Genomic DNA, 72,089 nt, shown 5'->3' with positions numbered 1-72,089 from the left:
CGCAGGTGAAATGGTTTTTGAGATTGGGGTGCCTTGTCAGGTAATGGTGGAGAAAAGGGCGGTACCACAGACTATATTAATTGTGAGAAAAATATTGCCATATTGGAAGGAGGATTTGGAGAAAGTGTTGAACCACTTGTGGACCAGCAATACCCATGATGTGGGGCTATGGAAAAGTGTTGGGGCAGTGCATACACAATTAAAACAAGGAGCAATTTTACCAATGGTTGGGCAATAAACCCATCTCTAAGGAGGCAGATGAAGAGATTTGTGAGACCATTATGGCATTGTTGAAGCAAGCCATTATACAGCCTTCTGTGTCCCCATGTAACACGGCCATTTACCCCGTGAAGAAGGCAAAGGGGTCTAGTTGGAGGATGGTTCAGGATTTGCAGCCTCTGAACAACATTGTTGGAGCAGAATTTCCGGTGGAACCAAATCCTGCTACCATTCTCTGTAACATTGGGTCGACCCACTTCATAGTTATTTTATGCCTTTTTCTCGGTTCCTTTGCTCTCCGATTTCTAGTACCTCAAAGCATTTATGTATCATTGAAAGAGATTTGAACACACAAGTTTACCCCAGGGGTACTGTGAATTGCCAAGTGTTATTTTGATGGATTTGGGGAACTTACAAATGTCCAGTACTGTAATTCAGGACATGGACAATTTGCTTGTTGTGTTTCAGAAGAACAGTGTAGAGGAGGCTCAGTCTGACTCCTCACCCTGCTTGCAGAGAAGGGGTATAAAGTGGACAAAGAAAAACTGCAATATTGTCAAGCAGAAGTAGTGTATTTGGGACAGTTACTATCAACTGCAGGGAGAAGGGTAATGCCTGAGAGAGCCACCACAGTTCAGAACACGCTTCAACCAACTACAGTAAATCAGATGCAACAGTTTTTGGGGCTCTGTAACTATTGTAGGTCTTGGATTTTTTGACTACTCCAGTTACACAAGGCCCTGCTGCAAGCTCTTTATTGGCTGACCCAGTGCAGCCTGGTGATGATGTTCATGATTGTGTGACCTATGAGGGAGATGAGGGAAAAAGTACAAGTGTTAATGGAGATGCTTTGGAGACAGAAGGAACACTTTTTGTTGATGGATCATCAATGATTGTTCAGGGCACTGGTGAGAGACATAAAGGAGCAGCAGTTGTTAATATTGTGGGTGGTGATTTCTGAGTGGAGGTGGAAAAGTGATTGCTGTCACATTACTCTGTGCAAGCAGCCAAGAGGTGGTGCTTATTGAGGTGCTGGACATGAGTAAGGGGAAGGCAGTCACTATTAACTCCGATTCTGTGCATGTTATCACAACAATACATTCTGGGTTATCTAGATGGTAGAGAAGAGGGTTTAGAAGATCTGATGGGACCGCTGACCAGCATGCTGTGCTGCTTTCCTGATTAATTGATGTGCTAACATTGCCTGTAGCGGTAGGGGTTGTTAAATCTGCTGTGCATACTAGTAAAACTGATTTTGTATCACTTGGTAATGATCAGCAAATGCTGCAGCTTATTTGCCCTTCCCACATATCCCAAAAATGTAAATTATGTCCCAACAGGCACAATTGCTGGTCTTGTATACTGCAGTCCCCTTGTTACAAATTGTTGAACTGCAGGGATAAGCACCACAGGAGGAAAATTAGATATGGTCAAAGAGGGGGTTTATGCTTTTGCCCACAGATTTGTTGTGGAGGCAGGCCCTCACGGGGAAGGTAGTGGTGCCCGTAGAGTTGCTATTTGTGGATTTGGAGCAACTACATATTCCGGCACATACTCCTCGGTGACAAATTACAGCAGAACTTCAGGAGGATTGGTTTGTGCCCAACCTCTCTGAGCAGGTGAGAAGTTTATTGGTAATTGCCCACTCTGTAAAGAATTCAATCTAGGAAATACTATGAGGGTGCTAAGAGAGGTTATACTCCGACCCTCAGGTCCTTTTAAGGAATTCCATGTTGATGTCGTTGATATGGTACAAAGGTGCGGTACCTATAGTTATTTAATTGTGGTTGTGTGTCCATTTTCCCAAAGACTTGAGGCTGGACCCTGCATGCACACTGATGCCAAATCAGCAGCCAGATTCTTTGTAATGGAGTATTTCTACAGTGGGGAATTTGAAAAGTGTTAAGGTCCAATAAAGGGACTCACTTTTTTAATGCTTTGTTTGCTGAATTTCCTTCACTTTTGAGTATATGGCACAGGTTGTGCTCAGTGTACCACCGTCAGGCCTATGGAATTGTAGAGCATCTCAATGGTTTGTTGAAAACTCAATTGTCAAAAATGTTGTCTGATTTGCATAAGACATGGCTGTACCGCCTTCCATTAGCACTATTTTGTTTGTGGTAGAAGGCTTGAAAAGATCACCACCTTGAGGTAGTGACAGGTCGAAGAATGTTTACACCGCTCTCATCCACACAAATAGGTACTGATGCACATAAGTCAGCAGACATTTTGGAAACTGAATTTGGGGACTATCTTAAGGCTTTAACCAAGAGTGTCAGAATTGTGTCCTCACAAGTTACACTATCTCATCAGCAAAACAAGGTGTGATGGGGCCAAACAAGCATCAGCATTCGTTGTTACTCCCCGGGGAGAGGGTCTTTGTTCACTCTTTTGTCCTTCGCTGGAACGATCGTCGATTCCACTGACCCATAAGGTCATCTTCTCCACTCCTACGGCTGTTAGAGTAGAAGGCATTAAATATTGGGTGAATCTCCACGATGTTTGGAGGGTCATCTGTAAGCCACCACGGACGGCTCAGGAACAGGAGTCAACTAATAATTAAGCTAAGTAGAATCTAAGGAATCATGTTTAATTCCAGCTGACAGGAGGGAGGAGAGCATACGAAACATAAGAATTATTTTGATAAATTGTCTTTTTTATTTTCTTAGACTTGTTTTGGTAGGAATTGGTTGTAGTAGGACAATGTGTTCTGCTATTTATAGAATTATTTTCTTTTTTCTTTTTGGGTCATATGTGTTGGATAAAAAATGTGTATAAGGAGGAAACATTGGAACATTTGGGTACAATGGACGCATTATCGGAAACACAACACATTTTCAAAATTAATTTTGTATCTTATGATTCTGATGGGACTTTAGAAATTGTAAATGACGCACAACATTTAGCAGCTAATAATATATGGCACCAGCACATGAAGAGAGTTGGAAGGGAGAGAGTAACTGAGTCATGTTACATTATCTCCCTCATTCCCCATTACTCTGGTGTTCCTAGATTATTTATTCCTGATGAGTAGAAGTGGCAGGTGCGTGTTGTCTAGTGCACCTAGCCCTATGAAGGGTTCGAGGGAATTTTCAGGGGCAATCTGTAGCAGCTGCTGTCCTTACGGTCGATGAAGAATGTTGAAATTCAACTGGGAAAGATCGTAAAGATGTTCATTGTACGCAAATAGTGCAGCTTAAACTTGAGAGTCTGATACTCGCTAACAACAAATGGGAACAAGGGGTAATGAGTTGCAAGGCTGGAGGGATGGTCGGACTCTGATGAAGGGGTGGCTGAAATTAATTTGGCATGTGGAAATGTTTGGAGAAAATGTGTGCATTTCTTTTTTTTTAATAACACATTTTATTGGTTTTATAACATACAACCACTGGGCCTTCTGGGGCCAGCATTTAAACAGCAATAATAGTAATAATAGAAATAAAAATAACGTTGGATGGGAAAAGCACTCATATGGAACACATACTATATGCTTTTATGTAACATTCAATACATAGCGTAATAGTGTTTGGTACAATAGTAGGTATTCCGCAGCATTGTTCACAACCCTTAGTCTATGATGTTATGATATTAGAAGTTCAGTAGTTCACATCGCATCTTCCCAGCGCTGCCATACCCTATCTGCTTTTTCAGGGCAACCTCTGGCTCTGTAAACCCTCCTTTCTATTGCGATGCAGAATTCTACATCCGTAATCCACTGATTCACCAGCGGCGGTTCCGCTGCTCCCCATAGGCGTGCTATGTTTCTTTTGATTATCGCTGTTGTGGTCATGAGGCAGAGCTTTTTGTATTTTGACAGATCTATCTCACTGTCCACTCCCAGTAACAACAGTTTGGGATGTCTGGGGATCGTCTTGTTCAGGACTCTTGATAACACATCGGAGCATTGCTGCCAGTAGTGACTGATTACAGGGCATTCCCACAGTATATGAAAGAAGGTTCCTTCCTCCTCCCGGCTGTGCAGACAGTTGGGTTCAGCTATTTTGCCCCATTGGTACAGGGCTACCCTTGGGTAATAGATCCTGTGCAATATCTTCAGTTGTACTAGGCGTAGTCTGGCTGATATGGTGACTTCACGGGGGTACATCAGGATTTGGACCCAGTCTTCCGACATAATTTCTCCCACTTCAGCTTCCCATTTCGATTTCAATCGTTCCAGTTCCGGTGTGGCGAAGGAGGTGATAACACTGTACATGACAGTGGTGACTTTAGCTGGAACCTGGTCTACCACTATGTTCCGTTCCAGTGGAGTAGAGTCTGTCATGTCAGAGAGAGCAGGGAGGTGTTGTTGCAGGGCATGTCGGAGCTGTGTATATTGATATCTTTCTGCCTCCGGGAGGTCAAAGGTGGAAATTAGTTCATCAAAAGGTCTAATGGATCCATCTGTTATAATGTCCTTCACTTTTTTTATACCGTGTCTCATCCACACCAGCCATTTTGGCAGTTTGATCACCTCGGGGAGGTTCCTGTTGTTCCACAGCGGTTGTAGTGGAGTGATTTTGTCTTCCCAGCCTATACAGGTGTGTGACTCTGCCCAGATACGTGGCGTGTGCAAGGTCATGTCACGAGGAGATGCTCTAGGTGTCGCAGCATATAATTCCATGGGGGGTGACGCTCTCACATGTGGTAGTGCTGAATCGGCGTGTAGAGTGTCGTTTATCACCACCATCTGACTGGCCCAGTAGTATGTCTGTAGCCTCAGTAGACTGATACCTCCTTCCCATATTGACCTTTGTAGAGTTCGAAGCGCTATTCTCGGGTGTCCGCCACCCCACAGGAGTTGCCTAAGTACACGATCTATCTCCTGGAACGTCTTGGTTGGTATGTGCAGTGGAGCATTCTGTAGCACGTACAAGTAGCGGGGAAGTGTTAACATTTTGAACAGTGCAGCTCGCCCCAAGAGTGTCAGGGGTAGAGACTTCCAATGTTGCACATCTCTTGTAAATCTTTCCGTAATAGGTTGCAGGTTATCGAATGTATAGTCGTTGAGATTACTTGTAATCTGGACGCCCAGATATCGAAACTGTTAATGCGCGACTTTATATGAGCAAGACTCAGGGGTCTCGTTTCCCAGTTGGTTCAGTGCAAATAGTGTGGTTTTGGACCGGTTCACTTTCAGACCACTAAAGGTACCATATTCTTGCAGTAGCTGTGTTACCACTGGACATGTTGTTGTAGGTTCTTGAAGGTATATCAGTAGGTCATCCGCGTATAGTGAGACTCTGTCTTCCCACTCTGGTCCTCCGGGGATGCCTTTCCATGTGCGCGTATCTCTCAGCCATTGGGCCAGTGGTTCCATGGCCAGCGCGAAAATGAGGGCTGATAGTGGACAGCCTTGTTGTGTCCCCTTTCCCAGGGCAAAGGATCGTGACGTCCAGCCGTTCACCCTCACTTCGGCCGTCGGCGCCTCGTACAGCAGTTGGATCAAGGTTAGGAATCGCTCGCCGATCCCCATTTTATGCATAATCGCCCAGAGTGCCTCCCAGTGGACCGAGTCGAAGGCCTTCTCAAAGTCCACTGCGAGTACTGCCATGGGGGTGTCCAGGGTCTGGGCGCGCTCAATGGCCAGGTGTAGTCTACGTATGTTCATTCTCGTAGATCTACCAGGCATAAAACCACATTGATCTGGGTGTATTAGGGATTTTATGACCTGTTGTAGGTGCGTCACCAACAATTTTGCCAGTATCTTCGTCTTGCTGTTAATTAGAGATATTGGTCGATAAGAGCCACATTCGTCCGGGAGTTTGTCTGCTTTGGGTATCACAACTATTGTCGCCTTCCTTAAATCCGCTGGTAGACTGCCCTTGTCTCGGCCCTGCTGATACAATTTGAGTAAGTGTGGGGCCAGTTCAGTTCCGTCTATCTTCTTCCAGGTTTCAATGGGGAACCCATTCGGACCAGGTGTCTTTCCAGACTGGAGTTGCATCATAGCTGCCACTATCTCGTCTTCTGTGATTTCCGTTTCTAGCCCAGCCACTTGTTCAGCGTTAAGAGAGGGAAGGGTGATCTTTTCTAACACAGAGGTTTCAGGGGGAGTTTCAGGTGCTCTGTATAGTTTTTCATAATATTTTGCAAATTCCTCTGCAATGTCTGCATCTGTTGATCTCGTTTCGGCGTTTTGTGTTGTGATCGCTCTTACTTGGTTGTGTCCCTCATCTCTCTGCTCAAGCCATGCTAGCATCTTTCCAGCTTTGTCGCCTGTTTCATAGACTCTGGCTCTCATCGCCCCATGTGCCTGTTTGGCATTGTCTAACTCAATGGGCCTCATTACACGGAAGGCGGTGAACCATGGCGCTATTAGCGCCATGGTTCATGCCGGTAAAATACCGGCACTGCCTTTGTGGAAAGGGGAATTATCGCCCCATTCCAAGGTTGGCGGGGCGGTAATTCCCCCTTCCACCATTGCCCTTCCCCATTCCCATTTTTGCCCCATAGGGCTCTATGGGAATGGGGAAGGCGCTAATTACGGTACCGCAAATTGCGGCACCATAATTAGCTCCACTGGTCCGTTTGCGGGTTGGTTTTTAATGCCTGCAAAAAGCAGGCGTTAAATTCCCCAACCCGCAAAGGGACCTCATAGTAAGGCGGTAAGGATTTACCGGTACCGGTAAAATACCGGTACTGGTAAACCCTTACCGCCTACCGTGTAATGAGGCCCAAAATTTTGTAACTTTTTTTGTGCTCTGTTCGTGTCAGGAGTGTCCTGGATTTGGTGTGTTTCCTCCGCTAGTTTGACATTTGCCTCTGCTTCTCTTATTGATTCCAGGTGTGCTTTCCTTTGTGCCGCGGTCCAGAAGATGATCTCTCCACGTATCACAGGTGTGTAGGCTTCCCACAAAGTAATAGGGGAGTCTAGGGTTCCTTTATTTAACTCAAAGTATGTTGTGCTAGCGTTTTGTAAACGTTCTAACAATTCCAGGGACCCCAGATGGTTATTGTTCAGCCTCCATACCGGTGGCGGGATTGGTTTATACGTCGTAATTGACATTAGTAGGGGGGAGTGATCCGAGATGCCTCTTGGGAGGTACTCTGCCTGTGTCGCCGTGTGTATTATTGATGCTTGTATAAAGAAATAGACTAGGCGTGACAATGATGCGTGTACCCCAGAGTGATAGGAGTATTCTTTGCCTTCCGTGTGAAGGTCCCGCCACACATCTCTAATTCCAAAAGCTTCGTCAAAGGTGGCTAGATTAGTTTGGCGATTGGGGTCTCTACTGCGCAGGTGTGTGCGGTCTCGGGTATTGTCCATTACATCGTTGAAATCTCCCCCCAGGATTAGGATGTTTGAGGTGTCCATAGTGATCAGTGGCGTGATGTCTTCTATCAACATGGCTTGCAGTGTGGGTGGGGCATAGATCGCCAGTAGGGAGATCGTTTTGTTCCAGAGCGTGTCTGTTACATGCGTGTACCTGCCTCCAGTGTCCTGTGTTGTGTCCGTAAGGGTAAAAGGAAGACTTTTATGTATCAGTATTATTACTCCTCTGGCTCCCATCGTGAATCCTGCTTGTATTGCTGTGCGGTAGTTGGACCGCTTAAACAGTGCATTGGTTGTTCCCGCTAGGTTGGTTTCGGTTAGGAAAGCAATATCTGGGCTATGTCTATTCAGGAATTGCCGCACTAATCGTCTCTTCAGACTGCTTCCTAGACCATTTACGTTCCAGGTAAGGAGCTTTAAGGTTCGGGTCTTAGTGTCTTGCGGGGTCATTTAGGCGATCGCGGGTGTAAATGACAGTAACGTTCTTTGGGGTCTGGCCATTGTGTTCATGCGTACCATGGCAGGGAACAACGGTCTAGTTCGCACCAAAACCTGTGTCTCGAGAACTTCAATGTTCCATTGAGTTTGTCAATCCTTTAAACATAAAAACATATACCCAACTCCCCCCTCCCTATACTTCAACCCCCAACTGAAGCATCTGTCGCCCCATTGCAACTCAAATACAAATTAAACAAAAACTGTAGACTCGCAACTCATTGCTCGTAAGTTCTCACCGTGCTCCAACGCAGAGAAGCAGGGGGGGGAACTTTCCAGGGGGAAGGGGGGGCTTCCACCTGTTCTGGCCGCTTTTCTATGAGTCTCTTCATGGCTGTTGTAATCGTGTAAGCAGAATGTCAACAATGCACAGTACCTTACACCTTGCGCATTGGGGCCTTCAGAGTTCCTGATCATTCATGCCTCGGGTGTCAGTCTTCCCTTTCTTGCGGTTGCGGAATGTTGCCTGGCGGTTGTCGGTCCAGTGGTTCATGTCTTGGTCGGGCTCGGGGGGCTCTGTTTCCGTTGCCTCTTGCCTTGGACCAATCACCTTCAATGTGTTGCTCTGCCATTTCCATGCATCTTTGGTGTCAGTGAAGTGGACCGTCGTGCCTTTATAGTATATTTTAAGTTGGGCGGGAAATAGGAGGGCGTATTTCACATTCAAGGTTTGCAATTGTTTTTTGAGTTGGTCAAATGATTGACTGGCTTTTTGCACGTCTCTGGTGTAATCTGGGAAAAACGCTATCTTCGATCCATTGTATGTAAGGGTGCCTTTTGCCCGTGCCGTCTGGAGAAATGCGTCATGGTCTCCATAGTTCAATAGCTTTGCTATCACTGTGCGTGGGGGGCACCTGGTAATGGGCGGCCCATCGGCACACGGTGGGCCCGTTCAATTGAAAAGAAGTTGGAAAATGTATCTGTTTCGAACATGTCTGTGAGTATCTGCTTCAGAAATAATTGCATGTGCGGGCCTTCAGCTTTCTCCGGCAATCCCAGGATTCATTATTACGTCTGGATCTTCCCTCGCTCTCATCGACCCTCTCCTCCATGGTTTTTAGGTGGGTCGTAACTCTAACCAGCTGTTGTTCTACTTGCCGTAGGCCGTCCTCCGTCCCAGATATGCGTTGATCTGCTTCTCCGGTAGGGGACGTCAGCTTCTGGAGGTCATGCCGGAGGAGGGAGACGTCCATGCTGATGCCGTCTATTTTTTGCTCCATTAAGGCCCGTGAGTCTGCTATGGCAGCCATGATGTCTTTTAACGATATTGTGCCTTCTGCTTGTGGTATAGTGTCTGGTGGGTCTTGTTCCGACTGGGTGGTTGCTGTCGGCATCGTGAATTGATCTATCCTGCTCTGGGAGATTAGTTTTCTGGGTCTATCCTTGCCCATGTCGTACGCCGATGGTGAGGTGCCTGCGGCTGAACAGGCGCACAGTTTTGGGGTTCAGGCCGGCTTGCGTAATATTCCTTCTGCGCCCTCCTTGGCCGGGGGTGACTGCTAGTCCGTGGAGGTGCGGGTGCCTGTTGGTTAGGCCTGTGGGCAGTCGCTCCTAGGCATGGGTCGCTGGTCGCAGGTCTATCACTGTATGGTACTCCTTCACCCTGCTACGTACTGACGGGTGCGGCCATTTTGTCCGACTTTCCGGCTGCCATGTAGTTTCACTGATTGCACCATGGGCCCACGTAGGCACGGGTCTTCGCTACGCGCACCCGCAGGTCGGAGTCTCTGGGGGCTCTATGGCGTCTCCGGAAATGGGTTATGAAGCCAGCGGGTCACGGGCCGTGCACCTACCGGGCCGCTTGGTTCTACACACCGTCTGGGCTCCTTCTCTTGCAGGCTCTGTACGAGCGCGAGGGTCAGGGTAGGGCGAACGTTTGGATGTCACCCTAGGTTGTCGTCTCCCTCTCGGGTCACTCTGGCAGCCCGCCGGTATACTGGGGGTTATTTATTCCTGCGTGCCTTCGTCCCCAGCCACAGGTCACTGATCGCAGATCTGTGTCAGAGTGACGATCCTTCATTCGGCTACTATCCGACGGGCGCGGCCATTTTGTCTGCATTTTCCTGCTGCCGCGCGGCTTGTTTTCCTCGGCTCTGTACTCACCCAGGAGTATGCGGTTTTGGCTGGGATTTCGTCTGGTTGTGCCCGGTGTGTTTGTCTTCTGGAAAATGTATAGTTTCTATTGGAAAGCCATTCGTAGCAGGCTGTTTCTACAGGATATCTGCCATGGCCGCAGGAGCTACAGGGGCTCACGTCCTCATAGCTCTGCTGCTGGCCACGCCCATGTGTGCATTTCTTGACATGATTCAAGGATCCTGAGAAACCTGTTAAGATCTAGGGACTTACACATTTTTTTCTGTGTTTTAAGGGTGATGGCACAGTACCTGTGGGCACAAATCAAAACTCTGGCACCACTCTGCATATTCCTGATTGGGCTGGATGTACGCCAGCAATTCTTCATTTATTCTGGTCTTGAGGGCCCTTTTCGTACAAACAATTACCTCCAGCCTGGATAGGTATATGCAGCAGCACCACTTTGCACATGCCCATCCTCGTTGCTCCACACAGCCACCTGACACTGCCTGAATCCCCATTTGTGCCCCCTTTGTCCCATGTGCCCCCTGCAACCCTTTTCTCATGGGACATGGACAATCTACAACATTTGCAGGTCTCTTTAGAAAAAGAATTGTTGAGATCGAAAATTGAACTTTGTGTCAGCATCATCTTCTGAGGCTCTAAGGATCATTCCTGAATGTTTTCAATTGTTTAGAAGTACTGACAATTTTTCTCCTCTCTATTGGCCCTAGGCATACAATCCTCTGTCAATGCAAAATGGCTTCAGATACCCCATTACGAGTTGCTATTATTTGTCAATTCCTCTGTGTTAGTGTTCAGTGCCATCAAAGAATAACTTAGGGCTTTGCGTCTTGTAGCCCTGCAGAATCATTATATCGTAGACTTCCTAACAGCTATGGAGGGTGGGGTGTGCCATTAATTGGGCAAGACTTGCTGCACATATGAGCCTCCTAATGAAGGGGGACATGGAGAGGCTGGCGAGAATTACTGATAATACCTTTTTAGACTCTTTTTCTCTTTGATGCCATTGTGGATGAAAATAATCTTAAAAGTACTTTCAACTGTTTTGATTTTTTCTCTAGCACTTTTTTTGTTCTTGTCAGTTATGTCTTCGGTGCTGCTCGACTCAGATACCTAGGAGTACTGCCATGTTTCTTGTAACTGAGCTATCCTCTCGGAAGGATAGCTCAGGGGAAACGTGCTCACCTTGGAAGCAAGACGACACGAAGCACCATAGGTTTGATCCCCGGGTCCATGCTTAGAAATCTCTGGGTATTAAGTGCATTATAAATAACCTATCATATCATATCAAAACCCCATATAAGGCTAGGTATAGGACAAATTCTCTTCACATGGGCAATCAAACTGATTTAGGAATGCTTGAAGGTGGGTTTACGTCCTTTCCCAGGTTGAATGAATGTGTAGAACAATGGGTAGATTGCAGAACTAATGATGAGTCAAATTGGTGTTGTCTAGTGGAGGATTATGGTAAAAACAGTTGTGAAGAGGTGTTCCATTATTATAGTGTGATTTATGATTTGGACATTGGTTTATTACTTAATGGATTAACTAAAGGGGGGATGTTGGGAAACTGGCAAAGTTTGAACTTTGCATACGATACCACTGATGTGGGGGTGGACACGACATCATCGTAATTTCTGTCTCTTTCGCAAATTGCTACAAATATTACAATAGTTATGGTAAATGGGATAAGTGTTACATTTAGGTTACTTTGTGTTCGTTTGTGTAGAGGGAATACATTTGTGGATTTGCATACTCTCAGACACATAACAATAAAATATTGTCAAACTGAGTGCCCCTCCACACTTAGGTAAAGCAGGCGATCAATATGTGTACATGGAGTTTAGCTGTATGAATGGTGCTCATGATAGGAGATCATTATAGGTATACAATGCACACATAATGGTATACATGTATGGGAAGTGTTTTTCAAAATTTAGAAGAAGATATGAAATGAATGAGGTGGGATTGCTCTGTGTATCATGGGTCTCGCAATTGTGGATTAATCAGAAGGGTGTTTTCACCATCATGGCAAAGGTTTTTAAAGGCTTTGTTAGCAATTGGGGAACAGGATTTTCAAGTTGATCAATGGGGTAGCTGTGGTCAGTTTGCAGATGGCTCAAGTGCTGGAGGGCAAGGGAAGATATGATCTCTGGTGAAATGGAGAGTTCATTGTTGTAAGAGATAGGCAGCTTGTGAATTCATGGGGTTGTTTGAAGCAGGTGGCTTATCCTGGGACACTTGCGGAGACCAGGAGTAATACATTTCTGGAGAACGATTATGTTATCAGAGAGTGGGGTGAACTCATGTGAATAGAAAAAGGTCAGCCCCATGTAGAAGTAATAAACATCAGACACCGGACAGGTCTGGGCAATGCGATTAGCAAATGTGAATACGTCAAAGGGGAATCTACTTGTCTTTCTTTCATTTTCATGTGCTTAGTTATATTTGGGGTAGGTCTGTGTGTGTCATTGATAGGAATTCTGTTGTTGTGTAACTAAGAGGCAAGGCCACCACCAAATATGGAGAGGTCTTTGGGAAGATGGTGTTGAAAAAGTAAACCTTGTAATTATACGTTTTTAGGGGATTGTGTTCTAAGGACTATTTCCAATGAACTGTGTGGATTTTAGATTTCTCTGTACATGACAACCAATCATGTTTGGGGGGATGATTTTGTAACGCTATCTGGGGGATTATTTTAACTGTTGCAAATTGTATATAATGTGTTCTTTGTGTGGTTCAAAGACACCATGGTTAGTTTGACTCTTAAATGTCATCCAACCCACCTTCCGGCCATTGTAAAATAAACTTGCTTTATCGACAAAAGGCACACTTACTCATTTTAGAGGTGGGCCTAATTTGGTTAAAGGGGCAGAGCTAAAGGTCCACACATAAACAAACCTGCCTGCCGCTTGCTCCAAAGGCATTACAGACTCTATCCGTGCCAAAAAAACGGGCCCACATTCAGGCACGATTATATGGCGCATCCACAACACGGCTGAACTCTTCAAAATCTGTAGGGAACTTGCCAACCGCCCACAGTATCCTCTGCCCCTATTCCTTCCAAGGATCTTTGCAATGCACTCGCCACTCACTTCACCACCAAAACCCAGGACATACCGAACAGCCTTGTCACTCACTCTTCCAACCTATCCCTCCCCTAACCTCTCACCCTCCTCCTTCCTCCATTTCCTCTTTCACCTCTGTCTCAATGGGAGAAGTCACCGGAAATGTCAACTCCATGAAGGTCTCTTCCATACAGGTTGCCCCTTACTCATTCAGAACCATCAAGGACAACATTTCATCTCTCAACCCTGCCCTCGCTAATCTTTGTAACCACTCCTTTGCTACTGGTTCTTTTCCATCCTCCCTCATGCACTCCCTTGTGTGCTATCCTTAAAAATCATCAGCAGACCCTTCCTGTCCAGCCAACTTTCGGCCCCATCTCCATCACCCCTTTCCTCGGGAAACTGCTTGAGAGGCTGGCTTTGCCCCAACCTAACTCCCACACTGAACTTGTTGGCGGTCTTCACCAACATCAATCCAGATTCCGAGCATCCAAAGGGATGGAAATTACTCTTCTGAACAACCGTGAAGAACTGCTCGCATCCTTTGATTTCAACTCCCCTGCTGTCCTCATCCTCCTTGATCTCTCTTCTGCATTTGACACAGTGAACCGCCCCAACCTCATAAAAAGGCTCAATGACACCATTGATATCTCAGAGCGGGAACTGGATTGGATTACCTCCTTCCTAACTGAACGCTTTTCCAAAGTCATACCATGCACCTTCACTTCCCCTAAGTCCTTTTCGGCCTGTGGCGTCCCCAGGGCTCCATTCTTTCACCTCCGCTCTTTAACATCTACCTTACTCTGCTGGCAAGCCTCATTTTATCCTTCTCTCCCAACTTCCAGTGCTATGCTGATGACACACAACTCTTCTTCAAACTTCCTACAGACGGCCTTGTACCCTCCATCGTCCTCGATTGCCTCTCAGCCATCCAGGCCTCATGTACTTCTAATGATCTGTGCCTCAATACCAGTAAAACACAGATATCCTTCCTGTTGGGTCCCCGGCACCCGCATTCTTCTTTTCACTCTGGCCTTATTCCATGGCCTTTCCCTGTGCTCCCTCCTCAGAAGCCAGAAACCTTGGAGTCATCTTTGACTCCTCTCGCTCCTTCCTCCTGCATTCTCAGGACATTGCCAAGAAGTCCCACTTTCAACTCTTCCTTCTTAAACGAATTCTACTTTCCTCACCTTCCCCCAGAGACTAAATGTTACCCAGGCTCTAGTTCTCTCTAGGCTTGACTATTGCAGCTAATCCAGAATAGAGCAGCAATTCTTATACTTGGCTTCAAGCTCAGGGTCTGCATCTCTGCTGCCCTACAAAGTCTTCACTGGCTCACGATCACTGCACAGATTAAGTTGTAATCCCTCTGCATCATCCACAAGGCTGCCTGGGGATGGGGACCACCTTATCTGCAACTCTCTCTGACTAAATACCCCCCTCTAGACACCTATGTTCCTCTGGAACCAGCTCCTTACGTGTAAAGTAGTTTGCTAAAAAGAGAGCAGGTGGTTGATCGCCTTCCTCAGCGGCCTCCCTTCTTTGGAACAGCCTCCCTCTCCCTCTTCATCTTGAGCAGGACCTCCCTAAATTCCAGAAAACCCACAAGACCTTCCTCGTTACCTCTTCCTTCCCCCCCTCTATCCCCTGCTAATCACACACTAGCTTGATTGGTGTTCAGGGCCCTGACCTCCCACATCGTATCATCCCTGCTGCTGTCTATCATCGCCACTTGCCTCGGCTCACCCTCCACCACTGGAGGTTGCACTTACCTTCTTTATAGTGCTTCACCTGCTTCTGTCCATGAGCACCACATCACCTATCCAATCTGCACTTGCACGTTCTGAACACATCAAGGAATCATAGGTGTATCTTCCCCTCCTCAGTGTCTCTTCTTATATTGTTGTATTTAATGATTTAACATTTCTATCATTTCATTTTCTATCATCCTCTGTCCCCTTCCTGTTTCTCCTTGGGCACTGTTAAGTACCGGTGCTCCGGAGGACCGCGCACGTGGGGCTGGCACCGGTCCAGGAGGCCGCGCGGCCTGGGGCGCGGCATCGGCAGGAGCGCAGACAAAAAAGACACCCACACGCTGTGCTGGGTTTGCCCGGAACTGCCTCCGACTGCCGGGGGCGGGGCTTTTATTAAACGGCCCTACGTCACCGCGCTGCTGGACGTAGGGCGGATATAACATTCCTCCTTTATTTCAAATAAACTTAACATCAACACAATCAACATACTCAACTTCAAACTCCTGACACAGTTCTCTTTTCACACTGTACCAGCTCCCCCTTGTGTGGGATGCCTGGCGACGGTGTCCGCTCAGCATACATAGTCATTCAGCCTCGCGGGCGGCCTCGTGTTGGTTCTCAGACTATACCGCTTCACCTGGGGGCTGTCCCCGCTCGGCTCGTGAATCTGCTCACCTTCACTGCAGGCGTCCCCACTGCCGGCCAGGCTCTCTGGTTGCCAGCTGCGGTCCCATGCGGCTTCTTCCTCTGGGTCTTGCGCCAGCTCTTCGCTGTCTTGTTGTAAGTTGTCGTCGTCTTGAGGGCCCTCGCAATCCGTCCAGAGAGTGCAGGGCACGGGCTTGAACCAGGAGGTATTCCTTGTCACTTTCCGACGCCCCCCGGTCACCGTTATCATGGTCCCGCGCCGGTTGCTGACAGTCCATGGCAGTTCCTCGTACCTGGTGTCTAGCTTGGACTTCGTGGGGTTTCGTAACATGATGACTTGGTCACCCACCCGATGGTCGGACGGCCTTGCTCTTCTTTTGGCACTCATGTGAGCATTGTTCTCCTCATCTCCATGCGGGCATTATCGACGTCATCGGGGGTCCTGCTTGGGTGATGGGGAATCGACGATTTGATGATGGTTCCAAACATGAGGTCAGCAGGTGGTATGCCCGTGGTGCTGTGTGGGGTGACCCGATAGTTCAGCAGGAAGCGGTATAGGTCGATCTTCCATGGGCTGGCGTTTGCCCTTGATACTCGGAGCACCTTATTGATGGTCCTCATAAACCGCTCGACGTCCCCATTGGCTTGTGGCCACCTCGGCATGATGTGGTGGTATTTGATGCCCAGTTCCTCTAGATATTGCTTGAACTCTTCCCCTGTGAACGGGGGTCCATTGTCACTCTTGATGGTTGTGGGCAGACCATGAGTGGCAAACATCTTTTCTATCACCGGGATGACCACTTCCGCGACGGTGGACTCCAGTATCTCAACCTCTGGATAGCGTGAGTGATCGTCGATTGCCACCAGTAGATGTAGACCCTCTCTGATTTTGCAAAAATCAATACTGATCGCTTCCCATCGTGCCCGGCCGCGCTCGGCCGACAGAATCGGTTCTGGATCTCGGGGCCCACCCATTATTTGGCAGGGCAAACATGTGTTCACTAAGCCCTCGACACGATCGTCGATGTGAGGGAACCACACTCTGTGTCTGACCCGGGCCTTTGTTCTTGCGAGACCTTGGTGTCCTTCATGCGCTAGGGCTAAATCCTGTCTTGCAAATTTGGGGGTATGATGATGTGATCTCCCCTTAGCAGGAGCCCTCCTTCGGTGATTGAGAGGTCTTGTCGAACCGTGAACATGCCGGACAGGAACTCCCTAGCCCCCTCGGTTCTGTTGCAGGTGTGCGTCATGAATTCCTTCCAGTTACCTGACATGATGGCATCTTTTACCAGGTCGCAACAGGGGTCATTCTGGGTTTCTGTTGCAATGTCCTCAATGTTTACCGCTTTGGGCCTCATGGTGCGAACCACTTGACAAATGTGTTCCTCCGTTTCTTCGGCGATCAGAACTTCCTGCTGAGTGGCTGGTCGTGGGTGTCTCGAAAGGAAGTCCGCCGGGTTGCCACTGCCCGGCTGATAGACGAGTTTGAAATCATATTGCTGGAGGTGTAGCAGCCACTTGGTGATTCTGGCTGGTGGGTGCGCCGATGACCCGATGAAGATTGGTAGTAGGGGCTTGTGGTCAGTGATTGCCGTGAACATGCGCCCATACAGGTACATGTGGAAGTGTCGACACCCCCATAGTACGGCAATGGCCTCCTTCTCTATGTGGGAGTACCTTTGTTCCGTAGCTGTGAGTGCCCTGGATGCATATGCAATCGGTCTTTTTTCGCCCTCTTTCGTGACCTGCATCAGGATTGCTCCAAGTCCTACTGGGCTGGCATCCACAAATAGTTCTGTCGGGAGGTCCGTGTCGTAGTAGGCCATCTTGGTATTAGTCGACAGGGAGTCTTTAAAGCTCTCAAAAGCTTCCTGGCATTCCTGCCCCCAGACCCACTTGGTGCTGACCTTTGTTAGTTCCCGTAGCGGTTCAGATAGGGTTGCTAGGTTTCGAATGAATCTGCCACAGTAGGTGGCCATTCCCAGAAAACTGCGTACTTCGGTGGGGGTCGCTGGGGGACTAGCAGCTTGGATGTCCGCCACTTTTTGGGGATCAGGTGAGATGCCGGTGCGGTCAAACTTGTACCTGAAGAAGGTTATTTCCGATTTTAGGAACTCGCACTTCTCTCGATGGATTGTGAGTCCGGCTTCTTCCAACCTGCCCAGGAGTGTCTTGAGTCTCGTGATATGTTCCTTGGTGTCAGGTGCATGAATTAGGATATCATCGCTCACGTTCAATACCCCTGGTATGCCTCTGATGACCTCCTGGATGGTCTGTTGAAAGACTTCCGCGGCCGATGAGATGCCGAAGCTCAGGCGCTTGTACCTCCTCAGACCTAGGTGGGTTGAGAAAGTGGTAATGTAGCGCGACTCTCTGTGGAGCTTAAGTTGGTGGTACCCTGCTTTTAGGTCTACCTTCGAGAACACACATGACCCAGTGAGGTCGGTGATGATTTCATCGATTGTTGGTGTTATGTGTCGTTCCCTTTTTATGGCCGCATTGGGCAGGCGCATGTCAATACAGATCCAGACTTTTCCGGGCTGTTTGCGCTTCCTGGTGACCACCATCGGGGAGACCCACGGCGTTGGTCCCGTGACTTCTTCAATGATGCCGGCAGCTTCCAGTGACCTTAACTCTTTCTCTACCTGTTCCCTCATGTGGAACGGTGTCCTCCGGTGTCTCACCGCATGTGGTTGCACTGATTGATCAATGTGTAGTTTGATAGTCTTTCCCTTGAGACAGCCTATCCCCTTCTGTAGCTTGGGGTGTTTCCTGAGAAAGTTCTCGACTTCGGCTGCGTAGTCAATGTGGCAGATGAATTTGACCACGCCCAAGTCTTCAGCCGCATCTCCGCTCAGTAGGCTTTCGATTCCCGCCTTCACAACATATATCTTTGACCACACCTTCTGTTCGCCATGTTCAAGAGTGGTGCGGAACCTCCCGATGACTGGCAGGGGTCTCCGGCTTCCGTAAGCAAATAGTCGAGTGTCTGTAGATTTGAGCTCAGGTGGTGGTGTAAGAGTTTGGAAGACACTGGTTGGCATGACGTTTACCGAGGCTCCCGTATCAATGGTCATCTGTACGTACTGGCCTTGGATGGAGACCGTGCATTTTCATTGCCTGGCATTTCTTTTCGGCGGTACTGGCCCCTGGTTCAGTGCAGATACCAGGTATACCTTTCAGCCCTTTCCTTTGCTCTCCGTGCCTGCCGTTTGCCGTAGGGCTGAGAGATCATCCCCTTCCTCTTCCATCGAGGAGTTGACTACTGCAACCCTCCTTGCACTGGCTTGCTTCTTTTTTTTCGGTGACCCCTTTTCCTGAGCGCCTTGTGGGGGCTGCAGTGGCGTGTTCGCTGATCTGCACACTTTCGCGTAGTGATCCTTCCTGCCGCACGCTCCGCACGTGGTGCCTTGCGCCGGGCAGTTTTGCCTTCCGTGTCTTTGACCACCACACCTCCCACATTCCGTGGGTCCTGGTACTCGAGGTTGCCACCTGTTCTGGGTGTGGCTGCCGCCACTTTCACCTCTCGTAAATGGTCTGTCGGAGATCTGGGCGACCATCGCTGTGGAGAGGGACGGCTTCAGTTTCTGTAGTGTTGCTTCCATGTTGGCGGCCCTGGAGTGGGCAAGCTCCCTCTGTCGACCCAGTTCCAGGATGCGTTGTAGAGGGATGCCTTTCTCACTGAGTACGAGACGCCTCAGCTTCTCCGAATGTATGCCATTTATGATTTGTCGTCTGATCTCCCTCTCAGTGTTCGTCAACTCACACGACATGGCCAGTTTCCTCAGCCTCGTGTGGTAGGCGTCTAGAGTCTCATCAGTGGCCTGGATGGTCGCGCAAAAAATGAAAGTCTCATAGTCTGGATTTAGTTGCGGGAGGAAATGTGCCATTAAGGCGTCCTTTGCACTCAGGTATGCGTCTTGGCCATCATCAACATTCAGGGAGTTGAAGATGCGTAGCACCTCGTCGCCCACACTGAGGAGTAGATGAGCTTTCATCTTTCTGGATGACGTGATGTCCTTGCATTCCATGGCCATCTCGAACTTTTGTAGCCATAACTGCCATCTGGGTCCACTGGATGATGGGTCGGTGAATGGGTCGAAAGGTTGAACCAACGTCGATGAACTGCCCAGCGTGCGGGGTGGTGGCGACGCCATCGACAGGTTTGCCGCAATCCTGGACGGCGTGGAGGGTCCAGGAGTTGATGACCCAGCCGCCATGGTGTCACGTACCCTCGGTCTGTTGTTTATGCTGTCGTGCTGGCCTGATGTTGTCCTGCCTCATGGGTTCGTCCGCACATTGCATTGAGGAGTGTTCTTTGGCGGTGAATGTGCCCACTGGCACTTGTGCGCCGACCGATGGGCGCCTTGTAGCATGTGCGCCATGCAGGAGAAATGGCACAAGAAGAGAAAAAATAATTCTCGACCCCTTCAGGATAGGGTATGAGAGAGAAATTTATTTTTTTTGGGGTGGGGTCACATGGTCTCGGTGGCCCCCACCGGGTGTCCAAAAATTTGGACGGGACGTCCGTGGGGCGTCCGCGTGTGAGTTGATGTAGAGCGCGTGGTTGCTCGCTCACTTCCTCGTCGCCATTGTTAAGTACCGGTGCTCAAGAGGACCCCGCACGTGGGGCTGGCACTGGTCCAGGAGGCCGCGCGGCCTGGGGCGTGGCATCGGAAGGAGCACGGACAAAAAAGACACCCACACGCTGTGCTGGGTTTGCCCGGAACTGCCTCTGACTGCCGGGGGCGGGGCTTTTATTAAACGGCCCTACGTCACCGCGCTGCGGGACGTAGGGCAGATATAACAGGCACTTTAAAACAGTATTTACTTCCTGTATAAGCGCCTCAGAAATGAACAATAAATAAACACATTTCCCATGCCCCCCACCCCTTTTGCGTTGTGGCGCCTGGAAACACGTTTTGCTCTATTGCGTGCCTTATAAATATTCAATAAAATAAAATACAATACACCAGGGTGCCTCACAAACAGGGACACCTCCAGGGACTCTCCCTGAGTTTATTCAGTGTGGTTTGAACACATGCTGAGCATATCATTGAGGTGGCCCCCAACTCTGGGAGAGCTTATGTTCTGTATACAGTGTATCATGCTGGTATTTACTTTCCCTCTCTCCTTTCCTTAACATGTGTATGCATTTTTATAGATCAGCTACTTTAACAAGATGACGAGAAGAAAGCTAGCAGCTGAAAGAAATCTTAGTATGGGAGCATGGCATGAAGCTAACCACAGCATTAATCGTCTTCACTTCTAGTTCATTGGGGTCGAAATAGAATACGGCAAGGTGAGACCTCCTGAAAATGTAGGGTACAATATACATGTATGGGCCATCTCTCGTTCATGGCAAAGAGAGAGAGAATATGCTGGAATGTATAGTCAATGCCAAATGCTGTATGTGCATGCAAAGTGTGTTGGTGTTTTGTGCTGTGAATACAATGCATGTGAAAATCTGTATGTTTGCACAGCATGTTGTGTGCTCTTAATGCAGTGCATGCTCAGAAGGTATGGAGTGAAAAGATAGTTTTTGCTTTCCCGATTGTAAAAAAGATCACTATATAAAGACTGTCCTGAGAGCACTCAGAGTGGTCTTTCTAAAGCAAACTCTCACGCCCCTACCGCGTGGGATGCAAGGCTGATGCAAAGGGGTATTTGGTGGGTGAAACCCCCCTACTTCCAGGATATCCCGACTTGCGCGGCAGAGGGTGGGGGGTGCAGGTGAGCACAGGAACAGATTGACTGGAAGGTTGGGCTGGTGGAATGTGATATTTCTGCTTTTTGAGGGTAACCCAAAATCAGTCAAAATAATTCGGTCTTCTGGTATGTGACATTCAAAAATCAGGAATATCACATAGAACCACTCAGACATGTTGTCTCTGTCAGATATGTGCCCACAGTTAACTTTATGCTCTTAGAACACTGATTTTTTCTGACTAGTAGTCACTGCAAGATACGTGCCCACAAATAATTTTGTGCATTTGTCATTTTGTATATTTGTGCAGACAGTTGTGTACAGTTAAAATAGTGCATCATCATACCTCTTCCAGCTATGCAGCCACAGTTAGTTTTGTGCTATTAACACAATGCATCCTGAGAATTATTGTCACTGCCAGATATGCACCTGCAGTAATTTGTGCGTTCTTAATGCATTGCAAGTTCAGAGTTTTAGTTCATGCCACATATGCACCCGCAGTAAGTTTTCTGCTTCTAATATAATGCATGCGTGGACAAGTAGTAGATGTGATATATGTGCCCGCAGGAAATTATGTGTGCTTAACACAGTGCAAGCTGGGATAAGGTAGTCTCAGCCAAATGTGCACCCAGTGTGTTTTGTGCTCATATTTCGAAGCATGATTAGACCTATAGGGCCTCATTCCGAGTGGGGCGTTAAGGGATACTGGGCACCGGTAAGGAGACCGGTGCCGGTAATCCCTTACCGCCCTACTACGAGTTCCCTTAGCGGGTCCCTCCTTTAACGCCTGGTTTTACCAGGCGTTATGGACGGGACCCGTTAAGGGAATTCAGAGCCAATAACGGTACCGCAAATTGCGGTACCGTTATTAGTGCCTTCCCATTGAGCGCTATGGGGGCTCAAATGGGGAATGGTTTTTACAATGGGGACTTACTGGTCCCGCAAAGGTCGGACTACACTGGTAAGTCCCCATTGAACGAGACCGGTGCCGGTACCGTTATTGGAGGCAGTCATGGCGCAAATAGCGCCATGACTACCTCCAATCTCGGAATGAGGCCCATAGTCTCTGCCAGATGTGTAACTAGAGTTAGTTTTGTGCTCTTGATGCAGTGCATGGTGGGACATCTAATCATTGCCAGACATTCACAAACAGTCAGACCTCTGTTTGTTGAAGGGTACAATATGCGTGGCAGTACCATCTCTGCATCATGGCACAGAGAGATAATATGCTTGAATGTGTAGTAACCGTCAAATGCTGTTGATGCATACACAGAGTCTTGCGCTCTTAATACAGTGAGGTATACATTTGTATATTTGTACAGCAAGTTTCATGCTCTTAAGGCAGTACATGTTTGAATGTATAGGGCCTCATTACACGGTGGGTGGTAGGGGATTACCGGCACCGGTAAGGGCACCGGTGGTGGTAATCCCCTACCGGCCTACTACAAGGTCCCTCAGCAGGTCCCGTCCTTAACATGTGGTCTGCCCAGGTGTTATGGACGGTTCCTGCTGAGGGACCTCAGAGCTAATAACGGTACCGCAAATTGCGGTACCGTTATTAGCTCCTTCCCCATTCCCATTGAGCCCCATGGGGGCTCAAATGGGAATGGGGAATGGTTCCCGGAATGGGGACTTACCAGTCCCGCAAAGGTCGGAATAGACTGGTAAGTCCCTATTCCGGGAACCCGGACTCCGACGGCGGTAGGGGGTAGCCATGGCGCTAATAGCGCCATGGCTACCGCCTACCGTGTAATGAGGCCCATAAACTCTACGAGATATATGCATGCAGCTATTTATGTGTTTTAATGCACTGCCTTCCTAGATGTGTAGTGACTGCCACATGTGTGCCCCCAGGGCGATTTAAGGTATTACCACAGTTCATGTGTGATTTTGTATATTTGTAAAGCGAGCTCTGTGTTCTTAACGTAGTGCATGCTCAGACATATAGGGGATCATTACGAGTTTGGAGGCAGCCATGGTGCTATTAGCAGCATGGCTGCCTCCAAACCAGTGTTGGGGTCCGGGTAGTGGGAATGGGGACTTACCGGGTCATTCCAACCTTGGAGGACCCTGTAAGTCTCCATTCTGAAAACCATTCTCCATTCCCATTCGAGCCCCCATAGGGCTCAATGGGAATGGGGAAGGAGCTAATAACGGCCCCACTATTTATTATTAGTTATTATAATTAGTTATTAGTTATTAATTATTAGCTCCCTGGTCCCTTAGCGGGTCCCACTAAGGGCGGCTGGTAAAACCAGCCGGCCCTAGTGGAACCCCCTAAGGGACCTCGGAATGCGGCGGTAGGGTGTTAATGGCAAGGGCATCCTTACCGGTGCCGTTAACCCCCTACCGTCGTACTCGTAATGAGGCCCATAGTCTTGTCAGATCCGTTAGTTTTCTCCTCAACGTTAGTCTTGTGCTCTTAATGCAGTGCATGTTGGGACAAATAGGGGATCATTTCAAGTTTGAAGGTAGCCTCCAAAATCGGTCCGGGTTCCTTGAATGGGGACTTACCAGGTCATTCCAACCTAGGAGGACCCGGAAAGTCCCCATTCAAAAAAACAATCCCCATTCCCATTTGAGCCCCCATAGGGCTCAATGGGAATGAGGAGGGAGCAAATAACGGGCCCGCTAATTGTGGGCCCGTTATTTGCTCCCTGGTCCCCTAGCGGCTCCCGCAAAGGGACCTTGTAAAAGGGCGGTAGGGGGTTAACCACACCGGCATCCTTACCGGTGCCGTAACCCCCTACCGACAGGGTCAGAATGACCCCCATAGTCGCTGGGCCTCATTACAAGTATCGAGGTGGCCATGGTGCTATTATAGGGCTCAATGGGAATGGGGAAGGTGATAATTAGCTCCCGTGACCCTTTAGCGGCTCCCGCTAAGGGTGGCTGGTAAAACCAGCCGGCCTTAGTGGGACCCACTAAGGGACCTCGGAATGCGGCAGGTAAGGCGTTAACGGCACCGGCATCCTTACCGGTGCCATTAACCCCTTACCGCCGCACTCGTAATGAGACCCACTGTCATATATGCACCCACAGTGGGTTGTGTGCTATGACTGAAGTGCACATGTAATTGTGCATATTTGTACAGCTAGTTGTGTGCTCTTAATGTAGTGAATGTTCGGATGTGCTTCTTTTGCCAGCTATGTCACCACCGTGAGTTTTGTGCTTTTAACATGCTCAAAGCCTTATGCTATGCCAGATATGCATTCATAGTGAAGTGTGTGCTCTTAATGCAATGCATACTGAGAAGTTTATCTGCCAGGTAGATGTTCACAATGGGTTTTGTGCTCTTATAGCAATGCATATGTATTGTTGCATATTTGAACAGCTTGTTTTGTGCTCTTAACACAGAGCATGCACAATCTGTTATATTTGCACATACTTCTTATTCATTTTAAAGTCCATTCCCCCCTAGGTAATGTTACCTTTGAAAGTTATCTGTTTCTTTTATATTTATATTTTGTTTGGTTTGGTCCTTGGTCTATTACAGCTCCAATTCGGTTCATATTGTTCTATTCATTAAAACCTGACATGACTTGATCTTCGTTTACATGGTTTTCCAAGGATCCATGTAATCAACAAACAAAACCGGCTTGCCCATTTTAATACCTTGATGGAGAACAGGGTATGTGGTTTATACAGATGAGACAAGTGTTTCCCAAGAAAGATTTAGCCAAATGACATTCTGAAGTGTTGTATGCTGAACTTATCTCATTGTGGTTGTACATAGTTGGACTTTATTTCCTTAGGTTAGTGCATAGGTAAACTGTAAGCTATAAAGCTTGCTTGGAGTGTGTATATAGTTAAAGCGTTCCTTTGATTCTATTATGGAATTTATGTCTATAGTGTTGTCTATCTGTTATGATCGGGAAAGTAGCAGATGATGGTTGGAGAGCATTGAGAGAGGTTGTTCCAAGCGAGGGCATCATATCATCGCCTCTGCTAAGCACTCCAAATGATCCTTTATCTGAATTTCCCTTGACAATGCTGATCACTCTGATCTCCTTAATATTCACTCCTTGGGATTTACAACCAAGTCCTTGCCTGGATTGAATCCTACTTGGCACATTGCCAATTCTCTGTCTCAACAACACCTTTCAACTCACTACTCTAACTCGTGGTGTTCTACAAGGCTTTGCCTTGAGTCCCCTTATCTTTACACTCTACGCCTCTGCTCTTGGGGCACTAATCTCCTCCTTTGAGTTCTCTCATCACCTCTTCCTAGATGACACCAACATCTTCTTATGTTTTCCTGAACTCCCCTCTGATCTCTCTATCAAAATATCCAACTATCTCTCTGTCATTAAATATTGTTTGGATTTTCACTCTCTGAAGTTAAACTCTACCAAAACAAATGTGCTCTTGTTCCCTGACAAATATTCACTCTCCCATCTCTTCCTTTGTCTGTCCCGTTTCCATCTGACACTCTCCCCTACTTTTCTTCACCTAGGAACCTCAGTATCATCTAGGACCCTTTGCACACCTTATCTACATTCATCTCCAAAACTGCAATGGCACACCTTTCCTTTAATACTGCCAATCATCTCTTAACCACTCTTGTCTTCTATATACTGGACTACTATGCAGGCATGCTCTTTGGTCTCACCAACTATGCTTCCTGTCCTTTTGACAAGATCATTAACTTTGCTACCAGAACTCTCTTTGAACTTCCTCACTTCACACCTTCTTCCTCATACTGTCACTAGGATGGGTGACATAGGATGCAAAACAAGGCCAGATTTTAATTTCTTCTCCTGGTTCACAAATCTATCCACGGTAAGGCATAACTGTATCTATCCTCCTCTATCTAACTGTACAAGCCTTCTCATCATCTCTGCTCTGCCTCCAAAACTACCCTTGTGGCTCCCCCTGTACTTCCTCTCACTTCTGCTTTCTGTCTTCTTACTCCACTTACATGGAATTATCTTCCCCCAGACATCTAAGAAACAGTCCACACTGATTTGTTCAAGATCAAATTAAAAGCTTACCTCCTCACATCTAAGTTACCCTCTTAGCCTACCTATCATCTGCTTTTTAGCTATGTTTCCCTTGTCTCTAACCTACATTTGTCCCTCATTTTCTCTGCCTCCACTCTAGCACTTCATCCATCATGGTCAAATCCCTAACATAGGTGGCAGTAGTGCGTACCTGCACTTAAAAAGGTGTAATGTTGATTGTTCTTAATCTTGTAAATCCACTCATGTGTTATCACCAGTGACTGTTCCATTTACCTTTCTATAGAACATGGTCAGAATGTATTTTATGAAATATTTATTGTGGATTTGTAAGGCACTTATACATCAAGTAAATTGTGTTTCAAAGCACCCACTAAAACTCACCCGATTGTAACAAGCCTGCAGCTTCCTGTCAAACCTGAGTTATTATCAATTGTACTTTTTGTGATCAAAAGAGCATTGTTCCGTTCTCTAAATCAAATAAATACAATAATCATTGATACAGTGTAATTTCACTTTTATTTACTATGTTGAAGTACAAAGCTTTGAGTCCACTGAGAAAGTGATTACATATATACCAGTACAGTGCAGCACTTTTTTCACAATGGTGAAGTACAAATCTATTAATACTCTGAGACATTGATTGATTGAATTGACATTCTTTAGAATGCACAAAATGTGGTGGTCACCAGAATATGAGATTTACCCAAGTGTTGCTTATTAACGCTAACAATATACACAAGCAATTATTGGCAATGCTAATAGATTTTGGGGTTTGTAGTTGTTTTTGCATGGTTTATTGCATTTAGCATGGAGGGATGGAATGAGGAATGACAGCACAGGGAAGAGGAAATGAGCAGGGGAGGGAATGAAGGGCAGAGCCAGAGGGTGAGGGAAGCACTGTTGGGGGAGGAATATGAAATAAATTGCAACACGAGTGAGAATAAAGAAATCCAATCGATGAAAGCTAGGCCAGCCACAGTACATAGGAGCTTTGTACAACAGTTGAAGGAAGGAGTGGCAGTGTAAATGGCGGGAGGAGCAACCGAACAAGGGGGAAGGAGCGACAGGACAATAGGGAATGAGTGACAGCACAGCGGGTGAAGGAACAACATCACAAGGGGGAAAGAACAAAAGCACAATGAGGTAGGAGTGACAGCACAAGGGGGAAATAGCAACAGCACAGGGGGAGGAGTGACAGCACAAGAGGGAAGGAGGGATAGAGGAAGGGCAGAAGGAGCAACAGAGCAAGGGAGGAAATGGGCAACAGAACAAGAGGGAATAAGTGACAGAAAAAGGGGGAAGGAGCGGCAGAGCAAGAGGGGAAGGATCAGCACCACAAGGGAGCAAGGAGCAACAGCACAAAGGGAAGGAGTGACAGTGCAAAGGGGATGGAGCATCACCACAAGGGGTGAGGAGGACAGTGTAAGTGAGGGAGGAGACACAGGGCCTCATTACGACCCAGGCGGTAAGTTACCGCCTGGGTCGTACCTTTACCACCATGGCGTAAACTATGTTTACGCCATGGTGGTTGGCGGACTTACCGCCCCATTCCGAGGTGAGTGGGGCGGTAAGTCCCCATTAACCCATTTACCCTTCCCCATTCCCATTTTTGCCCCATAGGGCATAATGGGAGTGGGGAAGGCGTTAATTACGCCACTGTAAATTACGGTGGCGTAATTAACTCCATGGTCCCTTAGCGCCATGGATTTTAACAATTGCTAAAAGCAGGTGTTAAGTCCGCCATGGCGCTAAGGGACCTCGTACTCAGGCGGTAAGGGTCGGCGCTGTTTACGCCGCCGTAAAACCCTTACCGCCTGAGTCGTAATGAGGCCCATTGTCATTGGTACTGCACCTCTACAAAAAAAATTATGTTTGTATCATAACAGTTCCCCGAAAGCTAAACCTACCTGCAGCCCAACAAGCCAGGAACGTACCCAAAATATAGCCTGACTCCTTCCGACTCTAAAAAGAAAGATCACTGCATGGCACCAGCTTTGAAATTGACACACACACGTGGCATGTTACAGTACTCCTAATTAGGAGAACATAAGTTAAACAAGCTCTTTTTGGATTTCACTGGGGTAAGGAAACAATAAATAACATTTAGTGCATTGGCTGATTATTGCACAGCATATTCAGCTGTCATGCCAACCACAAAGTTGGTTTTCTGGCCCCTTTTTCTCTGTAGCAATGGTGTTGGCGATATTTTGGTGGCTGCACCACCAACATGCGCCAAAACAGAAAAAGGATACAAGTAAGATCGGTAGATCAGGACTTTGTTATCGCCATGTTCTATAAAGATTTGCTGAGAAAGCAAACCCTGTGATTACAAGACGTGTTTACAGGACATGTGTTTCTCTAATGGCACTAACTCACCACAACACATGCTTGAGACTTTACCAGCATTAAGTTTAGGTCTGTTTTTATTGCGAAAAGGTTTTATGAAGAAGCAGAACACAACCAATGCTTGAAAATGGACAAATCAAAACACACAGCAGTGATAGCTGTCTTGAGAAGGCAGGCTGGTTTGCAATGCTGGACGGATGGATGGATGGATGGACGAACGAACGAACGAGTGGGTGGATGGTTGGGCGAGTGAGCGTGTGGGTGCATGGATGAACCGTTTAGTTTGGAGGATTAGATGGAAAGTCGAGTTTGTGCATTGATTTGATAATTCATCATATCAGGCAGGATCACAAATAACCACTATCATTTAACCCCCACGACAATACACATGCCTGTTAGATCCGAGCTCCGCATCCCTGCACGTGGGGAGACCGGATCAATGTGGAAGCTAGGCCGCGCGGCCTGGTGGCGCAGCTCCAGCGAGAGCGCAATGAAACACACAGCACACCGCATTCGGGTTGGCCCGGAACTGCCTCCCACACTCGGGGGCAGGGCTTTCATTAGCGCGCCCTGCGTCACCGTGTAGCGGGACGCAGGGCGCATGTAAAATTCCTCCTTTATTTCAAATAAGATTAACGTTGAACACAACATGCTACAAACTTTAACTATCACGCAGCTAGGGGCCCTCCTTGCTCATAGTCCACAGGGGGCCAAACTAACATACATAGTCTTTGAACCTGGCGGGCGGTCTCGTGGCCATTCTCAAGCTGTATCGCCCGCCTCAGGGCCTGATACTCACTGTCCACTGGGTGCCTCACATTCTTTGTCCGACTCACCCATGTCCGGCTCGCTCCACTGCTCCCAAGTCCTGTCCCCGACTGCTGCCTCGTCCTGGAGGTGCGCGGGCTCTTCTTCATTTGACTGAGATGCTTCCTCTTCCTGGTGGCCTTCACCATCAGTCCACAGGCAGCGGGGCACCGCTTTGAACCACGACGCATTTCGTGTCACCTGGTGGCGTCCTCTCGTTACCGTCACCATGGTCCCTTGCCTCCCACTGACGGTCCACGGGGGTTCTTCATATCTAGTGTCCAATTTCGACTTTGTCGGATTTCGCAGCATGACCACCTGGTCGCCCACCTGGTGGTCGGACGGTTTCGCCCTCCTCTTGGCACTCATGTGTGCATTGGCATTAATTCTCCTTCTCTCCGTGCGCTCCTTGTTGACTTTGTCCGGGGTCCTGCTGGGGTGATGTGGAATCGAGGATTTTATTACGGTGCCATACATGAGATTGGCTGGTGGGACGCCCGTCGTGCTGTGAGGGGTGACCCGGGAGTTCTGCAAGAAACGGTACAGGTCAACTTTCCACGGGTTGGCATTCGCCTTTGACAGCCTCAGTACTTTGTTCAGGGTCCTCATGAAATGTTCTACATCACCGATTCGCCTGGGGCCATCTCGGCATGATATGATGGTACTTGATGTTTAGTTCGAGCAGGTACTGTTTGAGTTCCTCCCCTTGGAAAGGGAGACCATTGTCGCTCTTGATGGTGGTGGGTAGACCATGTGTCGCAAACATCTTCTCCATGGCAGGGATGACCACCTCCGCTGCTGTGGACTCTACTATCCCGACCTCAGGATACCGTGAATGGTCGTCAATGGCGACCAGGAGGTATAAGACATCCTGTATGGTGCAGAAATCGATGCTAATCGCATCCCATCGGCCCCGACCATGTTCCGCTGACTGAATGGGTTCTGGTTCAGGTGGCGCCCCGGTAATCTGGCAGGGTAGGCATGTGTTTATCAGATTCTCAACCTTCTTGTCAATCTGTGGGAACCACACCCGGTGCTTGATACAAGCTTTTGTCGGTGCCATGCCTTGATGTCCTTCGTGGGCCAGTGCCAATATTCTGTCTTGTATGGTCGGCGGGATGACAATCCGGTTTCCCCTGAGCAGAAGTCCGCTCTCCGTGATCGACAGGTCTTGTCTCACGGTGAACATCCCAGAAAGAAAACCTTTTGCTACCATTGTCCTGTTGTGGGTGTTCTTCATGAAGGTTTTCCAGTCGCCTGAGATGATAGCATCCTTCACCAGGTCGCAACATGGGTCTTTGTGGGTCTCTGATTCAATGTCCTCGATACTGACAGCCTTTGGTCTCATGGCTCGTACCACCTGGCATATGTGTTCCTCGGTCTCTTCGGCTACTTGGATTTCTTGTGAGGTAGCCTCTCGAGGGTGCCTTGAGAGAAAATCTGCCGGGTTACCGCTGCCCGGCTGGTAGGTCAGTTCAAAGTTGTACTGCTGGAGGTACAGCAGACATTTGGTTATACTTGCTGGTGGGTGCGACGGTGTACCCATGAAGATAGGTAGGAGAGGTTTGTGATCTGTTACCGCCGTAAATCTCCGTCCGTAGAGATACAAGTGAAAATGACGACACCCCCATAGTACGGCAATGGCCTCCTTCTCAATATGGGAGTACCGCTGTTCTGTCATATTGAGAGCTCTTGATGCGTATGCAATGGGCCTCTTCTCCCCTTCTTTTGTGACCTGCCTGAGGATGGCCCCTAGCCCTACGGGGCTTGCGTCCAGGAACAGCTCCGTCGGGAGCTCAGTGTCATAGTACGCCATTCTTGTGTCGACAGACAGGGACTCCTTAATGTATTCGAAGGCCTCCTGACACTCTTGCCCCCATTCCCATTTGGTGTTTTGTTTGGTCAGTTTGCGTAGTGGCTCTGAAAGAGTGGCTAGATTTCGGATGAAACTACCACAGTAGGTGCCCATGCCCAGGAAACTGCGCACTTCCGTGGGTGTCATTGGTGGGCTTGCAGCTTGAATGTCTGCGTCCTTCTGGGGGTCAGGGTAAATGCCCGTGCTGCTGAATTTGTACCCAGAAAACGTGATTTCCGACTTGAGAAATTCACACTTTTCCTTGTGTATTGTTAATCCAGCGTCTTCAAGCCTGCCCAGAAGTGTTTGGAGCCTCTTGAGATGTTCTTCTCTGTCGTGAGCGTGGATCAGGATGTCGTCGCTCACAATGAGGACACCAGGAATGTCTCGGATGACCTCTTGAATTGTTTGTTGGAAGACTTCGGCCGCCGATGATATCCCGAAGCTCAGGCGTTTGTATCTCCACAGCACCAGATGTGCGGAGAAGGTTGTTATGTAGCAAGAGTCTCTGTGAAGCTTTAGCTGGTGGTATCCTGCTTTTAGATCAACTTTGGAGAACACTCGTGACCCTGTAAGGTCGTCCACAATTTGGTCGATCGTGGGCATAATGTGGCGCTCATGCTTGATGGCGGTATTTGGAAGACGCATATCAATGCAAATCCGGACTTTAACGGGTTGTTTAGGCTTTCTTGTTACTACCATCGGGGAGACCCATGGCGTAGGCCCAGTCACTCCCTCTATTATTCTGGCTTCTTCCAACGCTTTGAGTTCTTTGTCCACCTGTTCTCACATGTGGAACAGTGTCCTCCTGTGTCTCACTCCCTTCGGCTGAACCTCATCAATGTGGAGTCTTATTGTCTTTCCTTGCAAACACCCTATCCCCTTCTGCAGGTTAGGGTATTGTTTCAAAATGTTCTCAACTTCTTGCATCTCATCCACTTGGCAGATGAACTTGACCAAACCCAGATCTTCAGCCGCGTCCCCACTCAAAAGGCATTCGATCCCCGCCTTTACGATGTAGATTTTGGATCGTAGTTTGTTTTTGCCGTGGACGAGAGTGGTGCGGAACCTGCCTACTACCGGTAGGGGCTTCTTGCCGCCATATGCAAACAACAGTGTGTCCGTGTCTTTCAAATCTGGTTGTGGTTGTAACGTCTGGAACATACTTGTGGGCATGACGTTTACGGAGGTTCCCGTGTCGATGGTGATCCATACTTGCTGATCTTGGAGGGTGACCAAACATTTGCGGATTTCGGAGGTTCTTTCTCTATGTTATCTGCCCTTGATTCAACGCAGACACTAGGTAGATCTTCCTGCCTTTTCTTCCTTGTTCCTTTCCAGCTTCATGTTGTGGCCCTGAGACTTCATCCCCTTCTTCCTCGGTCTACGAATTGGCAGTTTTGACTTGCTGTGCGCTGGCCTGCTTCTTCTTCTTGGTCCCGCTCTTTTCTTGAGGATGTTGCGGAGGCTGTGCCGGGGTGCCAACTGATCAGCATACTTTCGCATAGTGGTCCTTTCTACCACATGCCCCGCATGTCATTCCTTGCACAGGGCAGTTTCGCCATCCATGTCGCAGTCCACCACACCATCCACACTCTGTGGGACCAGGGACACATGGCTGCCATCTGTTTTGTCCGTAGCCACCACAAGCTTCGTCCCTCGTGAATTGTCTGTTGGTGACATGGGACACCATGGCTGTAGCAAGGGCAGGCTGTAATTTTTGTAGTGTTGCCCCCATGTTAGCAGCCCTGGTGTGTGCCAGTTCTCTTTGTCGACCTAGTTCAAGAATTTGTGTGAGGGAGATGCCTTTCTCACTAAGTATCATCCGTCTCATTTTTTCCGATTGGATACCATTTATTAGTTGCCTCCGGATTTCTTTTTCGATGTTCGTGAATTCGCATGAGATGGCTAACTTCCTCAGTCGTGTATGGTATGCGTCCAAAGTTTCTTCTTCTGCCTGAATGGTGGTGCAGAATATGAAGGTTTCATAGTCTGGGTTTAATTGTGGGAGAAAGTGCGCCGTCAGGGCATCTTTTGCCTGTTGGTATACGTCCTGGCCATCATCAATGGTTAAAGAGTTCGATATGCGTAGTACCTCGTCTCTCACCTTTTGCAGCAGGTGCAACCTCATCTTCCTGGCAGTCGTTATGTCCTTGCAGTCCATCGTCATTTCGAATTTCTGTATCCATAGCTGCCACCTGGGGCCAACTGATGACAGGTCTGTAAAAGGGTCAAAAGGCTGGATTATGCCTGAGGAGTTCCCTTGCGGGCGAGCCTGTGGTGATGACATCGATGGATTTGCCGCCAATCTTGAGGGTGTGCCGGGTCTAGGGGTGGATGCGCCGGTGGCCGTTGTTGGGCTATGCTTGCCTCACCTCAGTACTGGTCCTCGGGCGATCTCTCTGATCTTCCAGCTGGGCAGTGGTCGCCGGATTCAACGCTTACCACGTGCCTTCATGGATGTGGTTCAACAGTGGCCCCCTCTGATGTTACCTGGAGTTTCTGGTTCATGGGAGGCAGATAGACTGTCTTGGTGCCTCCAATAGATTTGCTGGTTGGCTCTATGTTGGCTGGGTCCAACATGATGCTGGTGGGGGTTTGTTTTCCTCTGAAGTTCGATTGGGTGGGGGGTAACGTGTGTGTCCCCCCACCGGGCGTCCATAAATTGGTATATTTATAGCTTTGGGCGCTCAGTAGCCCGTTGAGCGCCGAGCGCGTGTGTTTTGTCTGGATCCCATCCTCGTTGCCATTGTTGGATCCGAGCTCCGCGTCCCTGCACGCGTCCCTGCACGCGGGGAGAGCGGTTCAATGTGGAAGCTAGGCTTCGCGGCCTGGTGGCGCAGCTCCAGCGAGAGCACAATAAAACACACAGCACACCACATTCGGGTTGGCCCGGAACTGCCTCCCGTACTCGGGGGGGGGGATTTTATTGGCACGCCCTGCGTCACTGACATAAACACACACACAACTACTGACACAATCACACGGACACATAAAGTCAAACACACATAGCCAAATGTACACTGGCCCACACGGAAGGGCATGAACACGTACATACACACATAGAAAGTGAATAAACAAACAGGGGAACACAACCTGTTCATAGAGCAGCGCGTCATACTTCTTTAAAACAGAACAGTTTCAAAACAATTAGCGTCACTGAAAGCTTTCCGTATACACTTAATGGGTACCGTAAGGCCAGTGCAAGCGTCCCTCCCAGAAACAGAATTGTTATAGCATGTGCAGGAGCAGAGCAAACGTCACAGGCGCATTAATATGATACAAAACATTAACTCGCACAAATAACAGCCAGAACACAGTAGCAGTGCATGCTTCCTGTCACACAAACAATAGGTACAGCATGAGTTGCAGAACCATATCTTTTCTTCACACCCATACGTAAGTACAGTCCCCACACTTCAAACACCAGCACTGTTGAGGCCCAATGTTCACTCTAGTACATTTTGCAGGTAGGAGCGCCAGGATCAAAACGGTTGGTGCTGGGTAGTGAGTGCCAGGCAGAGGGTGTGGCAATTGGACTGGACGAGGTGTTCAATACTGCAATCTGGGGGTGTGGGCACACAAAGTAGAGTACAGGGGCCATGGGTGAAGATCCCAGGGCATCGGGGGGCACTGATGAAATTGCTGAGGCATGAGGAAATAATGTTTAGCATATGAGGGGATAGCTTCACTGCTAACATGTTTGGTTAAGGGTCCTAAGGATGCTACATGGATTGGGGGTGAGGAGTCAGATATGCATGCTGGGAGTTTAACAGGCTCCAGTTCCAGGAGGGTTCTTGACTCCATAGATGGCCAAGCACTGTATAAACAGACATATGCACAGGATGTGCAGATATAAAGTTACGTGCATGCACAAGTGCAGTTACATATAGGCACACAAACATATTCACTCAGTAGGACTGAAAGCAGTGGTGAAAGACATAAACATCCACCATGAAGGTGCACAAAGAGAGACATTTTGGACAAAACGTTGGAGGGACACATTCTCTAAAGGAAATCCGCGAGGCAGCTGGAGGAGGGATCAGGGCAAATCAGAGGAGATTCCACGTAGAACATTTTCGATTTGAATAAAGTAGTGCATTTTCAGGTAATTATCTTTAGAAGTCAATTGTACTGATCTTTGGCATAGTAAACCTGTCATTGTGTTGAGCCCCTACTGTAGAGATATGTGTACAACATGCAGAAAATGTAATGCAATACAGTTCCAGACAGTGTGAGGACCAGGGCGTTGTGGACTCTGCAATGAGCTGTCAGTGTTGCGCAGCGTGATAAGTTGGTACTGGTGCAGAGGTAGGTAGTTTAAACATCTGGTGGACAGTGAGTGGTGCTTGCACTGGTGCACAGTGTGGGGAGCTGGTGGGTGGTGTGGAATTAATTCACCCAATCCACGGTGCTATGCGGCATCACCCTGCCAGTTATGGGGAAAGAAACAGCAACAGTGGCGCCAAAACTTTGTGCGCACCAAAATCCTACAAAACCTACCAAAACCGTGTGCTTTAGCACACAAAAAGAGGGATGCACAACCTGACCCCCAAGGTGCACGAGCAGTGGAATGGAGCACACCCTGCAGAAATGTGCCAGTGGGTTCCATAACCAGCAAATAGAGTGCAGAGAGAGAGGCAGCACTTTGCAAATGAAACCCAAAAATGTGCCTACAAATGACATTTGCTTTTTTGCCAAAAACTCCAAAATGCCAACACAACACTTTCAACATTCACAATCTTGCCTGGTGCTAAAATTCATGTGTCAATTGGAACATTGTGAAACGTACAAAGTCTGAAAAATGACAGCCTCTATGCCAAAATCTGGGTGCAGTACCCGGGGCTGCCTGAATGACAGCTGTCAGAGGACCCTGATGAAACTTTAAAAGTGAGCTAGAATTCAAAAGCCTGCTGGATTAGCAAACAGAAAAAGGATTGTTGCCAAAAAGGAATACAGATTTTAGTTGTGTTTTTGATTTGACAGATTTTAAGGCCAAGAAAGAAATGTATTTGTATGTGATGCAACAAATGTGGCTTTTACTAGGTTTAAAGGTTAATCAGCTTGAGCTTGGCTGAAGCTGCAAAAAAACTGGAAAAGCAGGTTTTTCTCCCAGAAGGGGGGGGGCTTCTTCTCAGCAGGAACTCACAGGGAGGTGTTAATTGCAGGTTAGAGCAGAATCTTGTCTACAGAAGGCAAATGCATAATGACAAAGTTGCAGCCCAGGAAACTGGAGGTGTGAAGGCAGTCATAAACTCTCTTGGAAGGAACAAGTCAGGAGGGGGATGCCTTGGACTGCAAGGAGACAAAAAGAGGCAGAGCCAAGCGACCATCTGTTGCTAAGCATGAACTAAGAACACATTTTAAAAGACGTATAACTTGTTATTTAAAATGGTGAAGAATATAAAAATGACAGAGTTGTTAATTTAATTTCTGGCTGCACGAGTGAAGAGGTGGCAGAACTGTGTGACATGTTCTGAACAGGAATGGCAAGATATGTGATTTTATGCAAAATGTATTACAGTTAGAATTTTGAAAATCTGCACGCCTATCCCTATGTTAAACACGCACATTTGTGGAAAGTTGCATAAAATTTGGAAACTGTGATGAAAAGATGCTACACAAAATATGGCATCTTTGTGTGTGATTTATATAAAGGTGACTAATGTAGAAATGTGTGTTTAGTGTAAAATACGATTTTGAGACCAGTGGCTAAAGGGAGGTCTCTGAGGACTGTAAAGCAAATCATAAAATGTGACATGTTATGTTATGTTACTTTGCATTTATATAGCGCCTTATATACCATTGGTATGGTCTGAAGCCGGCCTTCATCGAATCGCCCCAAATGCAAGGCGGAGATGAAGTTTTGACCCTCTCCCAGCTCAAAGGTGCAAGCTTAGCTAAGCCGGCCCACACACACCCTTTATGATGTCATTTTAGAGCATAAATAGAGACAGCTGACAGCACATAAAGACAGACAGATCCACTCACTTTCCTGATGCTGGCGGAGCGCCCTGCTGCTGAAATCTACATCTTCCTTGTTCCAGACTCCGGAAACTTGGCAAAGGAAAGGCCCATGCATAGCTGAACCATTCTCAGCTAGGCCTTAAACTCTAGAACTGAACCCCAAAAGCCGAGGGGAAGCATCATAATACAGCCGGGCGTGCTGTTAATCCTTGCCTGCTGAATTGAAATATCCTCAGAACCAAGAAGGGCAGATTCCATCCAGTCCTGTATTGTGCTGTGACCGGAGAGCCTTGCTGACCTTGTCCAGTCCGATGTGCCCAGCTGTCCGTCCCTGATAGTTCCGATTCAATGGTCCAGAATCCTGACGCTCCAGAATCCTGATGGTCCAAAATCTTAAATCCATTTTGTCTTGTGAGTATTAACAGGAAGCTAGAAATTGTTGATTCCCATGCATTATCTTGTCCCCTCCTAACCTCTCAACTATCCTTACTTCCATAATCAGTAACATTGTCTGAATCCGTAGTGAAATCTTATTCTGTCTATCTGTAAAAGCATCCTTTTTCCTAGTCATCTTTGTCAACTTTGATCTATCAATTTAATTTGAGTGACCAGCCTAGCGCTCCAAGGTGGACAGCGAGGAACCAGGACTGAGTCATGAATCACTCCTGACTCTTACCTGTGCCGTCCTGGTGGCTTAGCTTGGACGCTCTAGTCCATAGTCAATCATTTTTCTGATTTTCAAACTGAAGGCTTTTTCCATTCTAACGCCTATCTCGCAAAAACAACCTTTACTAAAACATCTATAACTCCCTCAGTTTTTGTGATAGAATTACAACTCCTACTTGTAGCTAACGTCTGTAGCTATCCATAGAACCCATTCAAAACAGTGCTATTATCCTGTTATCATGAATATCGTGCATGGAAATGTTTGCTGCAAATTCCCATTTTGAGAAATGTTTACACGTGTGAAATAGCTTCCATTTGTTTCTGACCTGGACTTAAAGATTTCAATTGTTTTCTTTGGACTAAATCATTGCTGGTGATTGTGTGCAACTGTTCAAAGCGGCTCCCATAGGGATTTATAATAATTTAAGCACTTTTCCACACATTTAGAGTTCTTACTCAGCCACTTTAAAAGTCATTCTGACAGTTGAAAAGCCCATTTCGTTTTTCTCTTTCTGTGTAAGCGGGGAAGGGGGAAGTGAGACAATGTTTGATCTGTACTATTCCTGAATACCTGCTCTCTCCTTCCATCTCTTTGCATTGTCTATTGGAGGTTGAGGGTTGTTGCAGGGGGAACGTCTAACCATAGTGCTATCTGATCTGAACCAACACAAAAGTATTATTTCTGTGCTGCATTCATTGTGTTCATTACTTATTTCTAGTGTATTAAAGATATTATTCTGTGTTCTGTCACCCCATTGGTGATGGTTGCTTACCTAATAATATCTATATTGTGATTTTGATCTTAAATAAATAAATTATACCTTTTACAAACCAGCCTGATTCCTGGTCCAGCGTGACCTGGGGTATTTTTAAGTAAGGGGTGTGATACGAGTGGTACATCTTTCAAATAATTGAATGCATATATCAAATATGTTTTTCCATTGCGCTGTACACTAGACCGAGAGCAGAGTGTATCGCCTATTTGAAATCATTAACAAATCTGGGGGCTCGTCTGGGATTTGATTGATTGCCACCCGTGACAGTCTAACATAGCAGTTTAACCTGCAGAGTAATAATACTTTGTGTGGTGTGAGTACTCTGCTAAACTGTATAAGCGCCCCTAAAATGAATACTCCAGAAATCAGGCCTGTTTGAAAAAGTAAATTTACCCTGAATTTAAGCCAGAAGGAAATTAATATTTCCAGAATGGAGAAACCAGTGGAAATCAATATTGCAAGGGAACACCTGCTGCACAAATTGTTTGTCAGGGGTGAATGGGTAGAACAGGACGAACAGATATGGCTGTAGGGAATAAAACAATAAGTCACTGAAACCAACCTTAATATCTGGCAGGACAAGGGGCCATTACATCAAGCACTCAGTGAGCTGTACATGACCCCTAAAATAAAAGAGGAGCAATGCAAAATTGCCAGAATAGCGGGCTACCTGTACCTCCACATAGGAGTCATACAGGAACAGTATGCAGACCATGTAGACTTCATAAGGAGGCAAGGGGAAGCAATGCAGAAAATCCAGACTAATCTGGACTCTGCAGAGCAAAGTCTCCAGAATAGCCAAGAAGCTGAAACAGAGGCTAGGCAGTATGCCACCAAACTACAAGAAGAACTGACGCTCTTACAGCAAAAGAATGCAGAGCAAGACGCCCAGGTACTGAAACTGCAAAAAGAGTGTCAGGAAAGGTTGGACTCTCTACAACAGAGACAACAAAAGTTGGACCAACAATTAACTTTTAATAGAATCTCTGTAGAACAGATGGTCCTCGTACAAGACCAGATAGACAAATGAAAAGGGGAAAATAATAAATTAATAATTAAAGATTTAGAATCCCAAGCAGAGTTTGATGAGGAGTGCCAGAAAGCGGTGCATTCAGAAAGCAGAGGGACGACCTGGCAGCACAAAGGGGGACTCTAAATCAGGAAAGGGACGCCTTAGGCCAGGAAGTCAGACATTTAAAAACAAAGTTCGAATAAAATCACCTGGCCCTTCAGGAACTTGTTGAAATCAAAATGGATTATGAAAAGCTGTTAGAGCACACCAGGTGGGTGGAGGAGGCTCTGGCAAAGAATAATCAGACCACTAAGGACCAAACTCAGGAGGTGAGTCTCCTGCAGCAAAAATTGGCCCAATACTCCCAATTCTGGCAGGAAGCACAGATAGACAATGAGGCTCTCTGTGAAAAGAATGACAGGTACCATAGACAGATAGCCATGCAAGAACAATCAATAGAGACCAGTAAGGCCTTAATAGAGGGACAAAAGAGTGGGATTCTGGCATGTCATCAGGGAGTAGGGGCTGAAAGAGATGAGGTAAGATGGGAGAGAGAAACCCCTGAGCATAACCTCAGGAACCCTAGCATCAGGGACTTTTAATCCCTTCAATTCCATGGGCTCTGCCACCCCCATGTCCACTGGCTCATATGAGCCAAGGGCCACAGGGATGGTAGACTTCAACACAATGGGAAATATGGGACTGATAGATCAGTGCCTCCCAGAAATGGATGGGCGGGCATCTATGTACAGGTTCCCAAATGCTAGGGCCAGCTTCTCTGATCAGGGAGACTCCATTGAGGGGAGAATCAGAGAGCTGGATCCTCAAAAATATCACCTACCTAGAGATCAGTCAGTCAAATTTGGTGGGGAATTCCATGGAAATAGGCCTACTAAGAGCATCTTAAAAAACCTCTTCCCAGATAGGGTGCGTACTGACAGTAGGGAATTTATTATGACCTTCTTTCATGCCCTCCCTAAATACATTATGACTCAGCTAGTGAGGGACTTTCATGAGAAAATATCACTAGACTGGGTCATTGAACAAGCAAGTCACATCTATGAAGTGCAGAAGCCACTAGAAAGTACAAGTGCTAACAAAAGCCCAATATCAACCAACACCCCTGCTGTTGCTAAGGTGGCAGAGGTGAAGTTTGCCCCATTTTAGATCTGGAGATGGGGGGCCTAAAAACATTCCTGCACCCAATCGTACTAACCCAAGACGCAGAAGGCGCTCGGGCCAATCCCAAACAGGGAGTCAAGTAGGTAACCCCACAAATGGGACCCCCAACTCCCCTGACTACATCAGCCCCCGTTACAAGGGCAACAGGCCCATCCTGGGCTATGTGTGGACTACTCCAGCCCAAGGGGGGGATCCAACCAGGCAGCTGCCAACCCAGGAAACTTCCCTCCTCACTTTCCCCAGGAGGGCAGTAATCCCTCAAATGTCAGGTTGAATTTCTTTCCCCGGTACCCGCCAAACATCAACCCCCAAAACAACCCTTCTTTCTTTCCCCACTTTCCTGAGCCCAGACAGCCCAATCCGGGAGAGGGGAGGCCAAGGGTGGAGGGGTACCAAAACTATCCTAACCAGGGGTATTATGGGAGAAGGGACAGTTACCCTTCCCGTGATCAACCCAGGGTAGACCAGAGGACCCCGTACCGGACAGAGCGGGTGTCCCAACTGGAGCGCCACGTCCAGAGCATAGCACAGGATCTGGGTCGCATGCTGAGGGCTCAACAGAACCCTCAGATTAGCATGGTGGCTCAGAACTCCTCAAATCAAGGGTCTGGTGCTCCAGAACAATGATGGGGGAAGAACCCCAACAACCCACCGGTTCCCAGTGAGGAGGCACAAGGGGAAGGGGGGTGTAAAGCCTTAGAGGAAGCTTCCTTCCCCACTTGTGGAAAGCCCCTGGAAACCCAGGAACCGGAACCAAAATAAAGAGCCTAAAAAGGCCCATTTTGTGGAGGAGGTGCAAATCTTCCAATTTGAAGGAGAGGGGTCCTCAGGGGATTCTGGGAAAAGGATCTTCTCCTTCTGGGATGGAGGAACTCCTCCCAAAGAAAAATGGGTCCCAAGAGATCCTGATCAAGACTGGGTAGATGTCGGGACCGAGTTAAAACCGCCCATCATCAAACCCCACAATGACCCGCAAGAAAATCCCCTTGTTCAAACCCATCCTTATGACTGCCTCCAAAAAGTGGGGGGGGCAGCCCAGAATCAGAACCAGGGGAGCCCAAAACTTCCCCCATATCCAGCTGTCACCTTCCTCTTACAGGTTCCCAAGATCCTAAACAAAATCCTGCCCAAATAACCCCTCTGTCAGAATCCAGAGCAAAGAAATTAACTCACCAATCGGCCAAAAATGTGCATTATCTTTGCCCCCTTGAGGAAATAGAGGGATGATTTTATGCCCCGGTGCAAATACAGGGGCAATGTAAAATTTTGGCACTGGAGGACACTGGATCCCAAGCCACCCTTCTGATAAAAAGGGCCTTTGATCAGCTGAATTTGGGAAGCGGGCAGAAATACCAAATTCATCTCACCCCTCCACCTGGACAACTTCAGAACTTTGACAGGAAGGAAATTCCTGTCGAGGGGACTGCGGATTTAGACATTAAAATTGGGCGACACAAGGTGAAGAACCCGGTCATAGTTGTGACTCCAGAGGGCACACCATGTTTACTAGCGAATGACATCCTGCGTAGATTGTGTCTCCTCATAGATTATGCAAACAAGGTCCTCTGCACTCAGACTAACCGACCAATAAAATAAAAAAGTAGTGTCAACCAAGTTAGTTTAAATGGCACATGCCACATGGTTGAACAAAAAACCTGACCAAATTGAATCCCGCTTCCAGAACAACCGAGCCCCGGACGTGATAGTAAATGCAGTAGGACAGCAAACTGGTGAAGGGGAGTCCTCTATTACTGAAAAACAACCTTCCTTCCAGTCAGAGTGTTCCCTTCCAGTGTGTGGCATTCAACACTGGAAGGGAACACTCTGAAATTCTATACAAATTCACAATCAGAAATACCAACTCCTATTATCCAAAATGATGAGAAATCAGCTCAAAGCTTAGCTGATATTTAGAAAATTGGAGAGCGGTTGTTCATCCCTATTCAGTTAAATGAAGGGAAGGACTCTGTTCTCGCCTGAGTGTGTGTGAACAATGCTAAAAGCTTCACTAGCAAAGCCATGTTCTACAAGCTCCCAAAAGATCCAGCCATTCAGACATTTAAACTGTTAGACAAATGGGAAATGGACCTGGAAACACCCAATTCCAAACATCTTCTGCCTAGCAGGTATATGCTCAAACTTTCCATAGGTAACAAGAGCATAGTCCATAATTGTTGGGTTGTGCGAGATGTCCCTGCTGCATTTTATTTAGGCAGTGACGGTCTCAAACGCTTTGCCATTAGTTTGTGCCTAATAAACTTCAAAGCCTGGTCCCGATTAGCTGGTAATCCTATGGACTTTGATGACCCAGTGAAAGCATTTCGGTCATCTCAACTGCTGCCATATGCAGTTGTAATTCAGATTGGAGAGGAAGTCACTATCCCAGAATGGACCCGACAATTCTCACTTGAAGTAAAGATTAAAAGAGGACAGAAACTGAAAAATCTGAACGCCTATGTTCATCTTAATGCTCATGTCCAACAGCAAGGGTTGGGGGCAAACCCAACACCACTAGTCAATATAGAACACAACACCATTCCAATAGAAGTGGATAACAGCGACCTAAAGAGTATCACTCTGGGCGCAGGCACCATTATTGGAATGGCGGTTGATGACTGACATTTTTCCATAGATTTAGGTAACAAACTGTTAGGACTGTTTTGACAGTGATAGCGACAATGACACAACACCAGACAGGATCTTCACCCGGCATGGGGGGAATTTCCTGGTGAACTCCCCCTGCCCTTATGGTAAGGAAGATGTGGCCTGTGACTTCAGGAGGGATGAGGTGATCTTTCAAGTCCACAAGGACTGCCTTCCCACCTGAAGCCATCAGTCCAAACAGTACTTTGACCAGGGACTTCTCTGCCCAGCTGGAGGAGGCCGCTGAGATAGTCAAACCAGAAGTCTTTCCGGGCTTCAGGCAGATGGTTGAAGATAGAGTCAACCTAGCTGATGCCTGTGAGACTCTGCAGCAAAATCAAAAATTGAAACAAGTTTCCTTAGATTTTCAAGATCTCTTTGCGGTGGACTCATATGACTGTGGTCGCACCGACATCCACACATCAACAATTCCCATGGGCCCTGGCATGACTCCAGTGTTTGTAAAGCAATATCTCTTGCCTCTCGCATCAATGGAGTCCCTTACTGAAATAATTAAGAACCTTGAGTCCCGTGGGATAATTCGTCCAGTCCACAGCACCTTCAATAATCCGGTGTTGGGGATTTTGAAACCAAATGGGCAGTGGAGACTCTGTGCTGACCTAAGGGAGCTCAGAAAATGGGTCCACACTTCCAGATGGCCTCTTCCCAACATTGACCAAGGGCTGGCCCAGACCCAAGGGTCAAAGGTATTCACTGCGATTGACCCAACCAATGGGTACTGGACTGTACCTGTCAGTAGGTAGGACCAATACAAGCAGGCCTTTACATTCGGGGGGCAGAAGTACACTTGGACCCGTACTCCCTTTGGATACATCAACTTCGGCAATGAATTTAACATCTTTCTGCATAAGGCCATGCCTGACTTTGGTGAAAGGGGTAACCTGGCCTATGTAGATGATGTTTTAGTCAATAGTTCAACTGTGGAGGAACACATAGAAGAGATTCATTATGTTCTGACATAGTTGAGAGCAGCCAGAGCAAAACTCTCTTTCCAAAAGGCAGGGTGGTGTAGAACCTGTGTCAATTTCTTGGGGCATGAGATAACTCCTGAAGGTCTCTGTCCCCAGGAAAAGAAAGTAGAAGCACTCCAGAAAATAAAAGACCCCACAACTCTGCAGGAACTAAGGAGCCTCCTTGGACTGACTAATTACAGCAGAAAGTTCATTGAGGATTACGCAGAGATCACAAGACCCCTAATCCATCTGTTGAAGGGGGGGTCAAGTGGGAGTGGGGTCCGGAACAAGCCGAGGCAGTAAGACAACTCAAAAGAAGCCTCTCACAAGTGCCTTGCCTAGCTTACCCTGTCAAAAACAAAGAGTTCTTCTTGGAGACAGGGTTCTCTAATACATGCTTGACTGCAGTATTATATCAAAAGCATGACAAGGCCAATAAAGTAATCTCGTATGCGAGTAAGACTTTATCCTCTGTCGAGGAATAATTCAATGATTGTGAGAAGGCACTCCTGGCAACGCTGTGGGCATTGAAGAATTACCGCCCGTTTATCCAGGGGGAACACATCATAGTGGAGACTCCACTCAAACCTGTTGCAATATCTTCAAAGTGACAGAATCCAGGCCGGAAATGTGAGTAATTCCCGAATTACTTTGTGGATTCTGTCAATGCAAGGCTTTCCTGTGGAGGTCAGATATGGCCAAAACACGAAGAGTCCCCAGCCGCAAGGTCTGGCTGACTTGCATGGTTGTGCCAGAGAAAACTGTCTTGAGGAGGAAAGTCTTAAAATCAAGGACAACATGGAGGCATACCTTAACTCCCCACACAAATTTTATGATGAAGACAAATGTGAGGTAATGCTCACTGTCTATATGGATAGGTGCTCCTACCATTTTGACAACAACGGGGAAAAGGAACTTTTGGCCGGCATAGGGAATGCATGGATGAATGATGCCCCAGAACCCTCAGCTGGGACCAAAATCAGTCCCCAAAGTAGTCAAGTGGCAGAGCTGATGGCTGTGCATCAGGCCATCCTCACTGCAGTCCAACACCAACTCCACGAACTGGTCATAATCACTGATTCAGATTATGTCCTGAATGGGTTCGTGGAGCACGTGATTAACTGGAAAACCAGAGGCATGCTATCTGCTAATAAATAATAGTGCTAAAACATGGAAAATTAATACAAAATATTGATGATCTGGTCACCTCGATGGGATGGCCATCTACTGGAAAAAAATCAAGGATCATTCTAAAGTAGAGGGACCAGACAAAACTGGAAATTACCTTGCTGATCAGCTGGCCAAAACCGGAGCCATCCAAGAGGATCTACTTGAGATCAAGTCCCTGTTGGGGGAAATCCAGGTCACTGCTATTACTAGGTCCAAGACAAATGCTCACAATGAACTCTCAAATGCACAATGGAGCAAGGATACCCCAGATGCTGATTTGATTATGGCTCAAAAAGTGGATCCAATAATTGGTAAGTTTTATGAAGACAGTGAGGACCCTGAGAACTTTCCCCTGATGGATACCGATTGCATTGGGAAAGAGGACCTCAGAGTGTCGATGAAATGTCCAAAAATTTTCCGAATCCAAGACGGTTTGCTTGTGATGAGATCCATATCTAGCCATGACCAGTGGGTGGTCCGTACCTCATTCTTTCTAAAGCCTGATGCTAAGTCATGCCCATGATGCGGCCACAGCCGGTCATCGAGGGTTTCATACGACATTAGAAATCTTGCGAGAGGTTGCATACTGGTCACACATAGGGCAGGACCTCGACCAATACTTGAAGGGGTGTCTTGTCTGTGCACAGTTTCAGTCAACATCACTTACACACCATGCTCCCCGCCAAAAGTGGGGAATGACACTGCCTTGGTTAGATTTGCAAGTCGATTTTATCGGGCCCGTGATTCGCTCCTCTAGGAGGAACAAGTACATGTTGACCGTAACATGCTTGTTCACTAAATGGGTGGAATGTCTCCCGGCGACAAATTGCAAGGCAGAAACACCAGCTGCCCTGAAGATCAATCACATTGTCTCGTGTTTTGGACTACCCCAAAGTATTGAGTCAGACCGAGGTAGCCACTTCACTAGCGAAGTGATGACAAAGATTTTGTAGATACTTGGGGCAAAAAGGAATCTACACATTGCCTACCGGAAGTCCTCTAGTAGTGGAGTTAGGAGGTACAATAAAACTATTGTGAGCATATTAAAAAAGTTTGTGGCAGATTCTGGGCCAAGTTGGGACATTCGATTATCCCTTGTCCTGATGGCCATCAGATCTACCCCTTCTTCTGCAACAAAAATGTCTCCATTTGAGCTGATGACTGGACAAAGGATGGTACTTCCCCAGCATCTGCACTACAGAACCCAAGAGCAGACCTCGATAAATGCCTCCACAATTCATGAGTATGTTGAGAATCTGAGAAAACACTTTCAACATGCTTTTGCCTAAGCTCAGCTGAATCTAGAAAGATCTGCAGACAGTATAAAGACCCACTATGATCTTAAGACAACTAAAAAGGAATACCAAGTAGGAGACCAGGTCTACTTGTATAATTTCCAAAGGAACCAAGCCAAACAGCACAAATTCCTCCCAAATTGGCAGGGTCCTTTGGAAATTGTGGACAGAATCCCACCAGTCACCTACAGAATCCGCATCCCCTAAGGCAGTTTGGCAGAAGGGGAAGACAAGTGGATCCACATAAACCAGCTGAAGAGTTGCCATCCCAGGCATACTTTTCAGCAAATAGAGGAGCCAACCGGAAACCCAGAGGGGGAAAATCCAGAAACCTAGAAGAATCACTAAAGGTTTACCATGTATGTGCAAGAACAGTGTTAAAACCAGTAGTAAACATAGACATGGAATATTGCCGATTATAACCAATGCAATTGTCTTTCTCACGGCTGACATCTCCAAATGATGTGTGGACACAGGAGTGGGAAAATATCTATAACCATGCTATGTTCTATCCACTAGCATTTGGACTAAGAATCATCCAAAGGGATTACCAAGGATGACCACTCAAAGACCAGGAGGAAAGACACAAGGAGCCTGGAGTGCCGTTCCATACTCCCAACCAGAACCAGAAATACTCCTGACCAGAACCGGTGAGGAGAGTGGGTCGCCTTCAGCACTGATGGAAGAAGCAGCTGACTTTCTCCACATGGACAAAAAAAATAACATCCCAATCTCCCGACTTCCCCTTGACGGGTGGTCAAAAACAATTCCGGAGGGGGGATCTGTGGGATTAATTGACCCACTCCGCTGTGCTATGTGGCATCACCCTGCCAGTTATGGGGAAAGAAACAGCAACAATGGTGACAAAACCCTTGTGCGCAACAAAAAACCTACAAAAACCTACCAAAACAATGGGCTTCAGCACACAAAAAGAGAGATGCACAACTTGCCACCCATGGTACATGTGCAGTGGAATGGAGCACACCCTGCAGATATGTGCCAGTGGGTTCCATAACCAGCAAACAGAGTGCAGAGAGAGAGGCAGCACTTTGCAAATGAAACCCCAAAAATGTGCCTACAAATTACATGTGCTTTGTTGCCAAAATCACCAAAATGCCTATTACACAACACTTTCAACATTCACAATCTTGCCTGGTGCTAAAATGCATGTGTCAATTGAAACATTGTGAAACCTACAAAGTCTGAAAACTGACAGCCTCCATGCCAAAATCTGGGTACAGTGCGTGGGGCTGCCTGAATGACAGCTGTAAGAGGAGACTGATGAAACTTTAAAAGTGAGCTAGAATTCAAAAGCCTGCTGGATTAGCAAACAGAAAAAGGACTGTTGCCAAAAAGGAATACAGATTTTAGTTGTGTTTTTGATTCCACAGATTTTTAGGCAAAGAAAGACATGTATGTGTATATGATGCAACAAATGTGGCTTTTGCTAGGTTTAAAAGTTAATCAACTTGGCTGAAGCTGCCAAAAAACTGGAAAAGCAGGTTTGTCTCCCAGAAGGGGGGACTTCCTCTCAGCAGAAACTCACAGGGAGGTGTTAATTGCAGGTTAGAGCAGAAACTTGTCTACAGAAGGCAAAGAAACAATGACAAAGTTGTAGCCCAGGAAACTGGAGGTGTGGCAGTCGTAAACTCTCTTGGAAGGAACAAGCCAGGAGCCGGACGACTTGGTCTGCAGGGAGACAAGAAGAGGTGGCGCCAAGTTATCATCTGTTGCTAAACATGAACAAAGAACACATTTTAAAAGATTTATAACTTGCTATTCAAAATGGATGAAAAATGTAAAAATGACAGAGTTGTTAATTTAATTTCTGGCTGCGCGTGTGAAGAGGCGGCAAAACTGTGTGACATGTTCTGGACAGGAAAAGCAAGATATGTGATTTTATGCAAAATATATTACTGTTGGAATTGTGAAAACGTACACGCCTATCCCTATGTTAAGCAGGCACATTTGTGGAAAGTTGCATAACATTTGGAAACCGTGTGCATAGCGAAAAGGACAACATTCTGTAGAAAGTTAAAACAAGATCCTACAGCTGCGAGATTTTGATGAAAATATGCTACAGAAAATATGGCATCTTTGTGTGAGATTTATATAAAGGTGACTAATGTAGAAATGTGTGTTTAGTGTAAAATCCGATTTTGAGACAAGTGGCTAAAGGTCTACGAGGATTTTAAAGCATTTCATAAAATGTGACATCAGCCAGACTTGATTGAATCACCCCAAATGCAAGGCAAAGATGAAGTGTTGACCATATCCCAGCTCAAAGGGGCAAGTTTAGTTAAGCCAGCCCACATACCCCCTGTATGATGTCATTTTAGAGTATAAATAGAGACAGCTGACAGCACATAAAGACAGACAGATCCACTCACTTTCCTGATGCTGGCGGAGCGCCCTGCTGCTGAAATCTACATCTTCCTTGTTCCAGACTCCGGAAACTTGGCAAAGCAAAGGCCCATGCATAGCTGAACCATTCTCAGCTAGGCCTTAAACTCTAGAACTGAGCCCCAAAAGCCTAGGGGAAGCATCATAATACAGCCGGGCGTGCTGTTAATGCTTGCCTGCTGAATTAAAATATCCTCAGAAACAAGAAGGGCAGATTCCATCCAGTCCTGTGCTGTGCTGTGCTGTGACCGGAGAGCCTTGCTGACCTTGTCCAGTCCGATGTGCCCAGCTCTCCGTCCCTGATAGTTCCGATTCAATGGTCCAGAATCCAGACCGTCCAGAATCCCGACGGTCCAAAATCTTAAATCCATTTTGTGTTGTGAGTATTAACAGGAAGCTTGAAACTGTTGATTCCTGTGCATTATCCTGTCCCCTCCTAACCTCTGAACTATCCTTACTTCCATAATCAGTAACATTGTCTAAATCGATAGCGAAATCTTATTCTGTCTATCTGTAAAAGCATCCTTTTTCCTAGTCATCTTTGTCAACTTTGATCTATTAATTTAATTCGAGTGACCAGCCTAGCGCTCCAAGGTGGACAGCGAGGAACCAGGACTGCGTCGCAAATCACTCCTGACTCTTATCTGTGCCGTCCTGGTGGCTTAGCTTGGACGCTCTCGTCCTTAGTCAATAATTTTTGTGATTTTAAAACTGAAGCATCTTTCCATTCTTGCGCCTATCTCGCAAAAACGACCTTTACTAAAAGCTCTATAACTCCCTCAGTTTTTGTGATAGAAATGAAATTTCAACTCCTACTTGTAGCTAACGTCTGTAGCTATCCATTCTATAGAACCCATTCAAAACAGTGTGATTCTCCCGTTATCGTGAATATTGCACACAGAAAGGTTTGTTGCAAATTCCCATTTTGAGAAATTTTTACACGTATGAAATAGCTTCCATTTGTTTCCGACCTGTACTTTAAGATTTCAATTGTTTTCTTTGGACTAAATCATTGCTTGTGATTGTGTGCAACTGTTCAAAGTGGCTCCCATAGGAATTTATAATAATTTAAGCACTTTTCCACACATTTAGAGTTCTTGCTCAGTCACTTTAAAAGTCATTCTGACAGTAGAAAACTTTGTTTTTCTCTTTCTGTGTAAGGGGACAAGGGGGAAGTGAGACACTGTTTGATCTTTGCAGGGGGAACCTCTAACCATAGTGCTATCTGATCTGAACCAACACATAAGTATTATTTCTGTGCTGCATTTGTTTTGCTCATTACTTATTTCTAGTATATTAAAGATATTATTCTGTGTTCTGTCACCCTATTGGTGATTGTTGTTTACCTATTAATATCTATATTGTGATTTTGATCTTAAATAAATAAATAAATAATACATTTTACAAACCAGCCTGATTACTGGTCCAGCGTGACCTGGGTTTTTTTTAAGTAAGGGGTGTGATACGAGTGGTACATCTTTCAAATAATTGAATCCATATATCAAACACATTTTTCCATTGTGCTGCACACTAGGCCGAGAGCAGAGTGTATCGCCTGATTGAAATCCATAACAGTGGGCTAGTGTGAGGAGCTGCAGTCCAGTGTCAGAAGCTGACCAAAACAAAAAGTGGTGATCAGAACTGGTTATAGATACTTCCAAACAGGGTTTTAATAATACATATTTATTTTGACACACAATTCATGAAAAAGTGGTAATATCAGAATTAGACAAATAACTTCATGCACAACACCCAATAAAAAATGTGGCCCCAACTCCATTCAACCCATTTGATTAGGCATACTCAGTCATAAGCTTATTCGTACTTCTCATTAAATACAACTCAACTCTTCTGTGCTGGCCTATATGAATAAAAGGCGTAGTATCAGTAATTTGCCAATTATCATACACCCCACATGCCTACAGATCTGTCTTTGTGTTATACAACAGATGTTGTCGACACGTGTTTCAGCTGTAATGTGCAGGCCTTTGTACTCTGGCCTTCTTCAGGACAAAATGGGTGTGTCGCTGTGCCACACTTCTACTCCTTGTTGTGTTGGTGCCTCATCTACAAAAATGAATAAGTCCTCTTACCAGAAATGTTCTGTCCGCACTTGTTAATTCTATACTAGAGCATATTTACTCATGCTTGTAATCAATAAATATGTACACATCCCAGACATACCTCCAGGGATAACTTCTGGATGCACGCTCGGGACTATGGGATTTCTTCAAAATACTCAGGTGACTGGATCACTTGAAACCATACCTATCTGTGGGCAACAAGGTCCAGAACAGGCAGCAATGAATGTTTTGTACACTAAGTGTACCTATTGAGACTGGCTCCAATATAACTGCAGGTGGTCTGATAGCACTAGGTTTACTATGTACTTTAACAAAAATCTCCATCATCAGAGTACAGTTCAGGATGACTCAATCTTAGTGATCACCAACAGCCTGTAAAGGAGTGACCCTTGGTAGTGAGGGCCGGATAATGTATATCTCATTGGTAAGGTATAGTGACATTTGTATAAGAAAATTCTGCTTACCACTAATAGTAGCTATTTTGATTCTCCTATTTGTAGAGGATGCACTAAATTCCCTTGTTGTTCGTACAGCCTCGGCTTAGGCTTCCATGCATGCCGGGTTCTTTTGATCTATTGAGTGAGAAAACAAAATGCTTTTGGCCTATTGTCTTACCCATTCAAAAGATAGGCCTAAGCAAATCTCACATGGCATTACCGCTGTGCTAGACTGGTTTGACTGGTAATGTCAAAAGTTACATCTTAATTCTGGTCACTCTTGATTATTTAGTCTCCTGCTTACAGGTGCTGCACATGGTGGAAGGATCCATGTTGGCTAAACATCCCTAAGTCGGCTGTGTATATCTGTGCATATTATTAGCAGCTGGCAGCCCTCTCCGAAACTGTGCTTGACTAACATTCCCAACCCCTCTTTGCACAGAGTAGTGTTTGCCGATAACGGCTGCTGTATCTGCTATTTACAAAAAAGCCAAAACACAGCAGAACCGAGTGCTACTTGTGCATCTCTTACCTGCGTATCGATGCTCCCTGCACCGCAACATGTGGTGCTGTCTCTAAGCGTCTAAGTAGAGTGCCCATGGCAGTGCGATTATGTATCGGCTTTTAGGAATGTATAGACATAGGAACAGTATTATGTGCCTGTTCTTGTGGGGAGGAAGCTGCTGTTTAAGACACTCTTAAGGCTGCACTGCCTGCACAGTAGGGGCAGTTAAAATGCAAAATCTGTTGGATATGCACAGGTTACGTGGCTAACACAGGAGACTACAAAGACGACCCTGACTATGGTGACCTAGACCGGCCAATACGCTTAGGGTAGTGCAGTGCATGACATAACTGCCCTACAGCTGAATGTAAAGGTAAGGGAGGCATGCTACCCTGGCCCAAACTACACATATGTACTGACAGACTTGGGGGTGGAACCCCCTATCGAGGGGGGAGGAGGGTACAAGGGAAACAGTTGGATCAATCCTGCCATTGAAATTATTGTGGCCAGGGACGAGAGAGATACTCTCTGGCACGACTTAATGTCTGCAGAGCACAGCTGTTATAGCCAGAGATGTAGCCCCTTCAACTGCAGATGAGGTTATTCCATTCTACAGAAATATTTGTCTTTTTTTGACTGTATTCAGATGATAGATCCATTTATGTGCAGTTCTGTGCAGCTGAGCTGCCAAATTACCACCTCATGACTGTGGTTTGAGAGTTTCAAGAATGAACCACTGAAGATCTTGGTCTGTGTGGCCCATCCTAGAGTAGTGTTCCACCAGAGGTTTATCACTAACTGTATTTCTAATACATAACCTACGTTCGGATATGTGCTGTTTGACAGGGTGGATAGTTTTGCCCACATAAATCAGATTGCATAGAGACTTAATGATGTAGATGGCATTTTGCGTTTGACAATTAGTGTGGTGCCTCATCTCCCAGTTTAGGTGTCCATAATCAAAAGAGTGTATAGTCTCTGTAAATTTGCAGCTACACACTTGCCACATTTATAGTGGCCTGTAATGGGGGGAAGCACCCATTGGTTTAGAACAATTTGATCATTGGGTGTGTCCGTATATGTATGTACCAATTTTTGTCGCAGATTACTGTTTCTCTTAAATGCGAACATGTGTATACAAGCTAGTGATCCCTGCTTTTTGTATTAACTATTTTCTTGATGGCATTGCTTATTGGACTGGACGTGGTGAAACATATCAGTCTTTTATTTTCTGGTTTAGTCTGTGTAGTGAGACATACATCTCGGTTGGCATTGACTGCACTTCTGTAGTTATTTTCTTAGGGTAGCCTCCATCAGTTAGTCTGGTCTTGAGTTGCTCTGCATGGTGTTCAAAGTCCTGTTTGTCGGAGCAATTCAGTCGAATAGGGATAAACTGCCCATAGGACACATTAAATTTAAGGCTAGCAGGTTGGAAACTGATAAAATGCAGAAGACTTTTACTGTTTGTCGGCTTCCTATAAAAAGTAGTGTGAAATTTGTCTGCTACTTTGAAGATTTTGAGATCCAAAAAACAAACAGAGTCAAAGCTCCATTCCAAAGTAAACTTGATGTTTGGTTTGCACCTGTTCAGCCATTTATGAAAATCCATGAATGATGCTGCTGTGCCTCTCCAGACCATAAAAAACATCATCTACGTATCTCTTCCATACTGCAATGAAATTGCCAAAATGATTAGTAGTGCTGCATATAAATTGTTCTTCGAAATTGGCCATGTATAAGTTAGCTATGTCAGGGGCAAAAGTGGCTCCCATGCTAACCCCCTTATGTTGTTTGTACATTTGATTTTTAAATAAAAAAAGGTTTTCTGTCATAGCTAACATGTAGCATTCCAGAATAAATCCTGTAGGAGGTGTTTCTGGGGATTCTGAAGAAGGCTGGAGACATCTGAGGGCCACAGTACAAAGGCCCGGACATTCTGGCTGTAACACGTGTCGACAACATCTGTTGTATGGTAATGTTTACTTGTAAAGCACCTACACACAAGTGTTTCAAAGTGCTCAAGGAGGGAGGGAACAAGGGGAAAAAACAACAGTCATTCAGAGCCCTTGAATGTCTGAACGATACAAGTCTGCACAGGCACAGGAAGTGCATATAATACAAGTAATAGTGTAGATAATAGCAAACAGGTCTGACAACGATTCTCCAGTTTTTACAAGTGTATTGAGGTGCCACCATGCAAGGAGGGGAGACAGGGAAGATAGATAGACAATCTTCAATGTATGGTACATCCAGATCGTGAATGTGCATAGACAGTACAGAAGAGGGCAGGGGGACAAGTGTGTCATGATGCCTACCCCCGGGCATCTGGATCGAGTCCATCAGCCCCGGGAGCAGGCATCCAGATACTCATTAAAACCCCAACAGCCCCGTCTGGGGGCTGTTTGGATTCAGTCCTGGCGCCTTAGGCGCCAGGCTCATCATAGAAATCAGTCCTGGCGCCATAGGCACCAGGCTCATAGACTTTACTTACCTTATGCAGACCATGCTGCAAATGAGTCCAAGCCAACGTGAGGCCTGGATGGGACTATTTTATTACAGGGACTATTTTTCACTCGGGTGTGGTTCTGGGGAACTTCTTACCTGGGACTACTTTGCAGGCTATTTAAACCATGCCCGAACAGCAGCCCATGCTTTGCGTTATTCTGCATCCAGCAGCGTGACGCTCACCGTGTCTGCAAGTCAGCATCCAGTCTTCTGCCACGCCCGCCTTGAATCCGGAGCTCCTAGAAAAAAGGCAAATAAAGGAGAAGAGGTTAGATCACAGACATTATTTGATTCCTTACCTGATTCCCGACCCAGCACATCTCCAAGCCTGGAAAGGACATTATTTCAGCACGCGTCGCTTCGCCAGCAGCAGTGCCGCATTATACTCACCAGTCCACCGCATCTTTCGACTCGGCGCTGCCTCCATCATTTTCTTCGTCGTAACCCAGCACCTGGGGGAAAAACAAAAGGAATAACAAGGTGAGCCGAGAAAACAAACAAGGACAATCTCTTTGCCACCATAGGCTTACACAGGAGGTATTATTCTTTAATTCGTCGCATCTTCCTATGCCGCACCTATAAAGGGAGAGAAAACAGCAAGTTAAACACATGCAACTTTTACCGGACAGTTGGTAATACAGACTCTTACCTGAATGCCATCAGCTGCCTCCAGGCAATATTCTTTTGGACCCAGCTGCAACCTAACGAGGGAATGGAACAAGAGTGAACATCGGACATATTGAACTCTTTGAACTTTATAGACGCTTGAGTCAATATTCCGGAACTCCTCCAGTACCTTCAACCCAGTGAAGTAACTGGTATCTGCGCGCCCCTGCATGCCATGCAGGATGGAGAGCTCATCATTTATAAACATAAGGTGAGGTTACCAAAAGGGAATATCGGAGGTGATTAGCTGGGAGAACGAGAACTGTTGGGGGGCCATCACTAAAGTCCACAGGTGGCTAAATCCCTTTCTCCACTTGCAGGAGAATACTTCTATGAGTCCAGCAGACAAGATTAGGCGGGCCAGTCCAGACTGTCATCTCTTCAGTACGCATCACGTTGGTGGAGACCGCAGCTGTCCGGGTCCAATCGATGCCCCTGTGGGAACCATGTGAGCGCAACAAAGTGCAGGAAGGGGAATCCAAATGCACAGAGTTAGTCAGAGAGCCGGGTAAGTGCTGAGAGATGGCATTCTCAGGGGTCATTGACCAAGTGCAGTAGCCATGCAGCAGTTACGGGCCCAGAGGCAAGAGACTGGTAATGGTGCCAGGGACCTGTGAGACTCTGAGGTCCACCCAGCAGCCAGTCGGAAAAGCTGTGTGGAAAAGGAGGGAGAGAGGGATAGATAGGAGAGAGACGTTAGCAGGGTAGAGGGTGATAGAAGGAAGAAGAGAAGATGAATGTCTTAAGGAGTTTCCAGAACTTAAGGAAATCAGGCTCAAGATGGACGGCGGCAGGAAAGCTATTCCAGAGTGTGTCTGCAGCTGAGGATAAAGCTCTCCCTCCAAGTCTCTGCTTGGAGAACCGACTCACTCTGAGAAGGTTGGAGGCAGATGAGCGGAGGGCTCAGGAGGGTCAGTATTTAGGTATGCATTGTTGCAGATAGTTAGGTCTCATGCACCCGAAAGCCTTGTGGACAAAGCAGAGGGTCTTGAACTTGATCCTTGCAGCCACGGGGAGCCAGTGGAGGGATTTCAGCACATGTGAGATGCGATCCCTGGGCTTGAGGCCAAGGATAAATGTTACAGTTCTGTTCGGGATGAGTTGCAGAGGGCGCAAAGCAGAGGCAGTGAGGTTTAGAAAGAGGCTGTTTCAGTAGTTCAGCCTAGAAAGAACCGGGGCTCTGGAGACAGTGAGCCGCTGTGGAAAGGTTAGAAACGGAAGAGTACCTCTGAGGAGGTGCAGCTGGTAGTTGGACTTTTTAGAGAAGTGTAAAATGTGGGTGGAGGAGGAGAGAGTGGAGTCAAAGATGAGCCCAATATTTATGCCTCGCAGGTGGGTACTGGTGCAGGGCCAAGGGAGGCCGGCCAGAGTGAAAGTGGGAAAGCAGGAGCAGGAGTCCCAATGCACATGATCTCAGTCTTACTGGTGTTGAGGCAGAGGTTATTTGCAGCACACCATGACTGAATTGCAGACAGACAGTCAGAGATGAGCGAGGTAGAGGAGGTGGTTGAGGGTAGCCTGAAGGATAGTTGCATGTCCTCCATATAGCACTGTAAGTTAGAGATGTAAGTGGAAATCACACGTGCCAGAGCAGCCATGTAGACATTGAAGAACCAGGGGATGGGTTAGAACCCTGGGGAACGCCACAGGTTGAAAGAGTGATAGTAGAGGGATTTCAGCGCATAACAAAAAGACACATCTGTAGTCATATGGGGTGTATGGGAATCAGCAAATTACTGCTACTAAGCTTTTTATTTATATCGGCCAGCACAGAAGAGTTGCATTGAATGAGAAGTACAAATGAGATTATGAATGAGTATGCCTAATCAAATAGATTGAATGGATTTGGGGCCACAGTTTTTGTTAGGTGTTGTGAATGAAGATATCCGAATAATTCCGATATTACCAAGTTTTTCATGACTTGTGTATTAAAATAAATATTTATTATGTAACAAACCCTGTTTAGAAGTATCTATAATCAGTTCTATTCACCACTTTTGGTCTCAGTCAGTTGTTTTGTTTAAATCTACTGATCACTTGGATGATCGAGGTCGTACCAGGTACCTTTAGTACAGTTCAGAGTGTGAGAAGGTGACACTGCATATGATAATTTAAAATACAGCTTATGGAAGCAACACAATGTTCATTACAATTAAAATGGTCAAAGCACATAGGCAAAAAACAACTTAATTTCATCAAATGCTTATCTTGTAAGAATACTAATAATCGACAGAAAATATGAAAATACACTTTTCAGCAAAACATGCAGCACATGGTGCCTTCATAAACAATGCCTCAGCTTTTGCACCAATATCAACAGCAATGCTGAGTGCAGCATACCTGACCAGCAAAAGGAAGATTATCCCTGAGCAGCTAAGCTCCAAACCTGCTGGCTCGCCTTGCGTTCTTGCACACCAGACTTTACTCAATCTGCAGCAGGCCTTCTCTATCCTGTTGTCCTTGTTCGTAGGCCTCTTTCAGTTCTTGGACTCTTTCCACCTGAAGCGTCCTTAAAGCTTCAAACTGTGGCCTGACCTCGAGTTGGAGCAAATGAACAATATATTGTATACCTTACCCTTTGCCCTTTTTTATTGATGGCACCATGTACACCTGGATGTGGGAATGACATATATCTCACTTCCTCCCTATATGATTTTGTATTTATAACGCACCTTCACACAAGTGTTCTTAGACCCCACAAAAACAAGGAGGGGAGACAGGATGACAAGACAAACAATTTTACTAAACCTTGTGACATTCAGATCATGTAAGCACAACGAGAATTACAGGAGAGAGGGTGTGTGGAGAAGTGCAGGGAAAGGGTATGAGGGGAAGTGCAGTAAGGGCAGCCGGGCCATGAGTAAGTGTGGGGAAGGCAGATGACTAAACAGGTGCAGTCCCAGACCGGAGGTGCTGGGTACGCCAGAAGGCAGTGCAGGGTGACTTTTCAAGGGGGGGCCATTGCCTGTGTGACTCTGAGGTCAACCATGTCACCAGTCAGGATGAGCAGACAGTGAGATTAGCAAGGAAGAGGGAGAGAGAAGGAGGAAGAGAAGAGGAAGATCTTGAGCAGCTTCCGGATCTTGAGGTGATCTGGCACAAGTCTGAGAGGCGGAGGGAGGCCATTCCAGAGGGAGGCACCTGCAGTGGAGAGAGATATACCCCCTACTCTATGTTTGGGGAAGCGTCTGACCCGCAGAGAGTTTGAGGTAGCTGAGCGGAGGGCTCTAGAAGGAAGGTATTTAGGAAGAGAGTGTTGATATAGAGAGGAACACGGCCAAGAAAGAGTTGTGGAAGATGCTGAGGGTCTTGAACTTGATCCTTGTAGCCACAGGGAGCCAGTGGAAAGATTTCAGAGGTGGAGAGATGCAGACCATGTCTTGAGGCCAAGGATACTTCTTGCAGTCTATTTCTGGATTAGTTGAAGTGGGTGAAGAGTAGAGTTGGGAGAATTGAGAACAAGGTTGTTGCAGTAGTACAGCATGGACAGAACCAGAGCTCTGCAGATGGTGAGCTACTTGGGAAAGGTGAGAAAAGGTAGGATAACTCAGAAGAGCTGCAGCTGGAAGTGGGCCTTCTTAGCAAGGTCTGTGATGTGTGGAGAGAAGGAGAGAGTGTAGTCGAAGATGACGCCAAGGATTTTTTGCCTCACAGTATGGTGATCGGAGGGGGCCCAAGGAGGACAGCCAGAGGGAGAGAGGAAAAGCGGGAGCAGGTGTCAAAATGAAAAGAATCTTTGTCTTACAGGCATTAAGGCAGAGTTTATTAGAGGTGCACCATCTCTGAATAGCGGATAGAAAGTCAGGAATGAGCGAGGAGGGAGAGGAGGCTGAGGGTAGCCTGAAAGAGAGCTGTGTGTCATCCACATAACAATGAAAGTTAGAGGAGACAGTAGAGATCATATGGGCCAGATAGACATTGAAGAGCCAGAGTGAGAGTATAGAGCCCTAGGGAACACCACATGTGTAAAGAGAGGTGGTGGAGAGAAAGGACCCAAGTTGGACCTGGGAGCATTGCTCCAAGAGGAAGGAGGTCAGCCTGACCAGTGATGCCAATGTTCACACTTAGAAAGTTAATCAGGGTGGCATGATTGCCCATGTCAAAGGCAGAGGACAGGTCCAGGACGATGAGGATAGAGTGAGAGCTGGTGTCAAGCTTAGAGAGCAGATCTTCATGGGAGTCAGGAGAGCAGTTTCCATGGCTATGGCTGATCTTAATCCAGACTGATGGTCATGGAAATAACCAGCAGATTCAGTGTGAAGGATTAGCTGAGAGATGTCCACTTTCTCAAGGTGTTTGCTGAGCAAAGGAGTCATAGAAATTGGGCGAGAGGTGGCTGGGCACAAAGGATCATCTCAGTCTTTGTCAGGAGGGGGTGCACAAGGGAGTGCTTGAGAAAAGAGGGCAAAGATTCGGTGGTAAAGGAATGATTACAGAAATCGGCCAAGGCTGGAGTGAGGGAAACAATGTTGTTGTTAATGGCTCTGGAGGAGCAGTAGAGCACATGTTTGGATGAAAGTTTAATAGACCGGACTTGTCTAGAAACATCATCAGCTGTTATAGACGAGAGGAGAGAGAATGAGAGGAGAGGTAGAGGGAGAGATATGAGGAGAGGAGTATAGCATGCACAGAATGTCTTGAGTTTTGGTGGTGAAATGAGATGCCAGAGGCATACAGAGGGCCTGGGAAGGAACAAGAGAGGTTGAGAGTTCCGTCGGATTGGCCAGCTTTTTGAGAAGACAAAGAGTCAGTATTGCCTTTGGAGCAGGTGGCAGGCCAGTTTGTCAGAGGATGTGCCGAAGCCCTCCACTTCCACTCGACCGCTCTGTACTTGCGTTTCAGAGCGGCCAGGTCGGAGTCATACCAAGAATTGCACTTGGAGGTAGGCTTATGGCTGATCCTCATGACTGGGGCAAGGATATCAAGAACATTGGAGATAGATGAATAAGGTTTGGAGAGGGTTGTGTCAGAGTGGAAGTCAGCAGCAGGGGTAGGAGGAGGAGAGATAGTAGAGGCAAAAGAGGCAACTGCCACCGCTTCATAGGTCAAATGACTGTGAAGGAAGGTGGCAGTGCTAGTGTAGGATTTGCCATGGGGACAGACAGTTTCAAGTGAGAGGAAAGCAGAAAGTGGTCAGTCGAATAAAGGGAAGTAGTGAGAGGATTACAGAGGGAGATGTCTGAGGAGATGAGAACATCCAAGGTGTGAACCAAGGTCTGACCAGAGGGAAAAATAGAGAGAGAGAGTTGCAAAGGTTGCAGAAAATCCCAGAGATGGTCAGGGGAGTACAAATGGATGTTGAAACCCCAGAGGAAGAGTAGCTTAGATGTAGACACAAATAGAGAGAATTAAGGATCAGCCCATTCAGAGAGGAAGAAGGCAACCTGGCCAGGTGGCCTGTAGGTCGTGGCCCGAGTCAGAGAGAGGCCAGGAGAGATAGAGAGCCTTCAGACCAGGCATTCACAGGAGGAATAAGCCTTGGTGGGAATAATAGACTCAGGGACCCAGTCAGGAAAGATCAGGGCCACTCTACCTCTGGGCCGATTGGTCCTGGGTTCGTAGAGGATCTTGTAACCCTCGGGGAGGAGAGTGTCAAAACTCATGACACAGCTGACCGTGTACCAAGTCTCAATTAAAGTAAGAACATCCAGATGAAGGTCTTTGAGGAGGTGGCAGATGTCAGAGGAGTGTAGGACAGCAGAGCGAGCATTGAGAGTAGCTACCTTGCCCAGTTTGCCACTTTTAAAAGACTTCTGGTGTGGGGTACAGGAGAGAGGTACACCCAGTGGAAGAGGCAGAGGGGCCCAAGAAAGGGCAGAGGTAGAAGGAAGGGGCAGGTGGCCCACAGAGGCAGAAGATGAGGGTGCCAGAGAAGAGGCAGCGCAGTACGAGTTAAGTGTCAGTGGAGCTGCAGCAGTAGAAGAGTGGCAGAGGATCCAGAGAAGTGCTAGAGGTAGTGCTAGGTTGCAAAGGGTCCATTGAGGAGGCAGAGGGCAAAGACAGAGAGGAGGTAGCAGAGGTGGAAGGGAGTGGCAGAGAAGCCAGAGAGGTAGAGGTGGAAGGTGGCTGAGGGGCCAGAGAGGTCGTAGATAGAGTAGCAGGAGAAGTTAGGAAGTTGATAAGATGTTGGAGACACCTATCCAGGAGGAGGAGGTTGGGCTGAGTGCCCTGGACCCTGACGGTCCAATTTAGATAGACATTAATGATGGTTTTGGAGGACAGGAAGGAGGCCAAGAGGACCTCCCGTCTTGTGCCACCATTAATGGTAGATGAAGAGAACGGAGAGAGAACAGCGACCATATGTAGGGTCCATAGGTCAGAAGAGGGAAAGACAGAGAGGATGACAGTAAGAGTCTGTCTGTAGGAGGCAGTGATGTGGGTGTCAGTGATGGGCAGTCATGGATTGGAGACCAGGATGTCCTTCTTGAACTTCTTCCTTCCAGACCTCGTGAGAGGGATAGGATAGGTGATAGAAAAAACAGTTAGAGCAGATGGATGAGACAGAGAGCACCACAGAGGGGTGTAGGTAGAAAGGTGAGGGAAAAGCAAGAGAGTGAAGAGGGAGAAGAGGAAGCACAGCACAGAACTATGCCACACTGGATGCACCATCTGCGGACATAGCAGAGGTGGGGGACATAGAGGCAGGCATAGTAAGGATTGCAAAAGGGAAGCACAAGCATGTAGACTCAACAGTGGGAACAAACATGCAGGGGAGGGCAGAGGAGGCAGACAACTCGGAGCAGCATGACTAGAGGGGGACAAGAGAACAACAACCAGCAGTAGCCCAAGTGCATGCACAAAAGAGGAGGCACCGAGAAGGAGGGAGAACGGTTTAGTGGGCACCAACAATAACCAACAGTAAACACAGAGGTGGACCCTAGAGACGAAAAGGGGCCTAGGGGGAACAACAGAAGGATAGTGAAAATAACAGCACAGGAACAACACACCTAAAGGGAGAACAAACTCAAAAGAAACAGCAGGGAACACAAAATCAGGGCAACCGTGAGAGAGGAGGCTAATGGGTGTTCAAGACTCCCTGATTCCTTCTCTAGTTTAGTTTAGTTTATTCATTTGTATTGCGCACCAGACCCGAGGGTATGAGGGCGCAGGAGCAGCAAGGTTATCCACAGCTTGGTTACAAGTTACAATGCAGTGCAATTACCATTACAATTACAATTACAATTACAGTCGGAACATTGGTTAAAACAGTCATGATAAGGCAGTAGTTTGCAAATTTACAAGTATATATATTTACATAGTTTACAGTGGTGAGGTAGGTTCAATAGTCAATTAGCGGTCATTGTTCTTTATCCAGTGGATATAGTTACGTCTAAATTGTGTGTAGTTTTGGGGTGCCCTTAAAGAGGGTGGTAAGGAGTTCCAATGTTGGGCTGCTTTCTCCTGGAAGCGGTTGCTGCCCATTTTGGTGTGTTTGAACCTGGGAACTGTGAGCAGATTTGCGTTGGAAGTTCTAATAGGTTCTAATAGGAGTGTTTACTTATTGTATCGACTAAGTAGTGGGGGGCAACGTTGTTGAGGCATTTGTGTGTTAGTGAGGCTACTTTGAGCAGGATTTGATCTGTAGTGTTGAGCCAAATATGGGTTCTCCTGATGTTGGAAATGTGTTCTCTCTTGGGGATGCTAAGCGTTGCTCTAAGAGCATTATTTTGTAGCATTTGGATTTTGTTAGTAACCTGTTTGCTGGCTCCTACATAGAGGGCATTACAGTAGTCCAGTTTTGATAATACAAGGGCTCTGGCTAACGTGATGCAACTCTGGGTGGATAGAAAAGGTTTGGCTGCTCTTATAAGCTTACATGTGTAGGCCGTGGAAGATGCCATGGAGCTAACCTGTTTGTGGAAGGAGAGGGAGGAGTCAATGTATATTCCTAAAGTTTTCACTTCCTTGGCTACCTTGATCGGGTTCCCGTCTATAGTGAAGCTGGTGTAGTTATGGTCCAGTTTGGTTAGGTTAGAGGTGAAGCCAAGGATGATGAGTTCAGTCTTGTCATCATTCAGGCATAGACTGTGCGAAGCCATCCATGCCTGGATGATGAGGTACACCTTGTTCACCAAGGCCAAATCATGGTTGTAATCTCCCGTCAATGGGATGAGGATCTGGGTATCGTCGGCATAATTAGTGTAGGTGATACCCAGACCATTGAGATCATCAAACAAGGGATTTGTGAATACGTTGTACAGTGTAGGGGAGACACATGAGCCCTGTGTGACTGTCAGGGTGACCTCTGCCCCTCACAAATCATTAAAGATGCGGCAAGAGACCTCTCACCATTCATTACCAGATTCATTAACGCCTCCTTCTCCTCAGGTACCGTCCGCGGCAGCTGTGTTGGAGAAGACACGCATGGATCTGTTGCTGGGGAATGACTCGATCCAGCCGATGTCTTCTTGGGAGAAGTGGGCAGCTGAATCCAAATGGTTGCATAGGATTTTATGATCAACTAGATTGAATGCCGCGGAGATGTCTAGGAGAAGCAGTAAAGCAGTTTTCCCATTGTCTCTCAGGGTGTCAATTTGAGACTTCAGGTCTATAAGGGCTGTTTCTGTCCGTGTTGGGGTCTGAAGCCTGATTGCCGAATACCCAGGAGATGGTTTATTTCAAGGTATTTTTGAATTTGTTTGTAAGCTCTCTTGTCTAGTATCTTGAGCAGGAATGGGACGGTGGTAATGGGTCTGTTGTTGGTGGGGATGGAGGGGTCAAGAGAAGGTTTTTTGAGAAGGGGGAGGACCCAGGACTCTTTGAGGTTACTGGGGACGGTACCTGAGGAGAAGGAGGCGTTAATGAATCTGGTAATGAATGGTGAGAGGTCTCTTACCGCATCTTTAATGATTTGTGAGGGGCAGAGGTCACCCTGACAGTTAGATGGTTTTAGGCTGAGAATGATTTTTTCCACTTCAAGAGTGGAGACTTTGGAGAAGCTGAAGTGAGTGGGGTTGGGTAGAGGGTGTTGGGGTGTGGGGAGCAGGGCAGTGTTAGTGGAGTTGGTTGGTTTGGTTATGGATTTTTTCTTGTTTTTAATTTTGGTTTGTAGGCCTGTGACTTTATTAATTAGGGCATTTTGAACATTAGTACACCATTGTTTGTCCTTCACACAAGTGTCTGGTTTACATGGTTTTTCGGTTTACATTTTCTTAGTTTTAACGTTGCAATAGAGTCTAGGGCTGTGCGCATGATTTTGTTATAGCCTTCTACGAGGTTGTAGGGGTTGGAGGTATCAGGGAGTTGGTTTAGCGTCGGGAGGATAAGGGGGATCAGATTTTCCACTGTGATATTTTTCTTACTTCTTGGGGGGATGGCTGAGGCTAGCACATTATTGGTGATGGGGCTCGAAGCTTCGAGGGTAAAGGATAGGAGATGGTGGTCAGACCATGGTTGAAGGGAGTTATCGGTGATGAAGGCTGCGCAGTTATAGTCTGCTACCCAGTCGAGGGTTCTCCCTTTGTTGTGGGTGGGGCCGGATACTCTTTGGGTGAAGCCTAATTCTGACAGAGTGTTGTTGATGAGGGTAGCCTGGTGATCCTTGGGGTCTTTAAGGCCTAGGTTGAAGTCCCCTAGGAGGAGGCTCTGGGAGGTATTTTTTAGGTTATTGGTGAGGATGGTGCTGAGGTCTTCCTCGACGGATCCTAAGGGTCCTGGAGGTCTGTAAAGTAAGTGAATGGATATCGTTTGGGAGTTGGCAGTAGGGAGCTTAGCTGTGAGTGATTCACATGATGGGAGGTGGTTGGAAGAGTCAAGTCTAATGTTGAGATGTGTTTTGGCAATTAAGGCCAGGCCACCACCTCTAGATTCTGTTCTATCCATTCAGAGGATGATGTAGTCATCGGGTATGGCTATCGAGAGGGCTGGACCTGCGGCTGCATGGAGCCAGGACTCGGTTATGGCTAGAAAATCAAGGTCTTCAGCTAGAATGAGGTCCGCTATATCTGTAGCGTGGGCTATTATGGAGCGTGCATTGATGAGGGCGCCTTTTATGGGTGGGGAGGTAGTTTTAGAGGGTGTAGTAGCTGTGTTGTAAACTTTGTGTTTGGTCATAATGTTGAGTGGGCTGGATTTGGGACTTTCCAAGGTCGAGTTGACGCAAGTACTAATGGTAGGGGAGCGGTTAGTCAGTTTGGACTGGATAGAGTCCCTGGCTCGAGGCTCGTATAGTTTGGGTAGTCTGGCACGTAATCTGTTATCGGGAGGCTGCAAGGTATGGAGAAGTGGAGCAGCATGGTTGTGACGTAAGGCCCGATGGGGGGTGGAGTGGTGCATATGGAGGCCAAGCTAAGGGTAGAGCTAGGAGAGCATGAAAAATCAATAAGGTGGAGAATGGCTCTCAGCAGTTTTGAATAGATGCCTGGTAGGAACATTTTGTTGGCAGTGGGTGGGGAGAGGAAGTCAAGTGAAGAGTCCAACCTAGTTGGTGCTTGATTGTGCTGCAATCAGCAAGAGGGCAAGGGGATACTAGATACTGCATAAGTAACTAGGTTATACACAAAGGTTGGGCCAGTTGTGTGTAGGATATTGTAGTCAAGTAGTAATTAGCTAGCAATCGGTTGGTAAAGCAAGTAATGACTAAGTGCCGTAGGACTGCAAGTGCACAGGATAGTTGTACCAGCACAGTAGTACCGTGCATCATAGTAGCATGGATTGCAATGGCATGCAGTGGGACTGAGTGGGTGCTAGGTTTCACACACAGGGCACCAAGTATAGTTTCAGCATAGTGAGCATATCATGCAGGTCAGATCTTACTTGTGTATTCTATCCTGGGAGAGGTTCAACAGTGTTGGCAACAAATTAGTATCACAATTGCAGTGAGCATATCATATGGGTCAGGTACGTGGATGCTGAGAGAACAGTTCTAGCAGGCGGCTAGATGGAGTTTGCAGAATGTTACACGAGATACAGAATCATCTTAAGTAACACAGAGTGGGCATGACATGCGGTTAGGTTGCGGTGAATAATGTGATAAAGACCTTACTCATGTATTCTATCCTAGGTGACAACAGTGTTGGCAACAAACACAATTAATATTACAATTGCAGTTAATTATATTTGTCTCGTTCAGATAGCGAAGGACTGAGGGCCAGGTGCGATATAGAGCGCAGCTAACACACGCAGCTAGGTAGGCCAGTTGGGCGAGGCAACGGGCAGCTGTATTACACAGCGCTATGTGGTGTTGCCAGATTTGAATGGTAAAGGCATGGTTGCGGGCGGGGCCAAAAGGCACATACCTTGTACATTAATACAAGTACGAGGAGTTTGGTCAGCACTGTGGTGTACGTTTAGCAGTTCAGGGACCTTAGACAATGAGCATTAAACTGCGGGAGTAATCCTGATGTGGGTGTAGATAATCAGTGTTTTAGGGCATATTACAGTGCTGTCGGCACCCGCGAGGGAGTGCCGCCGTACATGTTTATGGGGTGCATTGCGGTCTCACCGTGTGACTGATGATGCTGTCCCTGGGCCGATGCTGTAGGAAAAGCGAGGTGCGTGCCGGTAGAATGCAGGAGGGCAGAGCTTAGAGACCATGTGCAGCCTGCAGCACGGCATGCTCGGTCAGCTCAGTCAGGAGCCTTTGTGTTTGCCTTCTTGGAGGCCGGTTTGTGCCTGTCGGTGGCGCTGGGTTGGTTAAGAAGGTAGCCAATCGATGTGCGGTTCAGCCTCCCAGTATCAGATGGAGAGTGGGCTCAGAAGGTGGCGGCCATCTTGGCAAGTGCAAAGCCTCGTGGTCTGCAATGGGCAATTCCGATTCAAAATGCCGTTTCGGATTGAAATGAAAGCAAAGCTTTTGTTGTAGAGCTACAAGTATCCCTAACAAATATGTGAGGGGATGCAAAGTAGAAACGGCCGGTATTCCTCGTCGGGCGCAGCTGTATTAACAGCTGATCCTCACTGGTCTCAATGTTGTTATGATGGCGAGGGAGTCATGTGAGCTGCTCCTGCAGCTCACGGACGAACGAGCTCCTACTGCTGGCCTCCTTAGCTGAATCTCTGACCTGGTCTTCTCATTGCTTTCTTTCTTCTGGCAAAATCATTTACGGCTCATCTCTATAGCTGGGGGTTGCGCTGTACTGGACCATTCCAGCATGAAGGATGGGCAGGAAGCCTGTACTGGAATCGCCAATAAACATCTTAAGCGAATATTGCATAATTCTATTTCCATCCTGCAAATGGAACTATGCTTACCTTATAAACGGTAAGAGTTGAATTCTCGGAGTCTGGTGCCACTAACGTTGAAGGGGACAGACCCATTTGTATCCCCCTTAAATTGCACTTATAGATTCACATTTTAGGAGGCACAGATTTCTGCAGCACGGCAGAAACTGCGTGTTGGTAGGCTAACACAGTTTAAAGTGGGCTACATCAGGCTGAGGATAACAGCAATGCTGCCCTAACAATCTTGCAACGGATGTCATCAACGAGACCTTTGGTAATTGTTTAGCAAAAGGCAAGCAGGCAAAATAGTGCCGTAGACGAGATTGAACTAGGAATTATATAAAGAAGTCTTACAAAATGGAAAGATGGTGGATACTGTTTATTATGCACTTGGTGATGAGTTGATCAACATGACAGGTGAAGATCGGATGAACATATTAGTAGTTATAGATAACCCTAATAAGAGTAAAGCCAACTCACTTCGATGGCGAAAACAGTCAATGTATGCTGCAGTGCTCTGGGAATGCTAACGTAGTCAAAAACTGGGGGAAAGTAGATGTACTTAAAAACTAATATAAAAAGGATCAGATGAATGAAATTAGCTCTAGAAAGACCACAGTGACCACACGAGTATTGCGCATGCAAAAAATACAAAAGCAACTAATGGTGGGATGTAATCTAAGAAGAACACCTTCCCGACATGGTCAGGGAATAAGTAGAGGGACATGCTGGTGGGAGGTGGAGCGCCCTCCCCTATATTTTTAAGGAATCAAAAAAACATGTTTACGTTTCCTTCCTGCACTTGCACCGTGCAGTGCAGCTACCGTGGCTCAAACCCAGATCACGCGCCATTGAAAGGCAAGACATTTTGCCGAAAGACCAGAGGAAGGCTGTAACATCATACAGTAAAATGTCTCCTATGTACACTTCTTCATGTGATGCCATTTCCCTACGTGTCTGTCATAGCCCGCCTTACTTTTTATTTAGGACTCGAGTCCTGGACATGGTGACCCTACTGGTCGCTATGTCAGCTTCAGTAATGATGCGGGGCGTGCAAAGCTAGCTGCACCAATAGTACATCACACAAGCCTTCTCATGCAGTACAGAAAAGATGATTCACCGCCCAAAGCTATAGTTTTAAAATCACTTTACCATTACACTATCTGTGCTAACGTCTATTGCAAAAAGATTTGGGCGACTAACATTAATATTTAACGGGCCACAGAAGAGAAATCAAAAGGAGTCAATAAAGTCCTGTCTACAGGGCCAATGGTGTTGGAAGCCCTCGCTTCACAGAGGAACGAGCATTAGCATAAACTGCACCTGAAACACTGTACAAGGCAGAGATCAAGGCGCCCCAGTCACTTGAGGGAACCACGCACAGTCAGCAAAGTGAAGAGACATTGGGCCTCACTGTAAGGTTGGCGGAATGGGTTTACTGGCACCGGTAAACCCGTTCCGCCCTATTACGAGGTCTCCTCGCGGGACCCGCAATGGGGGCCTGGAAAAACCAGGCGTCCTTACCGGGTCCCGTGAGGGGACCAGGGAGCTAACAACGGGCCCGTCATTAACGGGCCCGTTGTTTGTCCATCCCCATTGAGCCCTATGGGGGCTCGAATGGGAATGGGGATGGACCGGGTCCGGGTTCCTCGGACGGGGAATTACCGGGTCCGCCAAGGTTCGATGGCCCGGTAATTCCTCATTCGAGGAACCCGGGCCCGGATTGCGGTATGGAGGCAATCATGCCGCTAAAAGCGGCATGGTTACCTCCAACCTTCTAATGAGGCCCATTATCTTCATGCACCTGAACTCCTGATTGGCACATAGATTACAAGACAACCCTTAATTGGTGTAAGTGGCAGAGGGAAACGGAAATGATAACATTTTATGTCATCCTATGCATACCTTAAGCATTGTTGCCCATTGCTATGCCAACTAGGTATGCAGCTTGCAAAAGACACCTTGCCTGCTTTTTCTACCCTGTAGCAATGCTGTAGGTCTTATGGTGTTGCTAGTGCCACCAAATGCGGCAAAACCAAACATGACTTTTGGGCAGAAATGAAGGACACAACTCTGCCCAAATTCCAGGTTGAAATACAATATGCATATCATGGATCTTTAAGATAACAAACCATCAAAACATCTCAAGCTTTTATAATGTCCATTACATGTTTGATGCACAAACCTACCTGCATGTTGTAGCCAGCACAAATAAAATCATACCACTTCACTGCCTATGCCTTGCACAGTATACAGGACAGCTCTACAATGAAAAATCCATCATTCCTGTTCATCTTGGAACTTATTTCAATATTTCATTGTTTATTATTTTAAACTCTGCACTGCATGTAGTTGTCCGTCCAGAGCGGTTCTTATTCCTTGCAAATTCCTACGAGCTCTAGAGATGCCTACCCATGTGAATGTCCTGCTGCAGAACCTTCTCACACACAGACTTTTAATTTGTATTTACATGTAGTGTCTAGTGTATAGGTATTTATGGATCTTCTAAGTTAGTAATTACCATTTTGACATTGAAATTGTATACTTAAGCAATATGCCCCGAGTGAAGACCCAGGGCATTAGCTGAGTCGGTAATGCCCCCCCCCCCGTGAGTAGCATATTGCTATTAGTACTCCTGCTCGCAATATCTGCATGATGGCGGCACCAAAAGCATTGTTTTCTGTCCCAAAACGCTGTGGCATTTCGGGACAGAGAAAAAAAAAAAGAAATGACCAAGAAAATGGCCACCATAAATGGGGGAAAACTGAGTCCGTTTTCCCTTTCATGGCGGCCATCGGGAGTGGACACGCTGGGAACAGAAGTCAGCCTCTCAAGCGTGGGGAGGCTTGGAGCAGGCTCATTGCCTGAGGGGCTGCCACGCCCCGGCCGAAGACAAGGCGGCTGGAACCCCAGCCGAGAATCAAAGGATTCTCAGCTGGGTAACGACCCGGTGAGAGCCAATCAGAATGCGTGACTCTCGCCGGGCACTCATTTTTGTTTAAAGATGACTTCCTTTTAGGTTCTCAGGTGTACTGAGTTAGCACATGGAGCTCATTTATCTTATGTTTCCACCATACCTGGCCACTAGGCAGACTATGGTGTTGGGAGCAGTCATCTGTCTCATGTGATCTATTCATTTTGAGTCATGTGAAGGCTTGCCCCGTGCCCATGCAGCAAACCTGCACGGAGGATATGCTGAAGGTGTGTTGGAGTGATGTGTCTCTGTGCTTATCCCTTGCTGACAATGTTGTGTACCTATACCTTTTTTGCCTAATTCTAATGCCCCTGATTTGGTACTTCCATATTTTCTTGGCTGCATCTAGACTGTATATATCGCACCTTCTTGTACTTCCCCTCATCTGCTCTCTTCAGCCGGGTTCCGAAGCACCTTTCAAGTGGATCATCCTCCCTATAGTATAGCCTTCAAAATTTCACCTCCCTGGTAAACCATAGAAATAGTAAGTGTGTAATATTTGTATTACTTGTAATTACTTGTAATTTTAATCCTGATATCCCTGTCTGGCAAAATTATGATTAGTAATTTCTTTTCCCTTCTAAACTCACTCCCACTTCCCCTTTGGCGGTGGAATACTTGGCTTTTAATGTCACTCTTCCATAGTCTATTCAGTCCCTTTCCTCCTAGTTCATTTGCCTCTGGTGTCAGACCTTAACTTTGTCCATGACTTGGTTAATTGTGTTGCTTAGTCATCAGTATTACTTGGCAACATGAACTTGTAAGACATGTTTAGTGTCTGGGTTGAAGAGCTACGCTTCCCTGCTTCCCCTATAATTCTAGACAAATTTACATTGCTTGATAGTCATCAGCTGGTGGAGGAGTACAACCCCTCATCTTGCTTGATCTGTTGCCCACCTACAACACAGCAAATCACCAGTGGTAGGCTATTGGTCTGACTCTTGGATGGAATTATTAATATTAGGCTGTACCTAATAACTCTTCATGAGCCCCTTTTCTTTTGACCCATTGGCCACCACTTGGCAGTACAACAGGGCTCATTCCCATCATTGGTCCTCTTTAATATCTATGCTCAGTCTCTGGCTCACCTGACCCAGTCCATAAGCTTCCCATTCTACTCATATGCTGATATTAATCATCGCCTCCTTCACTTGGTGGGTACCCCTCCAGATCATACATAATGTTCATTCAAAAGTTTTTATCAGCAGTTTATCAGCGTTTTTCAATTGGATACCCCTTAATTCTGGTAATGCTGTGTTGTAGGTAGTGTGTGGCCATAATGACCTATGAAATTTATCCTGGTGGCCTTCTACCTGCACTCCCATACCTCTCCCACAGTGTGGGTAAAACACATTTAACAAAACCCCCTCTCTGATCCCACATGTAAACTTGGTCTCCTTCTATTTAAAGGCCTTAAGGAAAATCTTGCCAGCTCTTA

Source organism: Ambystoma mexicanum, chromosome 6p, assembly GCF_040938575.1.
Source record: "Ambystoma mexicanum isolate Mex_15411 chromosome 6p, UKY_AmexF1_1, whole genome shotgun sequence".
Lineage (NCBI taxonomy): Eukaryota > Metazoa > Chordata > Amphibia > Caudata > Ambystomatidae > Ambystoma > Ambystoma mexicanum.
This window is presented reverse-complemented; position numbering follows the sequence as displayed.